Source organism: Hordeum vulgare, chromosome 5H (genome assembly GCF_904849725.1).
Source record: "Hordeum vulgare subsp. vulgare chromosome 5H, MorexV3_pseudomolecules_assembly, whole genome shotgun sequence".
In the NCBI taxonomy this organism is placed as follows: Eukaryota; Viridiplantae; Streptophyta; class Magnoliopsida; order Poales; family Poaceae; genus Hordeum; species Hordeum vulgare.
Window position 1 is genome coordinate 308,187,762 of NC_058522.1, and position 72,089 is coordinate 308,259,850.

Sequence of the window (72,089 nt, forward strand, 5' to 3'; positions counted from 1 at the left end):
ACTATATATTGATTTTTTCTAGGCCAGGAGTCCTCCGCAAGAAAACGGAGTCCGGGAGGCACACGAGTTGCCCACAAGCTTGCCCACCGCCACAGGGGTGTGGTGGCGGTGTGGGCCCTTGTGGCTTCCTCGTTTGCTCTCCGGACTGCTTTTTATTTTTCTATTTTTCCAAAAATTCCAAAACTGAGGAAATTTCCTATTGGAAAAGTATCGGAGTCCAATTTCTTGCCGAAACGGATACATCTTCGTTTTCAAGGTCTGAAATAGGCTGATAAACATCCCTTATGTACTCCTCTGGAGTTATGACATTGATGATATTGTTCTCAACATTTATGGGAGTACCAGAGATGTAATGCTTGATTCTTTGCCCATTTACCACTCTAGGAAAATTTCCTTCTGTGTTATTGATTTTGATGGCACCGGAATGATATACTTCCTCGACAACATAGGGACCTTCCCATTTAGAGAGAAGCTTGCCTGCAAAGAATCTCAAACGAGAATTGTATAGCAAGACATAGTCACCTACATTGAACTCTCGTTTCTGTATTCGTTTATCGTGCCATCTCTTAACCTTTTCCTTGAACAACCTCGCATTCTCATATGCCTGGGCTCTCCATTCATCTAACGAGCTGATATCAAACAACCGCTTCTCACCGACAAGTTTGAAATCAAAGTTGAGCTCTTTGATTGCCCGATAAGCTTTGTATTCTGGCTCAAGAGGTAAATGACATGCCTTACCGTAAACCATTTTATACGGTGACATGCCCATGGGATTCTTATAGGCAGTCCTATAAGCCCATAGTGCATCGTCAAGTTTGCTAGACCAGTTCTTTCGAGATCTATTGACGATATTTTGTAAGATCAACTTAATCTACCTATTACTCAACACAACTTGACCACTGGACTGAGGATGATAAGGAGATGCAAATCTATGGTTGACATCATACTTAGCTAGCATCTTGCGGAAAACACCATGAATGAAGTGTGAACTGCCATCAGTCATCAAGTATCTAGGGACTCCAAATCTTGGGAATATGACTTCTTTAAGCATCTTCATAGAGGTGTGGTGATCAACATTTTTAGTGGGGATAGCTTCTACCCAATTAGTAACATAATCCACAACAACTAAGATGTGAGTGTACCCATTGGAACTCGGGAAGGGTCCCATATAATCAAAGCCCCAGACATCAAATGGTTCAATGACAAGTGAATAGTTCATAGGCATCTCTTGACGCTTACTGATGTTCCCCATCCTTTGACATTCGTCACAAGACAAGACAAACTTACGGGCATCCTTGAAGAGAGTGGGCCAATAGAAACCTGACTGCAATACCTTATGGGCAGTTCTATCTGCAGCATGGTGTCCTCCGTAGGCTTCGAAATGACACTTTTGTAGGATCTGTCCCTGTTCACGTTCAGGCACACAACATCTAATAACACCATCTACTCTTCCTTATAAAGGTGAGGATCATCCCAAAAGTAGTGTCTCAAATCAACGAAGAATTTCCTCTTTTGTTGATAGGTGAAACTGGGTGGTATGTATTTGGCTACGATATAGTTTGCATAATCGGCATACCACGGTGCACTAAGTGAAGTGCGAATGACATTCAGTTGCTCATCAGGAAAGCTGTCATCAATAGGTAGTGGGTCATCAAGGACATTCTCTAGCCTAGACAAGTTATCTGCTACAGGGTTATCAGCACCCTTTCGGTCAACGACGTGCAAATCAAATTCCTGTAGCAGGAGAACCCATCTGATCAGCCTAGGCTTAGCGTCCTTCTTCTGCATAAGGTACTTAATATCAGCATGATCAGAGTGAATAGTGACTTTGGAGTCAACTATGTAAGATCTGAACTTTTCACATGCAAACACGACTGCTAAAAATTCCTTCTCCATAGTGGCATAGTTTCTATGTGCACTGTCTAGAGTTTTACTAGCGTAGTGAATGACATTCAACTTCTTGTCAACTCTTTGTCCTAGAACAGCACGAACAGCAAAATCACTAGCGTCGCACATGATTTCTAAGGGCAAGTTCCAATCAGGTGGTTGAACAATATGTGCGGTTATGAAAGCCTTCTTAAGTATTTCAAAGGCTTCCTCACAATCCTCATCAAAAACAAAAGGAACATCCTTTTGCAAGAGGTTGGTAAGAGGCCTAGAAATCTTAGAGAAGTCTTTAATGAACCTTCTATAGAAACCAGCATGACCTAGGAAACTTCGTATACCTCTGATATCTGTGGGGCAAGGCATTTTCTCAATTGCATCAACCTTAGCCTTATCAACTTCAATGCCTCTTTCAGAGATTTTGTGTCCTAAGACGATACCTTCATTGACCATAAAGTGGAAGTTTTCCCAATTCAAGACGAGGTTTGTTTCTTCGCATCTCTGTAAGACTCGATCAAGGTTGCTGAGGCAATCATCAAAGGAAGACCCGTAAACGGAGAAGTCATCCATGAAAACCTCGACAATCTTTTCACAAAAGTCAGAGAATATATCCATCATACATCTTTGGAAAGTGGCAGGTGCATTAAATAAGCCAAAAGGCATACGTCTATAGGCAAAGGTACAGAAAGGGCAGGTGAAAGTGGTTTTCTCTTGATCAGCTTGTGCAACAGGTATTTGCGAGAAACCTGAATAACCGTCTAGAAAGCAGAAGTGTGTGTGCTTTGATAGCCTTTCTAGCATTTGTTCTTTGAACGGCAAAGGATAATGATCTTTCCTGGTTGCCTTGTTTAGTTTCCGAAAGTCTATCACCATTCTATAGCCGGTAATAATCTTTTGTGGGATTAGTTCATCCTTATCGGTAGGAACGACGGTGATACCTCCCTTCTTAGGAACGCAATGTACTGGACTTAACCAATCACTATGAGCAACAGGATAAAAGATTCCTGCTTCCAGAATCTATAATATCTCTTTTCAAACGACCTCTTTCATCTTAGGATTTAATCTCCTTTGATGATCAACAACTGGTTTATAGTCAGGATCGGTTTTAATCTTGTGCTGACATAGAGTAGGACTAATACCCTTAAGATCATCAAGAGTATATCCAATAGCAGCGCGGTGCTTCCTCAGAGTTTTTAGTAACTTCTTGTCTTCGCGCTCTGAGAGGAGATCACTAATAATGACAGGATATATCTCCTTCTCATCAAGATAGGCATACTTAAGAGTATCAGGCAACTGTTTAAGCTCGAACACATGATCATCCTTTGGTGGAGGAGGATCCCCAAGCAGTTCAACAGACAGATTATTCTTGAGAATAGGATGTTGTTCTAAGATAATTGTATCTATCTCATCTCTCTCCTCCATATGCATATCATTTTCATGCTCAAGCAGACATTGCTCTAAAGGATCTGTAGGAGGTATGGCAATAGAGGCAAGAGCAATGATTTCATCGCTACCAAACGACTCTCTTTCATGGGGTTGTCTTCCAAACTTGGAGAAGTTAAATTCATGAGACACACCTTCGAAACTTACTATGACAGTCTGCTTAATGCAATCAATGTGAGCATTGACAGTGTTGAGAAAGGGTCTACCAAATATGATGGGACAAAAGTTATCTTGTGCAGTACCAAGGACGAGGAAATCAGTAGGATACTTCTTCTTACCACACATGACTTCTACGTCTCTCACAATTCCCAAAGGGCAGATAGTGTCTCTATTAGCTAGCGTGATAGTGACATCAATGGGTTCTATCTCAGCAGGTGCAATCTCATCTTTGATTTCATCATAGAGAGAACGGGGTATTGCACTAACACTAGCTCCCATATCACATAAACCATGGTAATAGTGATCTCCTATCTTAACAGAAACAACGGGCAGGCCAACTACAGCTCTGTGCTTGTCTTTCGCGTGAGGTTCAGCAATTCTACCACAGTCCTCACAGAATTTAATAACATGCCCGTCTATATAGGTTAGATGAAAGTCTGGATGTGAAGATCCATCTCCTGTAAAAGGATTAGCCAGCAGTTTTTCAAGCATAACCAAAGGAATTTCATAAAAGATATTTTCAGTAGGTACCTCAGGTTGAGGAGAAACTCCTCGTTCTTCTGTTTGTGGTGAAGATACCCCGAACAAACTCCTCAAAGGAAGAGTTTCCATAGTGACAAGTGACAATAAATTTCAGCAGAGTATAAAAATGTTTCAATACCAATTTCCACTTACCAAAGGCGCTTGACTCCCCGGCAACGGCGCCAGAAAAGAGCCTTGATGACCCAAAAGTATAGGGGATCAATCGTAGTCCTTTCGATTAGTAAGAGTGTCGAACCCAATGAGGAGCAGAAGGCGCTGATAAACGGATTTCAGCAAGGTAATAACTCCAAGCACTGAAAGTAGCGGTAACAAGTGAGTGTGTAGCGAGGTGAAACGTAGAAAGGAAAGAGTAACAAGTAACAAGTAGTAGCAATGGTGCAGCAAGTGGCCCAATCCCTTTTGCAGCAAGGGACAAGCCTGAACAAAGTCTTGTAGGAGGAAAACGCTCCCGAGGACACACGTGAATTTCTGTCATGCTAGTTTCATCATGTTCATATGATTTGCGTTCATTACTTTGGTAGTTTGATTTGTGGGTGGACCGGCGCTTGGGTACTGCCCTTACTTGGACAAGCATCCCACTTATGATTAACCTCTCTCGCAAGCATCTACAACTACAAAAGAAGAATTAAGACAAAGTCTAACCATAGCATTAAACTAGTGGATCCAAATCAGCCCCTCACGAATCAGCGCATAAACTGGGGTTTAAGCTTCTGTCACTCCAGCAACCCATCATCTACTTACTACTTCCCAATGCCTTCCTCTAGGACCAAATATGGTGAAGTGTTATGTAGTCGACATTCACATAACACCACTAGAGGAAAAACAACATACAACATATCAAAATACCGAACGAATATCAAATTCACATGACTATTATCAGCATGACTTATCCCATTTCCTCTGGAACAAAAGTAACTACTCACAAGACATAATCATAATATTGAACAAAGGTGTAATGAATAGCATCAAGGATCTGAACATAAACTCTTCCACCAAATAATCCAACAAGCATCAACTACAAAGAGTAATCAACACTACTAGCAACCTTACAAGTACCAATCGGAGTCGCGAGATGAAGATTGATTACAAGAGATGAACTAGGGATTGGAGAGGAGATGGCGCTGATGAAGATGTTGATGAAGATGCTTCCCCCTCCGATGAGAGGAGTGTTGGTGATGACGATGGCGGCGATTTCCCCTCCGGGAGGGAAATTTCCCCGGCAGGATCGTCCTGCCGAAGCTCTAGATTGGATCTGCTCAAGTGTGACAGCCCAATGCCGACGTCCCAGAAGGTTCCTCTTTATTTCCATTTCCGTCGTGTGGCTATTTTATTTCGTTCGTTGCATCGTCATTTAGTTTGCATCATCGCATCGTGCATGGCATCATGTCAACTGTGTTATTTGTTGGCGTTGCTTGTGAGCGCTTTGTGAGTGTGGCGTTGTTCGTTGGCGTGTTGAGAGTGGTTGCAGTAGAGCCACTTCAAAACCTGTTGCACCGTGGACCTAAACCTTAACTCCCCCTCTTATTTTGTTTTTGTGGTTTGCTAAAGTTTCCCGTTTTAAACCCCTATTCAAAAGGGTTCGTCTTCTTCTTTTCAATAGAAGTCCATTTATTTAATGTGGGGGCAACCCGTGGGTTTCCTTTATTTTTTTCCCTTTGTTTATTTTCTAAAACATACTCTTTTCTTCTCTCCTTTAAAGAGCCTTTATTTTAATATTTAAATAAAAGGGGTTTGGTTTTATTCTTTTGTAAGAAAAGGGTTTCATTTTATTCTCTTGTAAAAGGGTTTTATTGTATTCTTTTAAAAAAAGGTTTTATTTTTTTATTCGTTTAAAAGGGCCCAACTATTTCTTATAGTTGGGGTGTGGTTTTTAAAGGAGCCAAAAGTATTTCCCTGTTTTGTTTAATCCTTTTATATTTTATTTTTTGTGTGTGTTTCTCTGATTTTAAAAAAGGGAAAAACCCCAAGTAGGGAGAGGGAGCCTGCCCAGGCCAGCCGGCCCAGGCCCAGCAGCCCCCAACCCTAGTGATCCCTCGTCCCGGTCCTTCCTCCCCTTCCCCCGCGCCGTCATCCTCCCCTCCTGTCGAGCCCTCTAGTTCTTCCCCTCGCGCAGCCCCTCCAGAGCTCGCCTCCCTCTTCTCGCCCCATGGCCGCCCGTTCCCCTGCCGAGATCCTCCCCTTGCTGCAGTAGCCGCGTCGACCCGGCTTCCCCTCGCCCAGTGCCGTCCGCGCCATGGCCTCGCCCCTCCTCCTCAGGAGCTGCTCGCCGCCATGCTGCATCCCCCGCCGACCTCGTCCGTCTTCCGCACCGGTTCCCTGTCGCCGCCTCGCCGGGAACTTCTTGGCTTTCGCCGCCACGCCGTTCTACTCGCCTCCCTGCGCCGTCCGCCATGCCCGCCATGGTCGTCTTCCGCGCGCCGCCCTGCTGGCCGAGGCATGTTACTGCCGCTGTAGCTGTTGCTTGCTGCCGATGCATGCCTTAGCTGCTTGCTTGCCAGTTGCGCGCTATTTGCTGTTGCTGCCTGCTTGCCTGCTTGTAGGTGCTGATAGCAGTTGCCTGCTGATGCTACTGCTATTGTTAGTTGCTAGTTGTGTTGCTTGCCTTGCTGTATTGCTGCAAGCGAGCTATTGCTAGATAGTGTTAGTTATCCATGATGTTGTGTCGTCGTTGTTCGCTGTTGTTGCTGCTTACGTCGCGTTGCCGTTTGCTATCCCTGGTTATGTCGCCGAAGACCGGGTGCGCTATTCCCCTCCTCCGTGGAACCGACAAGATTGCCGAGTACCACGACGTCCTCGACGACCCCCGGAACGTGATCAACTACCGATGCCGAGGACCGTGAACCACGACGGTGAGCGAACAACTACCATCGACGAGACCGAGTACCTCGACTTCCACGACAACCACCACCTCCACGACGTCTGCTTCGACCGAACCCCTCCGATTCACACGGGTCGAAGGTATAACGATGAGACGTGTCGTGTAACGAATGCATGTGTTGTATGCGATGTGTGTATGTTTGCACCGTACGTTTGACCGTTGCATGTTGTCCCTCTTATGTTGTGCCCGACACATGGGAACCTGGTAGCGGGATCACCCCATCCTTATTTAACGTTCCCGCACACGCTTCCTATGCTTTGACACGTTATCTCGATGAGTTATCGGGATAGGAACGTTGTCGTGGCATCGTTTCCGTTTTGTCGCCATGGTTCATATTCGCTCGCCGTGGCGACACCCTGTTTCTTTCCCTTCTTGCCTGTGTTATGAACTCGCATGCATGATGCATTCATGGCATATTATCGTGTGTTGCATGTCTCTTGTGCCCTAGCTCCGTTCAAAGTCCTACGTGCTATCGACTAGTATGACAGGTAGAATCATCGCTTCACCCCTTGCCATGTTAACAACATTTAATATTGCATGTCAAATAATCGGGAGTGAATTAAATAATTAATCGTGGAGTTTCGTCGATATGCAACCCGTTGCATATCGAGCTTCACTTAATGTGTAGAGTTTGCGTGAGGTGTATTGCCATGCCATCCCTTGCATCATCGAACTGATCATGCATCATATTAGGTTGTGCATCATGTTGTGCCTCGTGTGGTGAATATCTGTGTTGATGTTTGTTTACGGTTTGCTCCGTCTTGATAGAGTTCCGCAAGCGAGTTGGAATGTGAGGACCCGTTCGACTACATCCGTTCGACTGCTTCTCGGACTTGTTCTTCTTCCAAGCGAGATCTCAGGCAAGATGACCATTTCCCCAGATACCATTACTATCATTGCCATGCTAGCTATTTTGCTTCTATCGATTATGTCTCGTTGCCTACCACATGTTAAATTCAGCCTCTCAACAATGCCATGATAACCTTCAACCTGATCGACCTAGCAAACCACTGATTGGCTATGTTACTGCTTTCTTAACCATCTGTTAGCATTGCTAGTTGCAGGTGTAGTTGCTTCCATGTGATAACATGGGTTCCTTGTCATATCACCATATTAATGCTATTTAATTTAATGCATCTATATACTTGGTAAAAGGTGGAAGGCTCGGCCTTTCTAGCCTGGTGTTTTGTTCCACCTTTGCCCCCTTACTTTTCGGCAATCGGTGTTATGTTCTATAAATGAGCGCTCCTAACACGACCGGGGTTGTTATGGGGACCCCCTTGATAATTCGTTTTAGATTAAAGCTGGTCTAGCAAGGCCCAACTTTGGTACTACATTTGCCTAATAACTAATGAACTGCATAGGGAGTAATTAACCCGAGGATAATTTAATCAACCCCCGGGCCAGTGCTCCTCATGAGTGTTGGTCCACCCACCTAGCAGTCGGCGGTGCCACCACGGGGCAACTCGAGGTTTGGTTCCCGTCCACTTTGCATAGACGATGTGTCCTGAGAACAATATACGTGGCTCCTATCGGGTTCGTCGACACACCGGGTGGCCTTGCTGGATTAGTTTTACCTTTGACGAAATATCTTGTGCATCGGGATTCCGGTGATGCTTTGGGTAATCTCAGAGTTGAGGTTTTCCACTAGGGAATCCGACGAGATCGCGAGCTTCGTGATTGAGGATTTCTATGCGGCTTGTTGTAATTTGTGATGGACTAGTTGGAGCACCCCTGCAGGGTTAAATCTTTTCGGAAAGCCGTGCCCGCGGTTATGTGGCAACGTGGAAACTTTGTTTGACACTGGTTCTAGATAACTTGAAGTTAACTTAATTAAAACATGCCAACTGTGTGCATAACCGTGACTGTCTCTTTCGTGAGTTCTTACTCCGATCGAGGATATAGTGGGGTTATGTCTGACGTAGGCAGGTGTTCAGGATCATTCATTTGATCATCAGTAGTCACGTCCGCTATGCGTAGATCTTCCCCCTCTTATTTCTTGTACTCGTAAGTTTAGCCACCAAATATATGCTTAGCCGCTGTTGCAACCTCACCACTTAACCTTACCTCAGCTAATAAGCTTTGCTAGTCTTGATACCTTTGGAAATGAGATTGCTGAGTCCCCTGTGGCTCACAAATTACTACAACACCAGTTGCAGGTACATGTAAAGGTTACTTGACGCGAGCGCGTTGATTGTTCATTTGGAGTTGCTTCTTCTTCTTCTTCTTCTTCTTCATCGATCTAGGATGGGTTCTAGGCCGACAGCCTGGGATAGCAAGGATGGACATCGTTCTTCTTTTCTCGTTTGTTTTTGTCCAAAGTCGGACCCTGCTCTTCTTCATGATGATTATGTACTGTACTGCTGTGACTCTCATGTAGCTTGTGGCGAGTGTAAGCCAACTCTATTTATATATCTCTTCTTTTCAGTACATGTACTTGTAACGATATCCATTCTTGCGACACGACGAGATGCGCTTCTATCCCTGATGAGGCCTTCATACCAAATTGAGGATAGGGTCGCATCTTGGGCGTGACAAGTTGGTATCAGAGCAGTACCGACCTAGGAGCCCCCTTGATTGATCGAACTTGGCCGAGTCGAGTCTAGTGAAAAAAACTGCTTTGAGTCTAGTTATATATCAGAGAGTAGGATTCTTTTTCTCCTCTTCTATGCTCTGGTGAGGAATCTTGACGTCATAATTTATTCTACTCCTCTTCTCACTCAAATTTTTTAGGATCGCGCGGATATTCTTGGGATCTATGTGATGCCGATGTGACGGAGTTCTGTCTTGGTGCCTCCTATCTGCTTTGAGTTTCAGGGGAGTTGAGCTCTAGGGGATTCTCGAGCACATCGTTATCATTCAGATTTCTTAGTATCTCAGAATGAAGGATGTTCGTAATTGCTTCACTACTAGTAGTGGCGAGATAACCCCGATGTCCCTAGTACTGGTGCAGATTGTTCGGGAGTACTGCCATACTTTGTATCGTTGTGATCACGAGGGTCTGTTGTAGATGAAGGTCCGAGATTCTGGTTGTGTGTTGATGGATGTGATACATGTGACAGGTTAGTATAGGAGTTGTGTGATATTACTCCTTGTAACCACCAGATTGCATGACCAGATATTTCAGGAATTCTTAGGTGGGAATTCAAGCAGTTACTTATAGGACAATCTTCCAACAAATTTGTGTTGCTTCGAAGTCAAGTGGTGATTTCAGATCTTCTCTAAGCGGTGTTCTCATATTTTTTGTGGGAATGTTAATTCTCTTTGCTCAAATCAATTGGCTTATCAATTTTGTCAACCGGAGTTGTTATGTCAAGTCTTTTCAATCGGTGTGTTTCTCTTCAAGTAATTCAATCCTCTCTAATTTTGCAGATCATTCTCTCAATTCTTTCCAGAGTTCATATTATCTGTCCCAAGTGTCTTTATTTTTCCCCGCCCTCCCACCCTTTTCGTCAGTGATTGGATTTTCATCCAAGAGTTTTCTCTTCTTTGTGCTCCCGCTATCTGTTCTTTTCTCTCTTATCCGGTGATTCATTGTGAATGTTCTCAGGAGTTCTAGTTCATCATTCCTTCAACCTGGTTATCTTTTTCCGGTGAATTTAATTCAGTTGTCCGTGTTCATCATATCCTATTCATTCTTGTAATTCTTTCCTGTGTTGGAAATTCTTATTAGCCTATCTTGTTATTCATTTTTCTCTAGTCTATCCGGAGTGCTGAAGTTGTCTCAGAATTTCTGGTTTTCAATCTTTCAATTATTTCGAGGTGCTCAACCTCATCTAGTTTTCTTTTTACCGGTGCAATATCAATATTTCTAGAAATCTTTTCTAACGGGGGTTTCTTTGAGTGGGCCCATAACCCACAGGTTCTTTCCCAGGATCTTACCTGGCTCTTTTAATCATCTCCGGAGATGTTTAAATCTTTTCAACTATGACGTAAGTATGATTTTCATCAGTCTTATTACTTCTTCAAGATCTATTTGAATTAATTCTCTTATTTGGTTAAACCTTTCATTCTTCATTATTCCGGAGTGTCTCAGTATTCTTGGTGTTGTTTCTCGTCATCATTCTCAGATTACAATACAAAGGAGTGTTTCTCTCAGTCTTGTTGCATTCTTGTGAAGACTATCATCTCAGCTTCGTGTATCCTCTCATTTGTTGTCAATCATGAGTAATTCCTTTCTTGCAATCCGGTGCATTTCCGAGTTGTTTTTATTTCTCGTTCCTCCGAAGGCCATCATTTCAAAAGACTTCTTCGTTCTCAGCTTTCAGCTTTCGTTCTCTAATTCTTCTCAATTGTTGTATCTTCGTTCGTCTCTCAATTATTCTGGTGCCTTTTGAAGTTTTTCTTCTCTCAGGTGGCTCATGATCTCTTCATTCTCCTGGTTCACCATTAATTCGTGGTGTTCCCATTCATTTGTGAATTCTTACAGCTGCTTCCTTCAATTTTGCCTCAAGTGGTGCTTATCTCTCTGTGCCTCTTCAAGATTCATTTCTAGTAGAATAAGTGATATGCTAAATCCGTTGCTTGTCATCAATTAAACTTGATGAAGGATAAGCATAACATAATTCTTATTCTTGTTCATAGTAATCTGAATTCTTCTTTCGGAGTGGCTCATGATATCAATTCCTTTTTTCTCAAGTGTTCTTATCTTTTCTTTTCTGGAGATCCAAGTTTTCTCAAGAATCTCTTTGTGAGGCTTCATCTAAATCTTGGCAAGGTCATAATCCTATTCTTTTGTACCTTGATATCTTTGCATCATTCATTCGTATATGGAGGTCCTTCTTGGTGGTTCATCAAGATTTCATTCATTCTGAAGTGTTCTTTAAGATTCCTGTTGGAATACCTCAAGTATTCTTTCTCTTCCACTTTCAGTGCATTGTTCTTCCTTTATCCTTTGAGGTGGTCTTATAGCATTCTTGTTAGTGTAGGAGCCTCGAAGAGTTTTCCTTTCAAGAATGAGATAATTAAACCCACCAATTCTATGGTCATGAGATATTTGCAACCCATGATTTCTTCGTTGAGCTATCTTGGTTTGGATTTCACCTAAAGCTTTTCCTATGGATTGTTGCTATTATGGTGCTTGTGATTAATCCAAGTTCTCAAAGTATCCTTTTGGTGTAAGAATTGTTCAAGTCTTGTTTCTCCCAATCTATCCTTGTTTCTTTTAGTGGTTGGTTGTCACCTCACATTTGTTGAGATGATTCTCATAAGCCCACTACTATCTTGTTCTTCGTTGTGGGTTTTCCAACTACTCTGTCTATTCTTCTATCCGGAGGCTCTTCTATTCTATTGTGATGATAGTTTTCATTCTTTTCTTCATTCTCTTCTTCTGCTTGAGCTAGTTCCTATTCTATTTGTTCCGAAGGCCTTGTGATGTTGCTCTTTTGGGTCTATTATATTGTTCTATCACGATCATGGCGTTCCCTTGCTCTACTTAGTTGTTTGTTGTGCATATTATCTAATTCTCTCTTCTTATCGAATTTTTGGTCCCATTTTCCTACCGAAGTGCTGCCGAAATTTTCCATGAATTCTTGCTCGTCTCTCATATCATTCCTCATATCTTTGCAACTTTCAAGGATTGTTGGTGTCACTCGTTTGTCAAAGAAGCGACTAAGTTTTTACTCGTGTTCTTTCTCATCCTCTCCCCCCTTTCATTCTTGGATCTTGGGGCGAGATCCTCTTGTAGTGTAGGAGAGTTGTGACAGCCCGATGCCGACGTCCCAGAAGGTTCCCCTTTATTTCCGTTTCCATCGTGTGGCTATTTTATTTTGTTCGTCACATCGTCATTTAGTTTGCATCATGGCATCATGCATGGCATCATGTCAACTGTGTTATTTGTCGGTGTTGCTTGTGAGCGCTTTGTGAGTGTGGCGTTGTTCGTTGGCGTGTTGAGAGTGGGTCCAACAGAGCCGCTTCAAACCCTGTTGCACCGTGGACCTAAACCTTAACTCCCCCTGTCCCCTCTTATTTCGTTTTTGCGGTTTGCTAAAGTTTCCTGTTTTAAACCCCTATTCAAAAGGGTTCGTCTTCTTCTTTTCAATAAAAGTCCTTTTATTAAATGTGGGGGCAACCCCTGGGTTTCCTTTATTTTTTTTTCCTTTGTTTATTTTCTAAAACAGACTCTTTTCTTTTCTACTTTAAAGAGCCTTTATTTTAATCTTTAAATAAAAGGGGTTTGGTTTTATTCTTTTGTAAGAACAGGGTTTTATTTTATTCTCTTGTAAAAGGGTTTTATTGTATTATTTAAAAAAAGGTTTTATTTTTTTATTCGTTTTAAAAGGGCCCAACTATTTCTTATAATTGGGATGAGTTTTTTAAAGGAGCCAAAAGTATTTCCCTGTTTTGTTTAATCCTTTTATTTTTTATTTTTTGTGTGTGTTTCTCTGATTTTAAAAAAAGGGAAAAACCCCAAGTAGGGAGAGGGAGCGTGCCCAGGCCAGCAGGCCCAGGCCCAGCAGCCCCCAACCCTAGTGATCCCTCGTCCCGGTCCTTCCTCCCCCTTACCCCGCGCCGTCATCCTCCCCTCCTGTCGAGCCCTTTCGTTCTTCCCCTCGCGCAGCCCCTCCAGAGCTCGCCTCCCTCTTCTCGCCCCCATGGCCGCCCGTTCCCCTGCCGAGATCCTCCCCTTGCTGCAGCATCCACGTCGCCCTGGCTTCCCCCCGCTCGTGCTCCCCTCGCCCAGTGCCGTCTGCGGCATGGCCTCGCCCCTCCTCCTTAGGAGCTGCTTGCCGCCATGATGCATCCCGCGCCGACCTCGTCCGTCTTCCATGCCGGTTTCCTGTCGCCGCCCCACTGGGAACGCCTCGGCTTCCGCCGCTGCACCGTTCTCCTCGCCTCCCCGCGCCGGCTACCCTGCCCGCCATGGTCGTCTTCCGTGCGTCGCCCTGCTGGCCGAGGCATGTTGCTGCCGCTGTAGTTGTTGCTTGCTGCCGATGCATGCCTTAACTCCTTGCTTGCCAGGTGCGCGCTGTTTGCTGTTGCTGCCTTCTTGCCTGCTTGTAGGTGCTGATAGAAGTTGCCGGCTGATGCTACTGCTATTGTTAGTTGCTAGTTGTGTGGCTTGCCTTGCTGTATTGCTGCAAGCTAGCTATTGCTAGATAGTGTTAGTTTGCCATGCTGTTGTGTCGCCGTTGTTTGCTGCTGTTGCTGCTTGCGTCGCGTTGCCGTTTGCTATCCCTGATTATTTTGCCGAATACCGCGTGCGCCATTCCCCTCCGCCGTGGAACCGACAAGATCGCCGAGTACCACGACGTCCTCGACGATCCCCGGAACGTGATCGACTACCGACGCCGAAGACCGTGAACCACGACGTCGAGCGAACGACTACCGTCAATGAGACCCAGTACCTCGACTTCCACGACGACCACGACGTCCGCTTCAACCGAACCCCTCCGATTCGCACGCGTCGAAGGTATATCGACGAGACGTGTCGTGTAACGAATGCATGTGTTGTATGAGATGTGTGCATGTTTACACCGTACGTTTGACCGTTGCACGTTGTCCCTCTTATGTTGTGCCCGACACATGTGAACCCGGTAGCGGGATCACCCCATCTTTATTTAACATTCCCGCACACACTTCCTATACGTTGACACGTTATCTTGATGAGTTATCGGGATAGGAACGTTGCCGTGGCATCGTTTCCGTTTTGCCGCCATGGTTCGTTTTCGCTCGCCGTGGCGACACCCTGTTTCTTTCCCTTCTTTCCCGTGTTATGAACTCGCATGCATGACGCATTCATGGTATATTATCGTGTGTTGCATGTCTCTTGTGCCGTAGCTCCGTTCTAAGTCCCGCGTGAACTACTGAAATTCAGAAATTTGCCGTCTGCCATGGTAGACGGCAAAGGGGGGAACCACGTACGGCAAAGGCTTTGCCGTCGGTCAGCAGACGGCAAACTAGACGGTAAAAAATCCGGTGAAGAGGTTCTTTGCCGTCTGCTTTTCTAAAGCGGACGGCAAAGAATCTTTGCCATGTGGGGGCAGATGGCAAATTAACTGGGACGACATATACTACAACGGCCCCGTTAAGTCTTAACGGCAGGCGTCTTCTCTTTCCCGTCTGCCGTCCCCCCTTTGCCATGTGGGGGCAGACGACAAAGAGGGGAGAGAGGGGGGGCAGATTCACCCCTTTGCCGTCTGCCCACCCCCCTTTGCCGTGTGGGGGCAGACGACAAAGAGGGGAAACAGAGGGGGCAGATTCCCCCCTTTGCCGTCTGCCCACCCCCCTTTGCCATGTGGGGGCAGACGACAAAGAGGGGAAACAGAGGGGCAGATTCCCCCTTTGCCGTCTGCCCACCCCCCTTTGCCATGTGGGGGCAGACGGCAAAGAGGGGAACCTGCCCCATTTTAATTTATTTTTTATTATATTCAGCATTGTTAACAATAATCAGGATATATATATTTGACATAAATAAATTTCTTTCCGTACTCATAACCATATTAAAATAACTCTCATCCATGGTGCATACATATTATGCAAGTTGCATCCGTACCAAACCATATATTACACTAGTTTCATCCACATGCATACAAAGTTTCATATGTATCCATATACTACAATAGTTTCAATACAAGCCATGGTACAAGAAATCATCTTCAAGCATTCCATCAATATAATCCAAGCTTCCCGTGAAGTGAAGGTAATCTGCAATATGACAAATAAGAAAGTTAGAAGAATAATACTAGATTAAGAAGTGTATATATAGGTTATTTCGGAGAGAAATTAGCTAAGTATAGACCATTTAGGAGCTAACTAAGCTAATTATGTCATTTAGGTGGAACCCTAGCTAACTATAGGTCGTTTCGGAGCTAACTTGGGTAAAATAGGTCATTCCGGAGCAAACTATGCTTATTAAGCCATTTTGGTTCTAGCTATGCTAATTATAGGCCATTTAAAACCTAAGTTAGGGGGAATAGGTCATCTTGCAGCTACGTAAGCCTTATTATATCATTTAGGAGAGAACTTAGCTAACTGCAGGTCATTTTTTATTAAATAGGTCATTTTGGAGCTAACTAAGCTAATTATGTCATTTCGTAGAATAATTAGTCAATTTAGCCTTTCTTGGATGATTCTAAGCTACGTAGAAGAAGAGAAAGAGAAGAAGTAGTAAAATAAGGAGGAGGAGGAGAAGGAGAAGGAAGAGGAGAAGAAGAAGAAAATAAGAAGGAGAAGGAGAAGGAGGAAGGAGGAAGAAGAAGGAGAAGGAGGAGTTCGTTCTCCTTCTTCTCCTCCTTCTTCTCCTTCTCTTTATCCTCCTCTTTCTCCTTCTTATTCTTCTCTTCTTCTTCTTCTTCTTCCTTCCTTTCATTTTTCCTCTTTCTTCTCCTCGTGTCCCCTTCTTTGGGCTAAATTGGCTAAGAATGCCTTTTTGCAGCTAACTATGTCATTTCAAGGATAATTAGCTAAGTATAGGTCATGCATTATTAAATAGACCATTTAGGAGCTAACTAAGCTAATTATGTCATTTAGGTGGAACCCTAGCTAACTATAGGTCATTTCGGAGCTAACTTGGATAAAATAGGTCATTTCGGAGCGAACTATGCTTATTAAGCCATTTTGGATCTAGCTAGGCTAATTATAGGCCATGTAATACCTAAGTTAGGGTGAATAGGTCATCTTGCATCTACGTAAGCCTTATTATCTCATTTAGGAGAGAACATAGCTAACTGTAGGTGATTTTTTATTAAATAGGTCATTTTGGAGCTAACTAAGCTAATTATGTCATTTCGTAGGATAATTAGCCAATTTAGCCTTTCTTGGATGAGTCTAAGCTACATAGAAGAAGATAAAGAGAAGAAGAAGTAAAAGAAGGAGGAGGAGGAGGAGAAGGAGAAGGAAGAGGAGAAGAAGAAGAAAAGAAGAAGGAGAAGGAGAAGGAGGAAAAAGGAGAAAGAAGAAGGAGAAGGAGGAGCTCCTTCTCCTTCTTCTCCTGCTTCTTCTCCTTCTCCTTATCCTCCTCCTTCTCGTTCTTCTGCTTCTCTTCTTCTTCTTCATCTTCCTTCCTTTAATTTTTCCTCTTTCTTCTCCTCTTGTCCCCTTCTTCGGCGTAAAATGGCAAAGAATGCCTTTTTGGAGCTAATTATGTCATTTCGAGGATAATTAGCTAAGTATAGGTCATGTTTTATTAAATAGACCATTTAGGAGCTAACTAAGCTAATTATGTCATCTAGGTGGAACCCTAGCTAACTATAGGTCGTTTCGGAGCTAACTTGGGTTAAATAGGTCATTCCGGAGCAAACTATGCTTATTAAGCCCTTTAGGATCTAGCTAGGCTAATTATAGGACATTTAATACCTAAGTTAGGGGTAATAGGTCATCTTGCAGCTACGTAAGCCTTATTATGTCATTTAGGAGAGAACTTAGCTAAGTGTAGGTCATTTTTTATTAAATAGGTCATTTTGGAGCTAACTAAGCTAATTATGTCATTTCGTAGGATAATTAGCCAATTTAGCCTTTCTTGGATGAGTCTAAGCTACGTAGAAGAATAGAAAGAGAAGAAGAAGTAAAATAAGGAGGAGGAGGAGGCGGAGGAGAAGGAAGAGGAGAAGAAGAAGAAAAGAAGAAGGAGAAGGAGAAGGAGGAAGAAGGAGGAAGAAGAAGGAGAAGGAGGAGCTCCTTCTCCTTCTTCTCCTCCTTCTTCTCCTTCTCCTTATCCTCCTCCTTCTCCTTCTCCTTCTTCTCTTCTTCTTCTTCTTCTTCTTCCTTCCTTCCATTTTCCTCTTTCTTCTCCTCTTGTCCCCTTCTTCGGGCTAAATTGGCTAAGAATGCCTTTTTGGAGCTAATTATGTCATTTCGAGGATAATTAGCTAAGTATAGGTCATGTTTTATTAAATAGACCATTTAGGAGCTAACTAAGCTAATTATGTCATCTAGGTGGAACCCTAGCTAACTATAGGTCGTTTCGGAGCTAACTTGGGTTAAATAGGTCATTCCGGAGCAAACTATGCTTATTAAGCCCTTTAGGATCTAGCTAGGCTAATTATAGGACATTTAATACCTAAGTTAGGGGTAATAGGTCATCTTGCAGCTACGTAAGCCTTATTATGTCATTTAGGAGAGAACTTAGCTAAGTGTAGGTCATTTTATATTAAATAGGTCATTTTGGAGCTAACTAAGCTAATTATGTCATTTCGTAGGATAATTAGCCAATTTAGCCTTTCTTGGATGAGTCTAAGCTACGTAGAAGAATAGAAAGAGAAGAAGAAGTAAAAGAAGGAGGAGGAGGAGGCGGAGGAGAAGGAAGAGGAGAAGAAGAAGAAAAGAAGAAGGAGAAGGAGAAGGAGGAAGAAGGAGGAAGAAGAAGGAGAAGGAGGAGCTCCTTCTCCTTCTTCTCCTCCTTCTTCTCCTTCTCCTTATCCTCCTCCTTCTCCTTCTCCTTCTTCTCTTCTTCTTCTTCTTCTTCTTCCTTCCTTCCATTTTCCTCTTTCTTCTCCTCTTGTCCCCTTCTTCGGGCTAAATTGGCTAAGAATGCCTTTTTGGAGCTAATTATGTCATTTCGAGGATAATTAGCTAAGTATAGGTCATGTTTTATTAAATAGACCATTTAGGAGCTAACTAAGCTAATTATGTCATCTAGGTGGAACCCTAGCTAACTATAGGTCGTTTCGGAGCTAACTTGGGTTAAATAGGTCATTCCGGAGCAAACTATGCTTATTAAGCCCTTTAGGATCTAGCTAGGCTAATTATAGGACATTTAATACCTAAGTTAGGGGTAATAGGTCATCTTGCAGCTACGTAAGCCTTATTATGTCATTTAGGAGAGAACTTAGCTAAGTGTAGGTCATTTTTTATTAAATAGGTCATTTTGGAGCTAACTAAGCTAATTATGTCATTTCGTAGGATAATTAGCCAATTTAGCCTTTCTTGGCTGAGTCTAAGCTACGTAGAAGAATAGAAAGAGAAGAAGTAAAAGAAGGAGGAGGAGGAGGAGGAGGAGGAGAAGGAAGAGGAGAATAAGAAGAAAAGAAGAAGGAGAAGGAGAAGGAGGAAGAAGGAGGAAGAAGAAGGAGAAGGAGGAGCTCCTTCTCCTTCTTCTCCTCCTTCTTCTCCTTCTCCTTATCCTCCTCCTTCTCCTTCTCCTTCTTCTCTTCTTCTTCTTCTTCTTCTTCCTTCCTTCCATTTTCCTCTTTCTTCTCCTCTTGTTCCCTTCTTCGCGCTAAATTGGCTAAGCATGCCTTTTTGGAGCTAATTATGTCATTTCGAGGATAATTAGCTATGTATAGGTCATGTTTTATTAAATAGACCATTTAGGAGCTAACTAAGCTAATTATGTCATCTAGGTGGAACCCTAGCTAACTATAGGTCGTTTCGGAGCTAACTTGGGTAAAATAGGTCATTCCGGAGCAAACTATGCTTATTAAGCCATTTTGGATCTAGCTAGGCTAATTATAGGCCATTTAATACCTAAGTTAGGGGGAATAGGTCATCTTGCAGCTACGTAAGCCTTATTATGTCATTTAGGAGAAAACTTAGCTAACTTTAGGTCATTTTTTATTAAATAGGTCATTTTGGAGCTAACTAAGCTAATTATGTCATTTCGTAGGATAATTAGCCAATTTAGCCTTTCTTGGATGAGTCTAAGTTACGTAGAAGAAGAGAAAGAGAAGAAGAAGTAAAATAAGGAGGAGGAGGAGGAGAAGGAGGAGAAGGAGAAGGAAGAGGAGAAGAAGAAGAAAAGAAGAAGGAGAAGGAGGAGGAGGAAGAAGGAGGAAGAAGAAGGAGGAGGAGCTCCTTCTCCTTCTTCAACTCCTTCTTCTCCTTCTCCTTATCCTCCTCCTTCTCCTTCTTCTTCTTCTCTTCTTCTTATTCTACTTCTTCCTTCCTTTATTTTTCCTCTTTGTTCTCCTCTTGTCCCCTTCTTTGGGCTAAATTGGCTAAGAATGCCTTTTTGGAGCTAATTATGTCATTTCGAGGATAATTAGCTAAGTATAGGTCATGTTTTATTAAATAGACCATTTAGGAGCTAACTAAGCTAATTATGTCATCTAGGTGGAACCCTAGCTAACTAAAGGTTGTTTCGGAGCTAACTTGGGTAAAATAGGTCATTCCAGAGCAAACTATGCTTATTAAGCCATTTTGGATCTAGCTAGGCTAATTATAGGCCATTTAATACCTAAGTTAGGGGGAATAGGTCATCTTGCAGCTACGTAAGCCTTATTATGTCATTTAGGAGAGAACTTAGCTAACTGTAGGTCATTTTTTATTAAATAGGTCTTTTTGGAGCTAACTAAGCTAATTATGTCATTTCGTAGGATAATTAGCCAATTTAGCCTTTCTTGGATGAGTCTAAGTTACGTAGAAGAAGAGAAAGAGAAGAAGAAGTAAAATAAGGAGGAGGAGGAGGAGGATGAGGAGGGGAAGGAGAAGGAAGAGGAGAAGAAGAAGAAAAGAAGAAGGAGAAGGAGAAGGAGGAAGAAGGAGGAGGAAGAAGGAGGAGGAGCTCCTTCTCCTTGTTCAACTCCTTCTTCTCCTTCTCCTTATCCTCGTCCTTCTCCTTCTTCTTCTTCTCTTATTCTTATTCTACTTCTTCCTTCCTTTCATTTTTCCTCTTTCTTCTCCTCTTGTCCCCTTCTTCGGGCTAAATTGGATAAGAATGCCTTTTTGGAGCTAATCATGTCATTTCGAGGATAATTAGCTAAGTATAGGTCATGTTTTATTAAATAGACCATTTAGGAGCTAACTAAGCTAATTATCTCATCTAGGTGGAACCCTAGCTAACTATAGGTTGTTTCGGAGCTAACTTGGGTAAGATAGGTAATTCCGGAGCAAACTATGCTTATTAAGCCATTTTGGATCTAGCTAGGCTAATTATAGGCCATTTAATACCTAAGTTAGGGGGGAATAGGTCATCTTATAGCTACGTAAGCCTTATTATGTCATTTAGGACAGAACTTAGCTATCTGTAGGTCATTTTTTTATTAAATAGGTCATTTTGGAGCTAACTAAGCTAATTATGTCATTTCGTAGGATAATTAGCCAATTTAGCCTTTCTTGGATGAGTCTAAGATACGTAGAAGAAGAGAAAGAGAAGAAGAAGTAAAAGAAGGAGGAGGAGGAGGAGGAGAAGGAAGAGGAGAAGAAGAAGGAAAGAAGAAGGAGAAGGAGAAGGAGGAAGAAGGAGGAAGAAGAAGGAGAAGGAGGAGCTCCTTCTCCTTCTTCTCCTCCTCCTTGTCCTTCTCCTTATCCTCCTCCTTCCCCTTCTTCTTCTTCTCTTCTTCTTCTTCTTCCTTGCTTTCATTTTCCTCTTTCTTCTCCTGTTGTCCCCTTCTTCGGGCTAAATTGGCTAAGAATGCCTTTTTGGAGCTAATTATGTCATTTCGAGGATAATTAGCCAAGTATAGGTCATGTTTTATTTAATAGACCATTTAGGAGGTAACTAAGCTAATTATGTCATCTAGGTGGAACCCTAGCTAACTATAGGTCGTTTCGGAGCTAACTTGGGTAAAATAGGTCATTCCGGAGCAAACTATGCTTATTAAGCCATTTTTGATCTAGCTAGGCTAATTATAAGCCATTTAATACCTAAGTTAGGGTGAATAGGTCATCTTGCAGCTACGTAAGCCTTATTATGTCATTTAGGAGAGAACTTAGCTAACTGTAGGTCATTTTTTATTAAATAGGTCATTTTGGAGCTAACTAAGCTAATTATGTCATTTCGTAGGATAATTAGCCAATTTAGCCTTTCTTGGAGCTAACTAAGCTAATTATGTCATTTAGATAGAAGTCTAGCTATTTTTTATTAAAACACTAGAAATAACATACCATTATCGTCATCACAGCGGTGAAGCACGGTGGCTCTGGCTTGTTTTACCTGGAGAAGGCTGCCCTGGAAAAGGCTCGACTGTAGAAGGGTGGTGCGATGCGTTTCGGGACATATTCTGCACCAAACATCGTTTGCAATGTGTAGTTAGCATGAGGACACTCTTAAGATCACTGGACTGAAATGAAACTCATCGTCCCCGCCACGTTAATGACTGGCATTGGCGGAGGGACTTGGCCGTTCTTCTCGTACATAGACTGTACATTTGGTTTCGACAAGTCAAACTTTTTATTTATTAATGAAACGGACATTCAAATGCAAGATTTGAAATAACAAGAAGAAGAAACTTACCACGAAGAGCTCATATATGGCCCTATTAGACGCATCATTCCGTGCCCTCTCCGCCTCCACCAATGCAGTCACTCTCTCCTCCAGCTCCCTAATTTCCTTATCCTTCTCCGCCATAGACGCCTACATCGCCTCTCTCTCTTTCTGAATAGCAGCCTGCAACACAACTCATTGTTAGCAATGTAATCATATTGGTTCCAACGCACAACATAATGCGGAAAGATAGTTGAGTCCATTAAACTAACCTCGATGGCGAGCTCGACTGGCCGTGGACGACGTGTTATCTCCGGACCAGAGCTCGTTTCGCGTGCCTTTATCTGCCGGAGAGTGCTAGGACAATGTATAAGGCCGTCTCCAATGGCGATCGATCCATGGGGCCTCCCATTGCCAGCTATCATCACCAACTCTGGATCAATAGGCCCCTCGCTCGGGTTAAAGTCCTCTCCTTTCCTCGCCTTCCCGTGATCTCTATACTTCACGAGCTTGTGGTGGGAGGAGATGTTGGTGAAGTTTTCTGGATTCTCGAGGTCAGACTCAGAGAATGCCTTGACCTTCTTGTACGAGGCAGTATGGGCCACCGCATACAGGTCATACATCTGTGGCGCCTCAGTCTTATTGTGACGCGCCTAAAAGAGAGAGAGAGAGGAAAATTGTATTAGTAAAGGGCTCAAGATAGCATTAAGAATGAATTGCATGAGGCATGAAGCCAACCACATACCCAATTCTCGCCAAATTGGATTAAGTTGACGCTCCGTTGATGGTGTGGCACGCCAACCATTTTTCCATGCCTCACCTTGGCGTTGTTGTGGCTGACCTCCCACGTTTCGAAGCACCACTGATCCACCAAGGCCTCCCAACAATCCATCTTATCCACACACCATCTCGGGGGCACCTAAGTTAAAAAAGAGAAATTTGAGCGCGTAAGAACCAAATCAAGGAAACTAACTACAAATCCTTAATAATATGTAATTACCTTCATGTAATGCTCCTTCTCCATCTTAGCATCACGGCACTTCGCATTGTCAAGCCTAATACGCCGCGTGGCATAGTAGTCTCGATCAGCGTGCACCCGAGCCTCGTGCCGAAAGTTTTGAAGTAGGCGGCGACATTCGGTTTCGATAACCTTTGCCGCGTCCTCCTCGTATCCCTCCTCATACCTGTAGTAGGTCTGCAAATGAGACAACACCGATTAGTACAATAAATAGCTATGGTTGATTTATAGTTGTGTGATGGAGAAATTACCCTGAACTTTCGGATCACCATGTCCGCCCTCGTGCCGCACAAAACACCGTCGATCTCCACCTCCGGCGGGGCCGGGGCACCCAAGTAGTGCTCCCAGGTCATTCCTACCTCTCGCTCCCGACCGGGCAACGTAACAAACCCTGGTAAGTTTTTACAGCAAAGAACACCAAGGACGTTGTTGGGCTTGCGGACACCCTTGGCAACAATCCAACCCCTACAGTATGACAAATTAAAGCCAAAACATTAGATATTTGAGAAAACGCGAAGGCAAAAGGTTAAATAAGAGTAAATTAACTTACTTGTCCCCATTTGGCCTAATCGACCACCTCGACTCAGGGGTCGCTGGCACGAGTGGGAGCCTCGAACTACCACGCTGGTAGACGGTAGCCCCCTCTCCCAGCTCCTCGTCGCTACCAGCATGGCCACTTGGCTCAACCCAGGTATCCCACTCGGTCTCTTGGGATGTACCCTCATCCCTGCTTTGCTCCGGAGTCGCCTGGAATGAAGCCTCTAGGACACGAGTCTCGTGGGTCGAAGGCTCATCGACCTGAGGCTCGTCGACCCGAGGCTCGTGAACCGAAGACCGTGTAGCCTCCACCTCAGACGAATCCACCCTAGAAGTCCTGTGCTCGGGTGAATCAGCATGGGTTGGTGGCGGAGACCGTGTAGCCGCCACCTCAGAAGGCGTGGCAGCCACCGCCTTACCTCTCCCGTGGCCACGTGTACCTTTAGTACAACATAAATACCAACATGAGTAATAAAATGTATATAAATACCAATATGCATACAACATGAGTACAACATAAATACCAACATGAATACAACGTGTACCTTTAGTGCCTCTCGGCTTCGCGGGGGGTCGACCTCCTCTCACGGGGGGCGCTCCTTGCATAGTAGAGAGCAACACTCTCCGAAGAGGCGAGGCAGGAATGGAAGTACCCATCCCATCACCCGCCGACGAAGAAGGATCCGCGGAGTGCTTTCGACCCTTTCCCACCATCTTTCAACACCTGTCATGACAAAGAGTAAATGAAATTAGTACAACATAAATACCAACAGGACTAATAAAATGTATATAATTTAAGTGTATCATCGTCATAAATACCAACATGACTAATAAAAATTGAATACCTAACATGAACTCAAAATTTATATATAGAATAATAGTTGAATGCCTGACATGAACTAATAACAATCGTGCTCGTCTATATATGCTTCGGGGTCAATAAATGCATCATGATCATCACTATCATCAATAAATGCATCATCATCATCACTATTACGAGGAACATGTGGAAGGCCACCATTATGTAATCGGTCAAGAAGTGACAGGTCATCCGCAGCAGTAACCTCTTCTTCTTCCAGCTCTTCCTGTTCGGGCTCAGGGGTTAAGACGGATTCACTGTCGCTATCTACTTCAATGTTCTGGGGTGAAGTAGAGCGGTTCTTGAAACGTTTCTTGGACATACGTGTTTCTTGGAAGAATTCTCCTTCATATGTGTCTGGGTTAATGTGAGGTTTGTAATCCTCTTCATTCAGGGTAGGTGGTCTAAAATGTGGTGGCACTTCATAAACGACATCCCAACCTTTGAGATTTGGATCAGTTTGGCAGGCCCACGGTAGATAGAAAACTTGTGTCGCCTATTGAGCCATAATATAGACATCGGGAACATCTAAGTGGGTGTTTTGGTTGATTTCGACTAGTCCTATATGTTCATGAGTCCTTCTAGTCTCCCTCGGCTCAAACCAATAACATTTGAAGACTACGACGGTCGGTGGGTTTTCACCATAGAATAGAAGTTCATAAATTGCTTCAACTCTTCCATAATACTCGATGTCTCCTTCGCCGATAGCAGAGACAGAACAATTTGTAGACTTTAGGTCAGGCATAGATAGCTCTTTGCCAAAGGTACGAAAGTGATACCCGTTGATGTTGTATTTGTCAAATGAACAGACCTTATAGTCAAAACCATTAGCGACTTGTCTCAACTCAACGTCCATAGACTCTGCATCAGCCTACAAGTTTAATACGAAAGAATGGATGCATTAGCCGCAAGTTAGACCAAGAAATCAAATGGGCCCTTAATGGTAATTAATTACCCTTTGTTTGAACCAAGAGATGAAACCGGGACAGTCGCCTCCATGCTTTGCGAGAAGCTCATACTCTTCGACGGAATCCTTTTAGATGACCGCTCCATCCGAGAATTCAGCGACGTATCGACTATATCAAATATCCGGGAATAAGAGTAGTTCAAAGCAATTAGAAGTTGTCGAGCAATAAATTACTGAAAACTTACTCGATGTACGGCCGCACTTCTGTTAGGTTGGTGAAGATATACAATGAAATGGTCCACCATTCTTCGACATCCAACGATTTCCCTTTCGAAGCACCAGATGGTGCGAGCTTACCTTTGAATAGGATGAGGTTGGATCAAACTTGTTTTTGATCGCCATCATTGTATCGAGGCTTCGGGTTATGCAAATGATGATTTTTGGCTTCGTAGTGTGCTGTCACGAAGTTTGTCGCCTCCTCAGTAATGAATGCCTCGGCCATCGATGCTTCAATTATACGTTTATTTTTACACTTAGCTCGAAGCGTCTTCTGCATCCTCTCAGTTGAGAAGCACCATCGATTTTGAACGGGCCCCCCATTCTTGTCTTGGTCGGGAGATGCAAAATCAAATGTTGCATTGGATTAAAGAAGCCCGGTGGAACGATCTTTTCTAATTTGCAGATCAACTCCGGCGCCAACTCTTCCATTTCATCTAGCACGCCAGGCGATAGTTCTTTCGCACAAAGAGAACGGAAGAACTAGCTCAGCTCTGCCAGTACTAGCCATTCATCCTCAGGGATAAAGCCACACAACATCACCGACATTACCTGCTCAGTCCATATGTGCCAATCATGACTCTTGAGCCCAAATATTTTCAATTTCTCAAGACTCGCTGCCCTCTTTAGATTCGCAGCATACCCATCGGGGAACATCAACCGTATTTTCACCCACAATAGCATTTCCCTCATAGCTGGCCTTTCAAGATTGAACCATGCATCTGGCTTCGCTATGCTTTGCTTTCCTTTCCGTTGTCGCAAGTTTTGCGACGGTCTATCACATAGAGCCTCCAGGTCGATTCTAGCCTTAGGATTATCTTTTGACTTCCCCTCTATGCTGAACAATGTACCAAAAATGGCCTCCGCAATATTCTTTTCAGTGTGCATCACGTCAATGTTGTGTGGGCAAAGGAGGTCTTTGAAGTAAGGGAGATCCCATAAGCATGACTTGTGAGTCCAGGCGTGTTCCGTATTATACCCTTTGAAGTATCCTAGACGCAAAGGATCAGGCTCGAGAGCGTTTAACTGATCAAGGGTCTGTTGGCCTGTCAACGCAGCTGGTGCAGTGTTTTTGACAACTCTACCTTTGATGAAATTCTTCTTGTCTTTTCTGAACTTATGGTCAGGATCCAGGAATTGTCTATGCATGTAGAAGCAAGAATACTTGCGACCAGCGTGCAGCCAACGGAACTGAAGAGCTGCCTTGCATGTGGTGCACGGGAACCTTCCATGCACACACCAGCCAGCGAATAGCGCAAACACCAGATAATCATGCGTCGAGTACATGTACCACACATGCATTTTGAAAAAAAAATTGGTAGTCGCGTCGTACGTCTTGATCCCATTATCCCAGGCTTCTTGCAACTCACCCTTAAGCGGCTTCATGTACACATTCATATTCTTCCCCGGATAGTTCGGCCCTGGAATTATCAATGTCAGGAAAATGTTCTTTCTTTTCATAATCTCTCCGGGTGGCAAATTTAGTTGAATGACAAATACAGGCCAACAACTGTATTGTGCTGCCGACATACCATACACATTGAACCCGTCCGTGTTGATGGCAACTCTAGCTTGCCTTGGATCTTCCGATTTATCCTTATGTAACGCATCGAAGTGCCTCCACACAAAACCATCTGAAGTGTGTACCAACATCTTGTTCCCATCCGTATCTACTTTGGTTCTTTTGCCCAATTTGTGCCATGTCATCTGTCTGGCCGTCTCTTCGACCATGAAAATACGTTGAAGTCTTGGTACGATTGGCAGATACCGAAGAACACTAATGGTGATTTTGGTCTGATTCTTATCACCCATGTCGTTGTCTACCACAATATACCTAGAAGAATTGCAAATGGGGCAATAGTTCAAGGATGCATACTCAAGCCTAAATAAGGCACATCCATTCTCACAGGCATGTATCTTCTCATAGGGCATCTTAAGTACATGGAGGATTTTCTCTGACTGGCACAGGTTTGCAGGCAGTACATGTCCTTTGGGAAGAAAGCGTCCAAATATCGTCATCATCGCGTCGTAGCATTCTCTGCCTAGGTTGAATTGAGCCTTCAGACCCATTACTTGCGCGATGGCATCCAGCTGACAAAGCTCAGTCTGCTCGTGGAGAGCTCGTTTTGAAGACTCCAACATTTCATAGAAGGCCTTTGCAGATTCCTCCATCTCATCGTCCGAATCCCGAGCATCATCAAAGTCTTGCACCATGTCTTCAATCCCGGTACCATGCTCATCGGTGCGACGAATAATCACCTCGGCTCTGGCACATTGGTCAGACTCACCATGAAAAGTCCACACCATATAATTAGGGGTAAAACACCACTTCTGCAGGTGTTTACCCATTTCAAACTCTGTGTGCTTTTTCCAGTTGTCGCAGTTGGGACAAGGGCACCATGTTTTTTGCTGGCCATTTTCAAATGCGGCTCTCACAAACCCCTCGTTTTTGTTAACCATTCATGGGTCATGTCTTTCTGACTAGGGTGACCAGTGTACATCCAAGCACGATCACTCATGTTGCCTAGCTACCTATGGGGGCACAAGAAATAAATATATAATTCATCATCTATATTCATACGCTAATCAAGTTTGTCAGTTTTATTACGTCCATGCAACCTACACGCTAATAGGTAAAGATAGGTCCTAATCCCACCCGAGTATGTGTAGATTGGGTTCGTTTTCCCATGCTCTGCTCCAGATGCAACGCAGAATTTCGGCAGCACCTCCCCGCTGCTCTCCTGATACACGTCTCGGCAATAAGCAGAGAGGATGTGTACCCGGAGAACAACATAGGAGGCACTGGCGAAATTCCGCATCGGATCCGGAGCACAGCATACGGGAAAACAAACCCAACCTACACATACTCGGGCTGTCCATGGATAATGTTGGACAATTCGAAAGGATGGCGGTTATAAATATGCAAAGAAATGCATATTTATAGATGTCACCCTTTCGAATGGGAGACGCATACTGGCCACGCATACTCATGATTGAAGAAACCTATAGCTAGCAAGTTTCATCGGCACGAAGACCAGGACAGAGCAAATTAAGGGGTAGGAGGAGCAGTCATTTGTGCTCACCAACAAACGCAAGGGCGGAGCTCGTCCAACGCACGTGGAGGTCGTCGAACAACTGCACATTTAAATTCACACGATCAACACAAATACGATGTTTTTATAATTAACATAATCAGAAAATATGTGGCATAACTCATAATTTACAAAACTATGACCTCGTGGGCCTCTGGAAGGCCGAAAAGCACCTTCTCGTTCAAAAGAAGGCAGAAGAGGTGTCTCGGGGTCGGGGCTTAGTGGCGTCGGGAGTCAGTGCCGTCGAGGGTCGGGGGTGTCGGGTGTCGGTGGCATCGGGGGTCGGGGGGTTAGTGGCGTCGGTTGTGGGGGGTCAGTGGCGTCGGGCGTCCAGGGTCAGTGACGTCGGGCGTCCAGGGTCAGTGACGTCGGGTGTCAGTGTTGTCGGGGGTTGGTGGCGTCGAGCGTCGGGGGTCGGGAGTCGTGGGTCGAGGGTCTGGGTCGGGGGTCAGTGGCGTCGGGGTCGAGGGTTAATGACGTCGGGGGTCGGGGGTCAGTGGCGTCGGGGGTCGATGGTCGGGGGTCAGTGGCGTCGGGCGTCAGGGGTCAGGGGTCAAGGGTCAGTTTCGGGGTGCCGGGTTCCCTTTTCCTCTTGTTTCTTCTTCTCCTCTCTCCTCTTCTTTCTTCTTCTTCTTCTTCTTCTTCTTCTTCTTTCTCCTCCTACTCCCCCTCCTCTTTTTCTCCTCCTATTCTTTTTTCTTCTTCTTCTTCTTCTTCTTCTTCTTCTTTCTCCTCCTCTTCCTCCTCCTCCTCCTCTTCTTCTTCTTCTTCTTCTTCTTCTTCTTCTTCTTCTTCTTTTTCTTCTTCTTCTTCTTCTTCTTCTTCTTCTTCTTCTTCTTCTTCTTCTTCTTCTTTTTCTCCTCCTCCTCCTCCTCCTCTTCTTCTTCTTCTTCTTCTTCTCCTTCTTCTTGTCCTTCTTCTTCTAATTATTTTCTTCTTTTCCTTTTTTCTTTTTCATTTTTTCCATCTGCTTTTCCTCTTTTTTCTTCTAACCTAACTAACTAACCTAATTAGCCTAATAATCTAACCAAATAAACTAACTAAATTACCCTATATATAATAACAAACTAACCTAATAAACTAACTAAACTAATTAACTTTTTTAAAAAGGAAAAAGAAGAAGAACTGCAACTCACCGCGGTGGACGACGGTAGGGGGCAGCGGCAGCGGCGGTGGACGACGGTAGGGGGGGCAGGGGGAGCGTGGCAGGCGGCCGGCGGGCGGGAGGGGAGGTGGCCGACGGGGGAGGGGAGGCGGACGGCAAGCATGAGCAGAGATGGCCGACGGGCGGGGAGGAGGGATGCCGCGAGCGGGCGCGGGGAGGATGTCGCGGGGAGGAGGGGGCGGCGGCCGGTAGGCGGGAGCGGAGGCGGCCGGCGGGCGGGAGGGGAGGTGGCCGGCGGGGAGGAGGGTGCGGGGAGGAGGGCGCGGGGAGGAGGGGGCGGCCGGCGGGCGGGGAGGAGGGGTGCCGTGGTAGAGGAGGAGGGGGTGGGGGAGGAGGTGGCCAGCGGGAGGGGAGGCGGCCGGCGGGCGGGGGACGAGCGGCTGAAGTAACTGTCGGAGCGGAGGAGGCTGTCGGAGCGGATGAGAGTGAGAGGGAGAGGGCGACGGCCGTTAGGGGGGCTCGCTTTGCCGTCAACCCCCCGATGGCAAAGAGAAGGAGGGCAGACGACAAAGAGAGCGCCCGTTATGGGGTGGGAGGGGGTGTACGGTGGCACCCCTTTGCCGTCTTCCACCCCTTTGTCGTCCGCCGTTGGTTCGTTTGCCGTCCGCTGGCCGACGGCATAGGGAAGGCCTACGGCAAAGAAATTGTTTGCCTTAGGTGTTCTCTTTGCCGTCTGCTTTGCGCCAGCTGATGGCAAAGAAGCTCTTTGCCATGTGTCAGCACACGGCAAAGGAAAGGCAGACGACAAATTTGTGAATTCCAGTAGTGGTGCTATCGACTAGTATGACACGTAGAATCATCGCTTCACCCCTTGCCATGTTAACAACATTTAATATTGCGTGTTAAATAATTGGGAGTGAATTAAATAATTAATCGTGGAGTTTCGTCGATATGCAACCCGTTGCATATCGAGCTTCACATAATGTGTAGAGTTTGCGTGAGGTATATTGCCATGCCATCCCTTGCATCATTGAACTGATCATGCATCATATTAGGTTGTGCATCATGTTGTGCATCGTGTGGTGAATATCTGTGTTGATATTTGTTTCCGGTTTGCTCCGTCTCGATAGAGTTCCGCAAGCGAGTCGGAATGTGAGGACCCGTTCGACTACATCCGTTTGACTGCTTCTCAGAGTTGTTCTTCTTCCAACCAGGATCTTAGGCAAGATGGCCATTTCCCCAGATACCATTACTATCATTGCCATGCTAGCTATTTCGCTTCTATCGATTATGTCTCGTTGCCTACCACATGTTAAATTCAGCCTCTCAACAATGCCATGATAACCTTCAACCTGATCGACCTAGAAAACCACTCATTGGCTATGTTACTGCTTGCTTAACTCTGTGTTAGCGTTGCTAGTTGCAGGTGTAGTTGCTTCCATGTGATAACATGGGTTCCTTGTCATATCACCATATTAATGCTATTTAATTTAATGCACCTATATACTTGGTAAAAGGTGGAAGGCTCGTCCATTCTAGCCTGGTGTTTTGTTCCACCTTTGCCCCCTTAGTTTTCGGCTACCGGTGTTATGTTCCATAAATGAGCGCTCCTAACACGATCGGGGTTGTTATGGGGACCCCCTTGATAATTTGTTTTAGATTAAAGCTCGTCTGGCAAGGCGCAACTTGGGTACTACATTTGCCTAATAACTAATGAACTGCATAGGGAGTAATTAACCCGAGGATAATTTAATCAACCCCCGGGCCAGTGCTCCTCATGAGTGTTGGTCCACCCACCTACCAGTCGGCGGTGCCACCACGGGGCAACTGGAGGTTTGGTTCCCGTCCACTTTGCATAGACGGTGTGTCCTGAGAACGAGATACGCGGCTCCTATCGGGTTCGTCGGCACACCGGGTGGCCTTGCTGGATTAGTTTTACCTTTGATGAAATATCTTGTGCATCGGGATTTCACTGATGCTTTGGGTAATCTCAGAGTTGAGGTTTTCCACTAGGGAATCCGACGAGATCGCGAGCTTCGTGATTGAGGATTTCTATGCGGCTTGTGGTAATTTGTGATGGACTAGTTGGAGCACCCCAGCAGGGTTAAATCTCTTTGGAAAGCCGTGCCCGCGGTTATGTGGCAATGTGGAAACTTTGTTTAACAGTGGTTCTAGATAACTTGAAGTTAACTTAATTAAAACATGCCAACTGTGTGCGTAACCATGACTGTCTCTTTCGTGAGTTCTTACTCCGATCGAGGACATGGTGGGGTTATGTCTGACGTAGGTAGGTGTTCAGGATCATTCATTTGATCATCAGTAGTCACGTTCTCTATGCGTAGATCTTTCACCTCTTATTTCTTGTACTCGTAAGTTTAGCCACCAAATATATGCTTAGCCGCTGCTGCAACCTCACCACTTAACCTTACCTCACCTAATAAGCTTTTCTAGTCTTGATACCTTTGGAAATGAGATTGCTGAGTCCCCTGTGGCTCACAGATTACTACAACACCAGTTGTAGGTACAGGTAAAGGTTACTTGACGCGAGCGCGTTGATTGTTCATTTGGAGTTGCTTCTTCTTCTTCTTCTTCATCGATCTAGGGTGGGTTCCAGGCCGGCATCCTGGGATAGCAAGGATGGACGCCGTTCTTCTTTTCTCGTTTGTTTTTGTCCATAGTTGGACCCTGCTCTTCTTCATGATGATTATGTACTGTACTGCTGTGACTGTGATGTAGCTTGTGGCGAGTGTAAGCCAACTCTATTTATATATCTCTTCTTTTCAGTACATGTACTTGTAACGATATCCATTCTTGCGACACGACGAGATGCGCTTCTATCCCTGACGAGGCCTTCGTGCCAAATTGAGGATAGGGTCGCATCTTGGGCGTGACATCAAATTCTGCCCCGTGGCGGCGGCGAAACCACGAAAAACTCCCGTATGATTTTCCAGGTCAGGACGCATCATATAGCAAAAGAGGGGGGCTAGTGGGCCAGTGGGCTGCCCAGAAGCCTGCCCTGCGCCACTAGGGGGGTGGTGGCGGTGGGCAAGCTTGTGGGGCCCTGGTGGCCCCCCTTCGGTAGTTCTTTCACCCAGCATTTTTAATATATTCTAGAAAAAATCCACGTAAATTTTCAGGGCATTTGGAGATGTGCAGAATAGTGGACTAGGATTTGCTCCTTTTCCAGTCCAGAATTCCAGCTGCCTGAATTCTCCCTCTTCAAATAATCCTTGCAAAATAAGAGAGAAAATGCATAAATATGGTACCACAAGTAATATAACAGCCCAAAAAGCAATAAATATCAACATGAAAGCATGATGCAAAATGGTCGTATCAGTTCCCACAGTGATAATTCTGGCCATCATTTTCGAAAAAGATCCCGTGATGTTATTTAGTTAGTAGGTATTCTATTTCTGGACTGTGAACCAAGGATCATTCTGCTCACTTTTGTTGATAGTGTTGCTAGTTCCTTTAGAATGATTAGTAACCTTGTTGTAGTTCCCAAGGTTCATGGTATATCATTCTTCCAACACCATGGACCATCTCTGGCAGAAGTTCTTCATGAATTAAGGATCATAACAAGAGTGCTTGTGATGAGTTCTCTACTCCATGTTGTGATTCTGCCAACTTCACCCTTCTGCATGGGTTATCTGGAAGAATTATGTTGAACTCGTTTAACATGCTAATCCATGCATCCACAACTCAAGAAACCATGTGCTCTTGAGTTGGCCCTATCTAGTTGTATTCTGACCTTCATTTATGAGAGGATAGTTAAGAGTAGTTGTGCATTCGTGTCATCGATGTCTGTTATTCCTGTGGTGTGTCAAGTTGTTATATTTCCAAATGACTGAGAGAAGCAAACTCCAGTGCCTCATCCATTTCTTGGATTGGGTCAAAGTAGTTGTATTTCGCAGATCAAAATGCCAATCTACCTTTTGTTCTCTTCTATCCTCGAGTATTACCCTCTTGTTGTCAAGAATGTCGTGAGAATTGCACCATCTCTTATGAGCTCTTGATGTAGTGATACTTCTCGACATCATTATTCATCCCTCGGTTTCCGTGTTGGTTGTAACTGGAATATCGACAAGTGAACCATGATGTGTGAAATCAATACTCCTAGCAATGCCATTTTTTAGTAGTTAATGGACAATAAATTCACTCTTATGGTGATGGTGATTAAATTGTCATCCTAAGATTGACCGTGCTACCTAGTCCATGTTTCATGGTGCACTTTTCGATCGATGGGTTAGGATTGTGTCAATCCCTCGCTCTATTGATCACATCATCTTGCTCTGAAAAGCGAGATTGTTCCCGAGCTTAATAATATATCGGTGGTTCGTGATATTCTGAATATCTTCTCGGAAGTATTACCAGGTTGTTTGCTGACTGATATGTTGAGCTTGTGACTAAATTGGTCTTTCTATAAACCAACCCGTTCTCCACGAATCCGTGTTGGATCCCCGAGCTAGTGGGTTAAGCTAAACAACAACTTGGAGAGTTGGAAGATAAAAGCTTCGCCTAAACTTAGCTCATTTAAAAAGGATATTTTTCCTGTTGTGTGAATGTGAAGAAGATGATATTGTCATCGGCTGATTCGTGTGATCAATTGTTGCATATATTATCTTGTCCAATTTTAATTTGAGTACAGGCTATTGTCAAATCAAACTCAGAGCCAAATATTTTCATGACGGTGTCTTACTCATGGATTTCCTTGAGCCTACACTATTGTATTCTTTGATCTGACCAATGCTATTATCTTGCTCACATAGTTGTGGAAATCCATTTATATGGGTATCTTGATGAATTGTTGTTGAGCCCATCGGCAATATTTTCATTTGTTCCATGATTTATGTTGGACATCAAGCTAGTGCTGGAAACTTTATAGACATTGTCTTCGTGTCTCGTGCACGAGGTATATGATAGGTGAAAGAAGTGACTTCCTCTAATTCTTGTACATTGGTGCAAGTTGCTGCCACGAATTTGAGAAGGTCATTTTGTTATCTTCGGGATCATCCCAAGTCAGTCATGCATGTGCGAACTATGCTGTGGTTTGATAGCTTTGCAACCTCTCTCTCCATATGTATTTCCTAGCACACCAAGCCACTGATTGATTTGTTCAAGGAAAAGATGTTAAGTGCCATTCCTGAAGGTACCAGACGGACTTGCACATGGCTTCGTCACCCGCAATGATGGTTCCCACCCAGAATTCGGTAGTGTTTTGATTGTAAGACTTTTCATGTGCTCATCATTTCCTTGGGCAGTGTGTTCACGTGAGTCTTGCAATCCAGCTCATGTTTTGGAGTTGTCTTCCGTAGATCATTCCTGAGAATCTCACAACGTTATCTCGCCGATTTGTGTTGCAAATTTTCTTTTCAGACATGGTGAGTCTGAAACATCATGTCACCAACTGGAGCTGAATCTCAGGCAGTAATAATTTTTGGAACTTTTTCCAAGAATTATAATATTGGTCTCTATAACCTTGTAAAGTGATGTCGTGGCTAACACACCTAATCGGAAGACTTAATATAATAATATCTTGCGTCAGCAAGCTTAGCCATCTCCCCGTGAGGTTTTTGTATGACTAATTTTGGAAATTGTTCCTCATGGACTCTCTTTGAGCCCCGAAGTCTGACCTATAATTGATGTGCTAAATATCAAGCATGATCTATAATTAGGTTATGCTAGTACATCAAGGAGAACATTGGAAGCAGAGTGCTAAATGTCTCTCGGTCGATTAACCAGATTTCGTTTCCTCGGCATCGGTAAGGTGAAATCTGAGCAAATGTTGTCTTCCTTTGCATCTGCATCCTCCATCACTGTTCATCATGGTAGTATGTTGTGTCACCAGGATCCTTGGCACGGATGTTGGTAAACCTTGATGAATATGGAAATGCTCAAGTTCTTCAGAGCACACTCAGACACTAGGTTATACCCTCGGTATCAATTGGAAGGTGCCTTACGTTTGCCGAGTTGCTCTATAACTCTAGCTCTTTTCAAAACTGAGTATGCCATTCTTTCGAATTCCCTCAAACGATCATTTGACGATTACCTTAGGCTGGTATGAAGAGTCTCAATGATCTTTGGATCAAAAGTAATTCTTTTTGCCACTTAAGGGAATAACTTTATGAGTCACCCTCCTAAGGTGCCCCGTTATGGTATGAAGGGCAACTTAAATCCTCGCTACTTTGAAACCTTGTCTCCATCTATTTAAGCATGGAATTGTTGCCTACCAATTGAACCTCGATCATACGCCCCATTTCCTCATCCGTGTTACGTGTTCTGTGTCTCAGCTCAAGGGACGATCCTACGTCCCAATCTATGAGTTGATCTTGAGTTACTCAATCTTCGAGGAGATCGAATCTTGTAGATTCTTTCTGTTCTTGTCGTCGTGTTAGATGAAGACCTCAAAGACAAAGATGCCAAGATCAACCTGATGCAATGAATCAACATCTTCAAGAAGGGCAATTGGATTGTGAAGATTTTGATAGTTTAGTGTTCCCTCTTCCTTTTCCCGACTACGCTTGAATCTCGGGACGAGATTCTTGTTTAGTGGGGGTGAGTTGTCACAGCCCAAGTTTACCTTGCTTGACATTGCATATTAATCCATGCATTCAAATTGCATTGAATCTGAAATGGGGAAGTGATCAAGGCTCACGAACCAAATTCTGGAAAATAAGCAATATAAAACTTGCTTTAAAATGCACCAACAAAATGTTCCAAATATTTTGTGAAAACATTGGACTGAGATAAAAATGTCAACAAATATTTTGGATTACAGAAACAATTACATTGGTTTTGAACTAATGAAACAACTATTATAAATGGGATTTTCTTTTACTATATATAAATATGGTTCCATAAATGCCAAAAACTATTATGTGGCAGTGGACAATTATATTTAAGTCACATAAAAATATATCAACATTTTTTATAAAATGATTTGATTTTATTTTTTTTCGAAAACAAATGTCAGAAAACAAATAAAAGCAGAAAATAGGAAAAAAGAGAAGAAGAACTAACCTGCGCTCACCTGGTCGGCCCAGTCTACCAGGGCCTCCCCCTGCTCGTCGTCTTCCTCGAACAGGTGCGTGGCACCAGCGCGTGCGCCGGCTCCACCTCCTCCTTGCCACCTCCTCCTGCCTCCCCGCGCTTATCCTCTCGCTTGGAGATGCCCCAGAGCCCCCTCTGTCTTCTCCACCCCTCTCGGGCTACAGTCCTATGCTCTCTCGCACTCTCCCGACAATGGTCGAGCGCTGCTTGTCGCCTCCGTCCGTTGTAGCCATGGCCACCGGTCCCTCTAGCCCACCTACCATGTCCCAGAGCTCTGCCGTGCTCCTCCCCGTCTCTTGGAAGAAAGAATCAAGCCTGGAGGCCCCCTGCCGTCGCCATCGCCGCCATCTTCTCTACCTCCGGCCGCCGGACCTCTTCCGTCGATTCGTTCCCTTCGGCGCACCCCCGAGCCTGCCAACAACACCATCGGAACTGCTGTGAGCTCGTCGTCATATGCCCTCTCATCCCACGCTCTTCCGTGCCCTGTAGCTCTGTTCCCCACCATGGCTAAGATGCCCTCGCCGCTGTTGACGTCGTTGTCGTTGCTGTGGTCCGCTACCGATGCATTCGAGCTCGGGAACGAGCTCCTGGAGCTCTGTAGATGCTATCAAGCCCTCACTTGCCCTTCTCGTACTCTGCAGCCATCGCCCGCTCAAGCCCATGCTCCGGCCACCGCTTACCTCATCGCCGGCCTCATTCCGGCCACCTCCTGGCCCATGGTTGGGTTGGAATGGATGCGGCACTTCTCTAGCTACTCGCACAACCCAAACGCGTGCCAATCCGAAGCCTGTAGCGCGAGATCGAGAAATTCCGGCGAGCTCCCGTCGCTTTGTTGGTCACCAGCGTCGAGCTTCGCCGGCCTGTGCCACTGCCATGTGGGCTCGGCCTGTCAGGGTTAGATTAGTACTAATGATACCAACTAACTAAGCCCCACAGCCACTGACAAACGGGCCCCACTTCTAAATAATTAATTAGTTAGTTAATAAACCCTGTTATTAAACTGTGACACTGACGTGTGGCCCCACACGTCAGGTTTGACCCAGACCAGGCCAGTTGACATGCTGATGTAATGCTGACGCAGAGCTGACGCAATAAGTAATTTCCTATTATAAAATAATTCCAGAAAATGCCTAAAACTTCTCAAAATCACAGAAAATAATCTGTAAGTCCAATGAAAATAATTTCTATATGAAAAATGATCAGAAAAATCCAAAGAATCTGATTATGGCATTTTAATGCATGTTTGAGAAAGTTAACATCACCAAGTAGGCAAATGATGATTAGGGTAAATTTAATAAATAGTTTGAAGTTGGAATTTGATACCTATTTGAATTCCACTTCAAACATTATAACCAAACCTTGAGCTAGGAAAACCAGTACCTCAAAATGCCATCTTCATGCATGCTAAAACAAGTTATACCTGAGCATCAGGTCGAATCAATTAAAAGGGTATCCGGAAAATACCTTGCTCGAAGTGATACTTGAATTCTAATTCAAATCCAGCTTCAACCTAAGAAATGGTAGCCATATTGGCCCTGCCACTTCTCATCTTCATTTCATGATCATGCATCATAGTGTTGCATTTCTGTGAAGTAATTATTGTTCTTTCCTGTTTGCCGGTACTGTTCCCTCTCGGTAGACGATGGTTCCGACGATGTGATCGTTGACATTGATGAAGACTCATTGCTATCTTCAAACGTGTCAGGCAAGCAAACCCCCTTGAGTATAGTGATATAAACCCACTCTCTCGCTCCTGCTCTCTTTTATTGCATTAGGACAACCATGATTCAACTGTTACATGTTCTCGGTAGTTGAACCCATTTCTCTGCATAACCTGATTTTGCCACAGTAAATAGTTGAAACCACTTAGCATGAGTAGCAACTGTTTGAGCCTTGATGTGCTTACTCATCCATGCTTGCTTACTATTCCTGCTATGCTTAGAGTTGTGTCGAGTCTGATCCATCTGGATGATGAATCAGAATGGTTGTATTCATGTTCTACCGTGTGAGAGTAAAGGTGTGAATTCGATTTCGTAAAGGTAGTAATGAGAGGCCATGTAGGAGTACATGGTGGGTTGTCTCGTTGGGACCGTCCTTAAGAACTGAGTTCTGTGTATGTTATCCAAGACAAGATAGTACCATGAATTGGGCACTGAAATATGACACCGCTTGGCTTATTAATTGCCTAAATCTCTATCCAGGAGTTGCAATTAGTTTCTGGTGTTTGTAGGAAAAGTGTTGGTGGCCGTGTTTAGCTCTGCCTGACGGGGTAGGCTTCTCTGCGGTAGATACACAGTGACACGATGTACCAAGTGGCACCCGGATGGTGGGCTTGGGAACCCTGCGCACATCATTTGGGGCCGTAGAGGAAACCTCGGCCGGACTTCCTTGCAGGTTCAGTCTCAAATAGGCGATAAACCTGGACTAGGGTCTTGTATGGTTAACGGTCGTGGCCGACACCCACGCCAGTGCTTCCGCTTGAAGGTTGCCAAGATGCATGTTGTGCATATGGTGCTAAGTGGTGAGAGCATGTGTGAAGAAGCATACCCCTGTAGGGTGAATTAATCTGTTCGAATAGCCGCGTCCTCGGATATGGACTACTTGGAAGCATTACGTGGTACATAGACAATTTAAATGGATGCTCTTAAACATGCAAGATAAGTGTGAGTGCTATGGATGGCCTTCTCGTAGGTAGACGAGAGTGGATCCATGGTGGTGTATTGATTGGTGAATATGTGGACTCGTGTGCGATATCCCACCTCAAAGAAAGAACTTGTAGTCGTAGTACTGGTTAGCCAAGAGTCAAAGCTGGCTTGATGCAATCAAACCCCACAATCCTTTCATTGAAACATGATGCATATGTAGATAGTTCTGATGTAAGTCTTGCTGAGTACCTATGTACTCACGGTTGCTTTATTTATATTTTGCAGACAAGTCTTTAGTCTCATTATTGGATCTACGCGATGTGCTCGATGTTGACCGAAATAGCTTGGGAATCCCACACAGAGGTCTGGCTCCTTTGGTAGGGTTGTAGTAGCTTTCAGGCTCTTCCAGCCACTTTTAGTAGATGTCTGTACCCAGACATGTTTTGCTTCCGCTTGATGTTTGTATGACTTGAGTGACGGGTCACGAGACCCCTGTTTGTAATATCATACTATGTTGACTTTTAAGAGTCTTTAATAAAAGCTTGAGTCATAGAGTTATGTTGTGATGCCATGTTGTATCTACACATATAGTGCATATTGTGTGTATGTTACGAAATGCATTATATGTGTGGGATTCGACACCTAGTTGTGTGCCTTTAGTAGTACTTTTTACGAGGAAATGCCTCTTTGTGCTTCCACCGAGCCTTGGTAGCTTGCTACTGCTCTGGACACATTGATTGATCGGCATGTATCCTTCTTTGCTGTTGTGTTTGTCCCTCCGGCGAAATGTCACGCAGGGTAATGGAGTCCTTGTAGCTTGCTACGACTCTTCTACACACGCTGATGACCGACACCTGCTTGGCTGGGTTATGTATGCATGTCCCTGTACGGATGTACCTCTTGGGTTTATAACTAGCCATGTCGACCCGGGTTCTTTGTCGTTTGAATGCTAGCGACACATTCATATACGTGAGCCAAAAGACGCAAACGGTCCCGGCCAAGGTAAGGTGAAAGCCGTGGAGTTTACCGTGCGTGAGGCCGCAAAGTGATGTGGTGTGTTACAGGCTGGGTTCTTATGATTCAGGATCGGGGTCCCGACAGACACTCACAAAGGGGGATCCCTATCAGGTTCGAATGTTCCACCGGTGCGAGAAGCTTTCGACGATCACCGGTGACGCTAGGAGGGTGAGAAGAGCCAGTTAGCGGTGCGGGTGCACTCACTGTTGACTCGCCTGACTGATGGATAGGGATTGGACTGCGGGGGAAGCCTCACGTCGACTGCAGCAGATCTCCGGCGGCAGCAACCCCGGTGACGCAAGGAGATCGACGGCATAGAGCCTCTACGATGAAATTGAGCACGAGGTAAGCAGGGGAGGACCTCCAGGATGCAAACGAAGGCCTCGGGGGGTGCTACATCTACTTACAGTGCACGGGAGTGGTCGGATCCCGAAGCGGATCGGGGCGGCTGGAGCTGGGGAGGAAGACCCCTCGAGGACCCCTTCCTGGATCGGGTGGTTCCTAGAGGTGGAGATGGAGAGAGAGGAAGAGCTTGGCGAGGTCAGAAGCACTTGAGGAGAGCTCTATTTATAGGCTCCACGAGATGAGCTACGACATTAACTCCGGTGAGCGATTTCGATGATGCAGGAGCCTGGGCAGGAGGTTAGGTGGCTAGGATCGAACCTAATCACCACTGGGGTTCCATTTTTGACCAGAGAGAGGTTGGTCATTGACCGTGGCAACACGGCGATGACGCGGCCATTGATGCACACTGCGGCTGCAGAACTCGTGCTGTGAACTGCACGGTGCGTGGCGACGGCCTTCGCAGAGCACACTGTCGAGGAGGGGTACGCGTCAATAGTAGGAGCAAGGGGCAGTGTCGGGTGGCGCGGGATCAAAGTAGGGAGTTGCTGCGGCAGCACGGAGCCGCTGCTAGAGCTTTGACCGGCTCTGGCGGTGAGCTACCGACGAGTAGAAGAGGCCAAGCTGCGGGCGACACTGCGGATAGGATCAAGGCACAGGAGCAACGACCATTGCGCTGCTACTGGCGAGATTGGCGACGGGGGAAGGAGCGGCGCTCTGTCTGAAAGTTGGTCTGAAGTTAATTTAGACAATTTGAGACACGGTGCAACTGAGGTGCTCGAAAGAAAGAAAAAGGTAGCTAGGAAAAGAATTTGAAGCTAAATTTTTGAGGGGAGCACTCTGATTGGAAGAAATGATGCTGCAAAAAATTTCAGAATTTTTGGTGGAGTTTAAGGCAGGTTTAAATCGAAAATGAATTTCTGGGGTCAAACTTCAGTCAAACCAAATTTAAATTTTTCAAACTTGAGAACCTAAAGTTTTTGCTGGAATAGATTGAGGATACGAAGGACTACAAACTGCCAAAGTTTGTGGTCAAGATTCCAAAGGAAAAAGAAGGTTCCTTTGAGACTTTTTTTAGCACAAACTGATTACAGAAATTCCCATTTTAATAATAAAAATAATTGGTGGTGATCCATCCCTTCTAAATCTTTGGAAAAATTTCAAAAACAAATCTTAGGGCTAGGAGAGGAGTAAAAATATTTAAAACAGAATGTGGTGATTAATTCTTTTTGAAGAATTAATATATAGGCTTATGGAAATATCCAAATTAAGAATAAAAGAAATCCAAATTAAGAATAAAAGAAATATTCTTTTAGCCATTTCATTTTGAGAAAGGGCCAAGAGGATATTTCTGAATTTGTTTGGTGGACAAGAAGCTCAAAAGTTTTCTCTCATGGAGATTAGCAAGAAAACTTCAAAGTTCTTGTCAAGTATTTTTTTTTAAATTCCAAGGAAATCACGGAAATAAAAGTTGAAAAATCTTGTGTGTTACACCCCCGCACCCCTAGAACCCTAGCCACCTCCCATTATGCCCCTAGTCGCTCCCCATGCTTGCCCCCTTCCTCTTCTCGCTCGGACCCGCACCGCTGTCGCCATGGCCGCTGCATAGCCATGGCCACCGGACCCCGTGCACCCCGCTGATGTGTCCAACGGCTCCGTCGGCCTCGTCTCCTTCCTCCTCACCCACGGAATTGAGGTCGGAGCCACTGCAGCGTTGCCAGCGCCACCTTCTTCCTCGTCAGGTCGTTGTTGCACCTCCGCCGCATCGACTCACCGCCTCGCGCCTCCCTTGAGCTAGCTTTGCTCACATGCATATCTGCGGTGACCCGTTCACCTTTCCCCCCTCTCCGCTGGCTCGCGCGCGTCCTCTAGCCCCTACTGTTGTCGGAGCTGAAGCTCATCGCCGACGGTGCTCTAGTGACCAATTAGTCCCGCGCTCACCTTTGTTAGCTTCCCTCTGTCGCACAGAACATCGTAGGCCCACCAGGTAGCTCGCTAGCACGTTGCAACCCCAATCCGATCATTGCCCATGCTCCGGCCACCGCAAGACTCGACGCCAGCGACGTTGTCGACCACCTCCGCCGCTCCCACCACCCCCATCGGGCATGGTTTGCTGCCCTCTTTCGATCAAGGCCTCGCGCGTGCCAAATAGGCGCCTGTAGGCGAATTGCAATGAGGGCCCGAGCCCCTCCATCGTATTTGTGGTCGTCGGAGCTTCCTCGAGTGCCCCTGGTTACGTGTCCGGCGGATGGCCACCCATTGGGTCACTCGCCAATGGGCCTAGGGCCACAGCTAACTCGGTTGACCCCGGTAAAATGCTGACTCAGCAAACCTAGTCACTCACTCGTGAACCCTTACTAATGAACTTGTTAGTTAATTAAAATAATTAATTTAAACTAACCTATCACTAACATGTGGGGTCCCATCCCTAATTAGTTTAATTTAAGCACCCTCTTAAGTAAACTGAGTATGACAAGGGCCCCCCTCCTAATAAATAATTTTTTAGGATAAATTAAACCTTGGGTTAACCTTGTGTCCATGACAGTTGGGTCCCACACATCAGCTTGACCAGTCAACAACCCTGTTGACTGCTGACATCATCTTGATGTCATGCTCACGTAAAAATAGCACTTCTGAATGAATATTAAATCCAGGAATTTCATAATAGTGTTACAACTTTGAAAATTAATATAAGATAATCTATAAGTTAGATGAAAGTAATCTATACATTAAAGTTGCTCAGAAAAATCCCACGAATCCGACTATATTGTCCATTCATCTATCATGTGCTCCTAGCATGATGAACAAGGACATTTTGGCATTAGGATCACTTGTCTCGTAGTAGCCAAATATACGGGAAATATCGTCACATATTTGCCCGCTCTGTCCATGACGTGTAGTACTGCGTTAATTAATCCCTAGCACTGCATATTTCAATGTCATGCATCGTGTTGCAGGTGCTTGCTTTTATTTATTGTTTGTTCCCCCTCTTCTCTTTGGTAGACGGCGATGCTCACGCTGTTGCCGGGTATGACAACGCCCCTGACGACCAGCCTTTTGCCGCTGAGTAACAAGGCAAGCAAAACCCCCTTGATCATTCCTATATCGCCCATTCTTATTCCCTCACGCTTGCATTCGATTTTTCTACTATTGCAAATAGCTCCTATTCTGATGCATAGCAAGTTTTTGTTAAACTGCTATTGTACCCTACTGCATATTAAATGCTTAGTATAGGTGGATCAGTGATCTCGAGTGACTCGAGTTAGTCCCAGTTGCCCCTTACTTCATCATCAAAGACTCGACGACTTGAAGACACGGAGACCCAAAGACTCGATCAACCTATCGACAAGCCATGACCCGTCACATCACCTCACACCCCTTAGTTCTACGACTCTGCAGAGCTACTATCGAGTACCAAGGGTGATACCTCGTAATGTACTCCTCATGTAAACTTTGGAGTGTAGTTAACCGGAGGTGGATTACGAAGGGTGATTCTTCCTTCACCATTCCGATAACGACTTTGTCGTGCAGCCCCTCAAGCAGGATCCATCGAGGGTGATTCCTCCCTGGTCACTGCTACGGCAACAAAAGTCATTCCCTGGCAATGGTGCCAGAAATCCTTCTGTCGTCTCTTGAGCTTGCGTTCGTTTTTCCCTTGAAGAGGAAAGGGCGATGCAACAAAGGAGCAGTAAGTATTTCCCTCAGTTTGAGAACCAAGGTATTAATCCAGTAGGAGAATCTCGTCAAGTCCAAAGTACCTGCGCAAAGACAAAAGAGCTTGCACCCAATGCTATAAAGGGGTTGACAATCCCTTCAAGATTAATTGCAAAGTGAGATCCGAAGGCGGAAAGTGCAACAAAATAAAAGTCTAAGGCTGAAAATATGGTGTGGAGTAGACCCAGGGGCCATAGTGTTCACTAGAGGCTTCTCTCAAAATAGCAAGTATTATGGTGGGTGAACAAATTACTTTCGAGCAATTGATAGAACCGCGCAAAGTCATAACGATATCTAAGGCAATGATCATACATATATGCATCACGTCCGAGACAAGTAGACCGATACTTTCTGCATCTACTACTATTACTCCACACATCGACCGCTATCCAGCATGCATCTAGTGTATTGAGTTCATGACGAATAGAGTAACGCCTTAAGCAAGATGACATGATGTAGAGCGATAATCTCAAACCAATGATGAAAACCCCATCTTTTTACCATTGATGGCAACAACATGATGCGTGCCTCGCTACCCCTTCTGTCACCGGGTGAGGTCACCGCACGGTATGAACCCAAAACCAAGCACTTCTCCCATTGCAAGAATCATAGATCTAGTTGGCCAAACAAAACCCACAACTCGAAGAGAATTACAAGGATATGAAATCATGCATATAAGAGATCAGAAGAAACTCAAATAAGATTCATAGATAATCTGATCATAAATCCATAATTCATCTGATCTCGACAAACACACCGCAAAAGAAGATTACATCGGATAGATCTCCATGAAGATCATAGAGATCTTTGTATTGAAGATCCAAGAGAGAGAAGAAGCCATCTAGCTACTAGCTATGGACCCGTAGGTCTATGGTGAACTACTCACGCATCATCGGAGAGGTCATGGTGTTGATGAAGAAGCCTTCTGTATCTGAATCCCCCCTCCGACAGGGCACCAGAACGTGCCCCAGATGGGATCTCGCGGAGACAGAAGCTTGTGGCGGCGGAAACGTACTTTTGATGATCTCTTGATTTTTTCTTGGATTTAGGGAATATATATGTGAAAAAATTAGGGCAGAGGAGTTCCAGGGGGCCCACAAGCCCGTGAGGTCCGGGCTCCCCCTGGCCGGGGCTAGGGGGCTTGTGGGGTCCCTGGGGACCCCCTGCCTTGATTCTCAAGTCTCCCGATCTTCTTCTGTTTTGGAAAAAAACTTTTCGGGGATTTTATTCCGTTTGGACCCCGTTTTAGATCTTCCTTTGAAAAGGGTCGAAAACACGAAAAAAACAGGAACTGGCACTTGGCACTGAGTTAATAAGTTAGTCCCCAAAGAGATATAAAAGGCATACAAAACATCCAAAGTTTGTCAAGATAATAGCATGAAACCATCAAAAATTATAGATACGTTGGAGACATATCAAGCATCCCCAAGCTTAACTCCTGCTCGTCCTCGAGTAGGGAAGTGATAAAAACTGAATTTTTGATGTGGAATGCTACTTAGCATAGTTGTCCTTTGCAACTTCTTTCATGTGACATGAATGTTCAGATCCGTAAGATTCAAAACAATAGTTTGCTATTGACATGAAAACAATAATATTTCAAGCAAACTAGCATGGTAATCATGAACTTTCAAAATAATAAGGCCAAGGAAAGTTATCCCTACAAAATCATATAGTCTGGCCATGCTCCATCATCCTCACATAACTAATGTAAATCATGCACAACCCCGGTATTGGCCAAGTAATTTTTTGCGCACTCTTACTTTCTCAAACTTTTTATAACTATTACGCAATACATTAGCGCGAGCCATGGATATAGCACTATAGGTGGAATAGAGTTTGGTGGTGGTTGGGAGACAAAAAGGAGGAGATGGTCACATTGACTCGGCGTATCAAAGGGCTATGGAGATGCCCATTAATAGATATCAATGTGAATGAGTAGGGATTGCCATACAAGGGATGCACTAGAGCTATAAGTATGTGGAAGCTCAAAAGTAGAACTAGTGGGTGTGCATCCAACTTGCTTGCTCACGAAGACCTACGGCAATTTGAGGAAGCCCATCATTGGAATATACAAGCCAAGTTATATAATGAAGATTCCCACTAGCATATGGTAGTGAAGAAACGAGAGGCTCTCAATCATGAAGAACATGGTGCTTTTATGAAGCACAAGTGTGGAAAAAGATAGTAGCATTGTCCCTTCTCTCTTTTTCTCTCTTTTCTTTTTTTTATTTGGGCTCTTGGGCCGCTTTTTTCCCTTTTTTTGTTTTCTCTATTTTTTATTTGGGCTCTTTGGCCTCTTTTTTTATTTCCTCACATGGGACAATATTCTAATAATGATGATCATCACACTTTTATTTACTCACACCTCAAAGCTTAGAACGATGATGACTCTATAGGAAATGCCTCCGGTAGTGTACCGGGATGTGCAACGATCTAGCTTGGCATATGACATTGGAACATCTCACTAGCTATCTTACGATCATGCAATGGCAATATGAGAGTGACGGCACAAGTCATGAGATGGAACGGTGGGAGTTGCATGACAATATATCTCGGAATGGCTATGAAAATGCCATAGTAGGTAGGTATGGTGGCTGTTTGAGGAAGGCATATGGTGGGTTTGTGTACCGGCGAGAATTGTGCGGTACTAGAGAGGCTAGCAATGGTGGAAGGTGAAAGTGCATCTATACCATGGACTCACATTAGTCATGAAGAACTCACATACTTGTTGCGAAAGTTTTTATTAGTAATCGAAACAAAGTGCTAAACGCATACTCCTAGGGGAAGGGTTGGTAGGTGTTAACCATCGCGCAATCCCGACCTCAACAGAAAGGATGACAATCAATAGATCAATTATGCTCCGACTTCCTAACATAGCGGTTCACCATACGTGCATGCTACGGGAATCACTAACTTCAACACAAGTATTTCTAGATTCACAACACCCTACTAACATAACTCTTAATATTACCAATTCCATGTCTCAAAACTAATTGAGAGGAATCAAGACTTCTCTTTCTACTCAATGCACATGAAGATGGAGGTTTTTGTATCCTCTTTGGGTACCTATCACCTTTGGGACTACTTTCATAGCATAAGCCAACTACCAAGTCACGCATCGCCGTGCTCTAAAAGATCTAAGTGAAGCACATAGAGCAAAATATCTAGCTCAAAAGTTATGAGTGAAGCACGATGAGCATTCTAGCAAAATCACGATGAGTGCATGTATCTCTCTAAAGGTGTGCAATAAGGATGATTGTGACACAACAAAAAGAAAAGACTCCTAAGATACAAGACGCTCCAAGCAAAACACATATCATGTGGTGAATAAAAATATAGCTCCAAGTAATGTTACCGATGGATTGAAGACGAAAGAGGGGATGCCTTCACGGGGCATCCCCAAGCTTAGGCTTTTTGGTGTCCTTGAATTTGGCTGGAAATGCCTTGGGCATCCCCAAGCTTGAGCTCTTTCCACTCCTTATCTCTTTGTCCATGAGAACATCAACAAAACTTTTAAACTTCACAACAAAAAACTTAAACAGAAACCCGTGATAACATTAGCACAAGAAAACAAACTACCACCACTTTAGGTACTGTAGAAATCTTGATTTCTATTTATATTGGTGTTGGTCTACTGTATTCTCACTTTTCCATGGCTAGTACCCCCGATACTATCCATATATAGTTTCACCAAAACAAGCAACCAACTAAAAAAAAATCTGTCAAAAACAGACCAGTCTGTAGAAATCTCTATACTTCGTATACTTATGGTACCTCACAAATTCTGAAAATTACGACTGCGTGGGGAAAAGGCATATAAACCAGAAGCAAAAAGAATCAAGTCAAAAGCTCTTTCTGAATAAAAATTCAAAATCATCTCTTGAGCGAAAAGTTTGTGTCTTTTTCCAGCAGGATCAAACAACCATCACCAAAGACTAGTCATAAAGGTTTTGCTTGGCTCAAACACAAAAGACACAATCATAACAGAATTATGCTGGTGTTGACACAACAAAACAGAAAGCAAAAAGCAAAGATAAATTCATTGGGTTGCCTCCCAACAAGCGCTATTGTTTAACGCCCTTAGCTAGGCATTGATAAATCAATGATGCTCACACAAAAGACAAGAATTGAAGCACAACGAGAGCATCATAAAGCATGTGAAAATCACATCTAAGTCTAACATACTTCCTATGCATAGGCATTTTATAGTAAAACAGATTGTCAAGGCAACCAATAGTTACCATACGCAAGGAAGAAGAAAGAGACAATAGCAATCTCCACATAACGAGAGGTAATTTGGTAACATGAAAGTTTCTACCACAATATTTTCCTCTCTCATAGAAATTACATGTGGGATCATAATCAAATTCAACAATATAGCTATCACAAAGGATATTCTTTTCATGATCCACATGCATGCAAAGTTGACGCTCTTCAAAAATAGTGGGATTATCATCAACTAAAGTCATGACTTCTCCAAACCCACTTTCAATATTATTGCAACAAGTACGTGGCATAACAAAACTAGCATCCCCAAGCTTAGGGTTTTCCATATTTTTAGCATGATTGTCACTAATAGAATTTATAGTGAAACCATTGCAATCATGCTTTTCATTCAAGGAGCCCTCGTGAATCACTTCATAAATTTCTTCATCACGATTTTTAGATTCACGCATGTCAAGCAAAACTCCATAGAGAAAGTCAAGTGCACTCAACTCACTAGCAATTGGATCAACATAATTGGATCTCTTAAAGAGATTAGCAAGTGGATGAGGATACATATCAATAGATTTTCAGCAAGCAAAGATGCAAGCATATTGAAGGCACATAGAACACAAGCAAAGGGAAGGAAAACGAAAAGGCAAACGAAGAAAAGGGCAAATATTTTTGTAAATTTTTGTTTTTCAGAAGTGGGGGAGAGGAAAACGAGAGGAAAAAAAGTAAATGCAAGAGATGAGTTTGCAACACTTACTTGGATGAGTTTTTGACTTGATCCTCCCCAGCAATGGCGCCAGAAATTCTTCTGCTACGGCAACAAAAGTCCTTCCCTGGCAATGGTGCCAGAAATCCTTCTATCGTCTCTTGAGCTTGCGTTGGTTTTTCCCTTGAAGAGGAAAGGGCGATGCAGCACAGGAGCAGTAAGTATTTCCCTCAGTTTGAGAACCAAGGTATCAATCCAGTAGGAGAATCTCGTCAAGTCCAGAGTACCTACGCAAACACAAAAGAGCTTGCACCCAACCCTATAAAGGGGTTGCCAATCCCTTCAAGATTGATTGCAAGGTGAGATCTGAAGGCGAAAAGTGCAACGAAGTAAAAGTGTAAAACTGAAAATATGGCATGGAGTAGACTCGGGGGGCCATAGTGTTCACGAGAGGCTTCTCTCAAAATAGCAAATATTAGGGTGGGTGAACAAATTACTGTTGAGCAATTGATAGAACCACGCAAGGTCATGACGATATCTAAGGCAAGGATCATACATATAGGCATCACGTCCGAGACAAGTAGACCGATACTTTCTGCATCTACTACTATTACTCCACACGTCAAGCGCTATCCAGCATGCATCTAGTGTATTGAGTTCATGACAAACAGAGTAACGCCTTAAGCAAGATGACATGATGTAGAGGGATAATCTCAAACCAATGATGAAAACCCCATCTTTTTACCCTTGATGGCAACAACACGATGCGTGCCTCGCTACCCCTTATGTCACTGGGTGAGGTCACCGCACGGTATGAACCAAAAACCAAGCACTTCTCCCATTGCAAGAATCATAGATCTAGTTGGCCAAACAAAACCCACAACTCGAAGAGAATTACAAGGATATGAAATCATGCATATAAGAGATCAGAAGAAACTCAAATAATATTCATAGATAATCTGATCATAAATCCACAATTCATCGGATCTCGACAAAGACACCGCAAAAGAAGATTACATTGGATAGATCTCCATGAAGATCATGGAGAACTTTGTATTGAAGATCCAAGAGAGAGAAGAAGCCATCTAGCTACTAGATATGGACCCGTAGGTCTATGGTGAACTACTCACGCATCATCGGAGAGGTCATTGTGTTGATGAAGAAGCCTTCCGTATCCGAATCCCCCCTCCGGCAGGGCACCAGAACGTGCCCCAGATTGGATCTTGTGGGGACAGAAGCTTGTGGTGCGGAAAAGTATTTTCGATGATCTCTTGATTTTTTTGGGATTTTAGGGAATATATAGGCAAAAAACCTAGGGCAGAGGAGGTCCAGGGGGCCCACAACCCCGTGAGGCCCGGCCTCCCCCCTGGTCGGGGCTAGGGGGCTTGTGGGGTCCCTGGGGACCCCCTGCCTCGGTTCTCAAGTCTCCCGATCTTCTTATGTTTCGGAAAAAATCTTTTCGGGGATTTTATTCCGTTTGGACTCCGTTTCAGATCTTCCTCTGAAAAGGGTCACGGAAAAAACAGGAACTAGCACTTGGCACTGAGTTAATAAGTTAGTCCCAAAAAAGATATAAAAGGCATACAAAACATCCAAAGTTTGACAAGATAATTGCATGAAACCATCAAAAATTATAGATACGTTGGAGACGTATCAGTCACCTTGATAGTTACATTGATTGGAATCCATCGAGGGTGATACCTCGGATTCCTTTGATGTGATAGACACACGATTACTTTCACTTTACTACTCGAACATGATGAGATGTGTGGTGCGGGTGGATACCCGCATGATTATGACGAGGCATGGTCGGGCATTCTTGGCCCTTGCCACATATCCTCAAGACGGGGCGACGAGACCACATATCGTGGATCATTATTCGTCGCCACAATTAACAAAACATTAATATGTTGGGTGTTTGATCTGAGTTAGCCGATTGACCTATACATACTGACATTCACGTGGGACCAGTTATGGGTCCTCACGGTTGTTGTATCAGTCGAACCTTTTCGGACGTCAGCATTGGAGCGACGCGGCCCCGAGTGGTCCGCATAAGCATTGATCTTGTATAAGAGGTACAAGTACTTATCTCGGCCACCCATGCAATGTGCATGAGTGCAAAGGGCGATGGACCCAAGACTCGTGGGTGCATAGGGTTTAGTCCGACTGGTTATCCTCTCTGTTGAGTCTAGGTAGGGCGACGGCGTGTTGATCTTCTAAGGCCGGTCATGACACAAGAAAGTGTGTACAATGAGATGTTATCAAGTGTGTTGGGAAATGTGGTGCACCCGTGTAGGGATGAATTTAACTATTCAAGTAGTCGTGTCTACGGTAACAAGACAACTTGGAGTTGTATCCCAATCTAGTACAACTAGAATGTGACTTAAATTGAAATGTTTGCTCCGAGATTTATTTCTCGCACGGAGTCGAGGAAGGACCTTTGGGCGTACTTAATAATTTTGCAACAACAATAACTATTACATATGTGTTACTGATATACACTCTTCTAATGCTACAAGACACTAAAGATGCTAGACTTCGATAGGACTAGGCCTTCTCTCTATTCTAGCATTTCTGTAGCCAGTCCAAAGATATACTGACATTCCTTTGATACTGATGTATACTTAGCATAGTTTTGATGTGAGTCTTGTGAGTATTTGGATGAGTACTCATCGTTTCTTTCCTCCCCCTTTAACTCTTGATACGATTGCCGCGACCAGATGACGGAGCTCAGGAGTTGGCTGATCTCGCCGACGACTACTATCCCGACGAAGCCTACTACTTCGTGGAGGCCGCTGACGACCATGAGTAGTTAGGAGGCTCCCATGTAGGAGGCCTTGCCGCTTTGATCCATGTTATGTTTGTCATAGCCTTCTTAAGGCAAAACTTGTTGACTTATGTCTATACTCAGATATTATTTTCTTCCGCTGACTTGTGTGTATTCGAGCCCTGAGGCCCCTGGCTTGTAATATGAATCTTGTATCACTTTAATTTGTGTCTAGAGTTGTGTTGTGATATCTTCCCGTGAGTCCCTAATCTTGGTCGCACACATTTGCATGTATGATTAGCGTACGATTAATTTGGGGGCGTCACAAGTTGGTGTGAGAGCCGATTGCGTGTAGGTAGTCCCTTTTCCAACTCCTTGGTCGAAGTTGAGTCTAGTACTTGAAACCTTTTACTAACATTGTTGTGTGGCTTACGGTGTTGGGATGACTATTGATATGGCAGTCCATGATGCTGCCTATACTGCTGTCAGCTACCTCCATGAAGAGTACCCTCGCTTGGAGGATACTGGATTAAGATACATCCCGTATGCCCTCGCTGGCGATGATACTGGATCCGACATCACTACCTACACCTATGTGCGGCAACATAATGATCGATCCTACACCGCTTGGTCAACATACTAGTTCTTCTCAGGAACAATTCATTCCGCCATGCTTGAGATGCATCGATCTTGAAACTGTTAATTCTTCACCTGAATGTTCAAATGCTTCTATTGTTGCAAATTCTTCAACTATATGTGTGGTCACGAATTCCTCAACTGAGGAAACGAGGAATGTCATTGACAAAAATGCAGGGTCGAAGGAAGTGTATATGATAGACATTTACAAAAGACTCAAAGGGCATCAACCCCTTTGCAATGTGCTCAAAAAGCAGATTCTGGAGAGGAACACTAGTAAAGAGGGTATTGCATGTTGATGGATCATACTAGAAACCTGAGCAGTATCCCAAAACCTCATGGGTTGCTACAAAAGGACCTCGTGTAGATCCATCCACGTTATCTGGCTTTACATGTGACTCTTCATATTCCTCTGATGAGTTACTTGACTCCAACTATAAACTATTCGAAAGTCAAAATGGTGAAGTATTTGCTAGATATGTTGGAACTAACTATAGGAACATACCAGCTTTGAGGAAAATCTGGGTTCCCAAAAGTTGTTTGGAAAATCTTCATGTGAATGTTCTCATGACACCACCCATGAGGAATAGGAACCCTAGATCAAATTCCTCAAATGGCCAAAGTCTTCACATGGATCAAAGTCCTCATATGGTGAAAATTATACTCTTGCACTTGCTAATTCTTCTGTTTTGCAGGGAAATCAGAAGGGTTATGAATATGTGCATTATTCTTCAAGACATTATGTTCATAAATCCTCCAAGACTTTCTATGGATATGCATTTGAGTACACTAAGCCCCCTGCTGTGAAACAAAGTGCATTAGCTTTAATTCCTAAAAATTTCATATGGTGCTCGTAGAATGATGAACTCTTTGCCACCCCTCCAGATGTGGATGGTGAAGAAAATGAACTAACCACTTATGTGGGTCAGGTCTCCAAACAAACTTGAACGTGTGAAGAATTTGTTGGAGAACTGAGGGAATGCTTGAAAGGACGCAAGCCAATCATGATGAAATGAGTCATTCATTTCACAAGTCCTCATGTTACCTTACTTCGACACTGTTTGATGAAATTCATGTTTGATGAATTTGATATCATATTCTTCACTTTAAAGTATGTGAGTTCCTAAGTTGAACTAATTCATCTGCAGGATGAAACATCTAAAGCAAGTGGGTGGGTCCTCGATAGTGGATGCACTAATCACATGACTTGTGAAAAGAATCTACTGATGAACACTCCATAGATGATTTAGATCCATCACATCTGAAGCATATCACCTACGCAGATAAAGAAAAAAAATCAAGGTGTTGGGTCTAGTTAAGATTGCAATCTTGAAGGACCGATACATGCACAAAGTCATGCTTGTCGAATCCCTAGGATTCAACCTCATGTGAGTCTCAATGCTTTGTGATCTTGACATGATTGTCATCTTTGGAATATATTGTTGCGTAGTTGTTATGGAATCTGACAAATCCAAAGTCTTCGAATGCTTTATCAAAGGAGACTTGTATATTGTGGATTTCTCTACTGGTCTACATCCGACCACATGTTTACTTGCAAAAGCTTCAGAAGTTTAGCTCTGGCATCGACGACTTGGTCATGCTCGCATGAGGAACTTGCACATGATTGTGAAGAAAAAGTATGTCATTGGCATTGAAGGCGTCAAATTCCTCAAGGATCACTTATGTGGGGCTTGTGAGTCTAGAAAAATGACCAGATCCAAGCATCCCTCGAAGACTATCATGACTACCACTCGTCCCTTTGAATTTCTTCATATGGATCTCTTTTGCCCCACTCATTATGCCATTCTAACCAATGCTGCATCTCTATATGACTGTCATTGTTGATGATTACTCATGCTACACTTGGGTGCATATTATCTATTACAAAACTAAAGTGTAGGAAGTCTTCACACAATTTTCCTCAAGGGATGTGATGAATTTCGATGTCAAGATCAAGCACATCATGAGTGATAATGTGAACGAGTTCAAGGACACTAGTCTTGATGATTATCTTGATGAACTTGGTATCACTCATGAGCTATTTGCCCCATACACTCCTCAACAGAATGGCGTCGTGGAGCGCAAGAATATAACTGTTGTTGAGATGGATTGCACTATGCTTGAAGAATATCAGACCCCTCGTCGTTTTTGTCGTGAGGCTATGAACACTGCCTACCACATCATCAACTGGGTATATCTTGATAAATTCCTCAAGAAGGCTTAATATGAACTCCTCACTGACAAGAAACCTAATGTAAGTTATTTCAAAGTCTTCGGTGCTAGATGCTGGATGAGAGATCCCCACCATAGTTCTAAATTTGCACCAAAAGCACATGAGGGTTTTATGCTTGGTTACGAAAAGGACTCGCACCCCTACAAAGTCTTCAACAACTACCACAACAAGGTTGTTGAAACTATAGATGTGTGGTTTGATAAAACTAATGGCTCGTAAAGATTTGACCTGCCTCCTGTGCTAGATGAAATGCCTCCTCGGGAATCCATTAGGTTCAAGGCTACTGAAGATATCATACCCACCAAAGAACCTCTACCAGCTGATGAAGTCATCCTGGACAATGAAGAAATTCATGTTGGTGCACCTGAGGAAAATGGTATTGATGAAAGTCCTCAACCCCAACAAAGTCATCAACCTGCTCATCCAAGAGTGGCAAATGAAGTGCAGATTTACAAAATTCTCGAAGACATCAATGCACGAGGTCCCCTCACTCACTCAAAAGCTTCACATTTCACTAACTTTTGCACGCACGTTCCTTTTGTATATATCACACAGACCACCAAGGTTGATGAAGCATTTATGGAGCGTGTGTGAATTCAAGCAATGCAAGTGGAATTGCATCAATTCAATCTCAACAATGTGTGGGAACTTGTCAATCAGCCAAGTGGATCTACCACAAAATCAAGATTAAAATGGTCAAGTGGTGAGGAATAAGACTCGTCTTGCAGCACAGGGCTACACACAGGTTGAGGGAATTGACTTTGATGATACATTTGCACCTGTTGCTAGACTTGAAGCTATTCGAATATTGCTTGCTTATGCTAACCATCACAATATTATCTTATACCAAATGGATGTGAAAAGTGCATTCCTCAATGGTAAGCTTGAGGAAGAAGTATATGTTGCTCAGCCCCTAGGTTTCGAAGACCCTAAGCACCCCGTCAAAGTCTTTAGACTCAACAGGGCCTTCTATGGTCCCAAGGAGGCCCCTCGGGCGTGGTATGATACTCTGAAGGAATTCCTCATTAAGAAAGGCTTCAAACTCGGTTCAATCGACCGAACTCTTTCCACAAAATCCTATGATGATGAACTATTCGTGTGCCAAATATATGTAGACAATATTATCTTTGGTTGTACTGAAAAATGTTATAGGGACAAATTTGGCTACATGATGAGTGAATAATATCAAATGTCCATGATGGGGGGGGGGGGGGTTGAAATTCTTCTTAGGTCTTCAAATTCGTCAACAATGCTATGAAATCTTCATTTCTCAAGAGAAATACCTCAAGGATGTCCTGATGAAATTCGGCATGCAAGATTGTGAAGGCGTTAAGATTCCTATGCCCACTAACGGCCACCTCTGCACAGGCGAAAATGGTAAAGATTTCAATCAGAAGGTACATCGCTCCATGGTTGTCTCTTTATTGTACCTATGTGCATCTAGGTCAGATATTTTTCTTAGTGTTTGAATGTGTACCCGTTTCGAGGCAACACCAAAGGAATCACACCATAAGGGTGTGAACCATATTCTTAGATATCTAGCTCACACACCAATGCTTATATTACGGTAACCCAAGGGCTCAAATCTTGATCTTATTGGATATTCTGACTCTGATTATGCTGGCGATCGAGTGGATCACAAGTCAACATCGGGCACATGCAATTTCCTCGGATGACACTTAGTATGTTAGTCCTCGAAGAAACAGAACTGCGTGTCACTATCTACTGCTTAAGCTGAGTGTATTAATGTTGGTTCGTGTTGTGATCAACTGTTGTGGATGAAGGACACCATCAAGGACTATGGCATCAAAGTGAATAATGTGCCTCTCTACTTCGACAATGAGAGTGCAATCAAAATTGCTCACATCCCAGTTCAACACTCAAAGACAAAGCACATCCAGATTTGTCATCATTTTCTTCATGATCATGTACTCAAGGGCGACATCTTCATCGACCATGTGAAGACTGAAGAACAACTTGCTGATATCTTTCCTAAGCCCTTGGATGCAAGACACACATCCTAACACTTATGCAAAATTGATGACCTAGATGTGCAACACACAAAGTAATGTTTTTATTTAATCAACAAAGACTAACCCTCTAAGTGTGAAGAAATTAATGAAGATTTTGATTCTCGGAACCCTACGACAATTGTACGTGGTGTATGAAATCATCATTCTTATACGGTGGGTCACGCCACCAACCAAAATTAAAATTCTTCAAAATTGATTTTTTTGCAAATTCTTAAAATTTTCAAATTCCTCAAAATGTTCAAATTCTTAAAAAATTTCAATGGGTGTTCTTCATTGACTATATATATATGTATATATATATATAGGTAAAATAACTGGTGCACCTAGGTGCCAAGGCACCTAGATCTTGAACCCTACTATCTAGGATCGCATGGCACAATGTATATTTTGATAGTCAAACCGTTAGTACATATGCAACCCGTAAACATTTTTTCTGGATAATTGATACCGTGCCAACTTTAGTTGTCGTGTTATACCTACCAAAATATTCCAATTAATTACTTTCCTACACAGGCAAGTTTCCATGTTAATTCTATGAGACACCACCATATACACTTTCCTTTTTCTTGCCTCTGATGATTGCCATAAGATGACTCCCACTCCATGTGCATAACTGAGCTCTGGTTGCGCTCGTTGCTCGCAGATGATTTACCAATTTCATTGTTAGTGTTGCTACCATCACGTATATATGTCTCCTATGCATCTTGTCTTCATGGCTGGCGATGTTCTGATATGGCCATCAGTCCTGGTAGCTGTGTATTGTAACTTGTTCAAAAAAAAAGTTGTGCTGCATATGCATGTCTCTACGGCGCAGCTCTTGCGCGCATGGTTCTATATGGTTAATCTTGCCTAAGAAATGATGTCAAGTAGTGAATTATTTTTCTTATATATTCTTTTTCTGTCAGGCTACATGGAGAATCGTTTTGTGCCGCGTACGAGTCTGAAAGAAATTTATGGTTAATCTGAATCTTACATCCGGCGATGGGTGTCTAGAAGTAGCTGAGCAGATGGATTTGCGCATGAAGATACTCACGACATTTTGATTTATTTAAAATTTCCTTTTTGGATTCGTTTCCATTGAGAGGGTAGGATATTTGATCGACATTTACCATTCTTTTGTCCTTTTAAATAACTTGCAATTTGTTTCCTCCCATGAATGTTATTTGAATGACAAAAGGATATTCACATAATACGTGCATTTTAAATATTTGATTCTTAAGGTGGAACTTATAATTATAGGTATCACATACGTACATTTTTCTACGGCTAGCAGGGACATACCGGTCCACGAGAGGAGGGGAATAATCCTATGGCTACACACACACTTATCTTTTAATTGAAAGAATATGGATAAATTGCATTTCTCATAATACATTTTTCATATATGTTCGATACCCATAATAAGAGCATGCTAGCACAAACTCGAGAAATATTTATCCCGCTACCCCAAGGAGGCCACGGGAATCTAAGACGGTGAGACGTCAAGTCCATCTGGACGAACTCGAGAAGGTTTAATGACCTGAAGACTAACTCGAAAAAGAAGCATCACCATCTACCCTAGCATCATTGTTGTAAGGACTAGCACAAACCTTAACATAAACTAAGAACTATAGAGAAAGCATTGAGATACCCCTCACCGCGAACGTAATCGGTTTGCATAACAATTCATACTTTCCTGATAATATAGTAATTATAAATTGACTCACCATTTTGTTTTTATTCTATGTTATCTAATATCCATCGATGAGATGGAATGTCTAAACGTCTAGCAGCACACAAACCTTCTATTTTAAATTTTCAGAAACAATAAGAATGCATTGCAGTGTCGTGCAATTCTATTTTCATGGGTATGAGATACCCATATTTTCATAGAATTGACATAGATGAATAGGTATCCAATACCCAAGATTGATACGCAGGGTCTAATCCTACAGTCGCACACAACCCAATGATTTTAATTTAAAAAAAAACAATCGATGCATTTTCATTTCGTATTTTGTCCCGCAATTTCGCACCATTGTGGTACAGACATAGCCAATGTATGATATATACATGAGGTATTTAGTATACAAGGTATGATAACCTACGTATTCTAGGTATATACCCAAGGTATTTACAACAAAACTTATACCTAATACCAAAATTATATACATACTCTAGGTATTGTACCTAATAAAAGTACACACATCCACAGGTATTATACCTAATAAAAATGCACACACAATGGTTATTTAATACCTAACGATGATATACATAAAACCTGTTACTAAGTTCCTATTTAACTTCTTATCACCATACATACCCATTTATTAAAATTTAAAACTATACGTAATATTACAAAGACCATCCTATTTTAAATTCTCCGTAGCATATACTCACAAGTCACCCTGTTAGGAGACAAATTAAATAATGATTTCAATTATCCTTTCCAAATCAATGCTAATTGATTAAGACATTAATTACACCTTCCATCCGAGAACCTCCATGCAATAAAATTGTTAGGTAATCAACGTACGTGGGTACCTTTGTTGCCAATCGAGGTATGCATGTAGTTTATTTGGAATGTACTTGATTGATGGATGTGGGTATGGAAATGCAACCAAATTATGGAATGTTTCTTATGGCTGATAAAAGTTTGTAAGGAAAATCTAAACTAGTTTCTTAATAGGTCAAACCCGATAATCAATCTGCCTATCTAAAATACAATGCTGACATATGATCCTATGACATCTAAGCAAGGTGAATAATTATATATAAAGTCTATATGTCATCCACGGTGAAGAATTATCTTCACCCTGGTGTAAAATCACAAAAGACATGATTTCTTTTGGACGTAGTAACTTTATCTCACACACATCGTAATCTTACCTCAACGTCAAGTTGTAATCTTACCTCACATGCATTGAATTCTCAATCGCCATGTTATAACTTTACCTCTCCTCACACATGTGTGACGTAATCTTACCTCACATGTATGACACATTTTTTTCTAACGATCAATTTAAAGAGCCTTTAACTACACATCGTAATATTACCTCACATGCATTTTAGTTCTTATAGTAATCATATGATGCGTGAGGAGGTGGAGTGAGGAATAAGAATTCCTCATCCAGGCCGACGAATTGTTGATCCCTATGGTAACTTTCAAATTCGGTCTATTCACTTATTTATATATATATATATATATATATATATATATATATATGAATTTGAGCTTTCAAATTTCTCAACAACATTCACTTATTGCTAACTCTTCAAATTGATTTTCTTCTAAGTGAATGTGATCGGACCCGTTCCCCCTGTATGGTAAGCTCAATCCAGTCTATTCACAAATTCTTCATATGTGTTATACTTGAAACCCGTTCAAAATATTCACTAGGTCCTTGTGACTTGAAGAATTTGCGAACGAAACTTTAAAATTATCTTATAAAACTTTTGGTGGTTGCCGCTCAAACTGATCCCACTTTCCACGACTAGATAACCACAATCCCCACTATGGCCACCTCTCAGTACGTGGGTGACACATGTTGCTCGGATAGGAAGGGTCAGGGGTAAATGGGTCCAAAATCTTCGGACCGAACAATTTTTACCTCCACTATAAATACCTCTCCACCCCCTTCACTGTCTGTGTTACTCCACTCGATCTCACCTCTCCTCCCCCTCGAGCTCGGACCTAGCGCTACCGCTACATTTCATCATCCCCGGAGAGTAAGAGCTTCACTGTCTCAACCTCCTCCTCATCGTACTCACGTCGACCTTGGAAATCTTCACTCTGTCAGTACCGTAGTTGTGTTCTGCAACCGAGTTAGGCTGCAGGAGATCTGAACTGTTGAACTCCACCAATTCCACTCCGTGTTCGTAGTGTTCTTCAGAAAGGGTAATTAAAATCTAATTTTACTGCCCTATTTGATCTTTATGATTTCACAAAATCCTCAAAAGGTGTTTATACCTCAACAATTCATCGTGTAAACATATTAAAACTTCATTTCCCTTGATTTGTTTCTCTAAGTCATGTTTTTCTTCAAAGATTCCTCAATTGTGTAAATTTTTGAATCTGCACAACTCTATAACTAAGTCAAGAACACTTAGCAAAATTCTTCAAGACATCTATTGTCAAATTCCTCAACTTGATATACTTTTATAAATTTTTTGAGAATGCATATGAGCTTTAGAAATTCATCGCACACATACTCTGTTCACACGTACAATATGTATGTTGATGAATGTCTGGGTTCTCATCAATTTAACTCATTTGCAGCGTTCCTTTAAGAAAATTTGCACACATACTTAGAATCATCAAAAGTTTAAATTCCTCAAGTGAAGAAAATTGTTGAACGGAGGAAAGAAGGCAGAAACCAATATTGCCTTTGAAATTTCTGAGGAAATATATGATGGCTACTGCACTCCTCATGAGGAGATATATGACAAGGAAACCAAGGAGAAGCGCAAAACGAGCATTTGGAAAATTGAGAGAAGATGGTCTAAGGAATGGAGGGAGTACATATATGTCACTCCGAAATACCTGAAGAAATTGCGAGGCTAGCTGAAGAAACTAATGTGCTTAAAGAGATTGCACCTCTCAGGACGAGTCCATCAGTCGTGCGTGAAGAAATTGCATCAACTTCACCCTCTGTACCACCAACAAAATCTTCAAAGGTGAAGAGAGTGATACTTCCTTCTACATCATAAGCGAAGAACATGAAGGCTGCAGAAAAGGAAGCCGCACATAAGCGAAAGGCATCATCTCGTGCAGAATCCTCAGAAGCCCAGCGATTGAGGATTTTGCCAAGTTCCTTAGCTGAACCTATTGATGCAACGCCTATCTCCTCCGTACCCTCTTATGAAATGGTACCATTTGGTGAAAAATATATCATCACAGATGAAGAGGATGAAGAAAATTGATATGCTTATTCCTCAGACACGATCGATGAAGAAATTGAGGTGGATATAGTCTCTTCACCCACTCAGGTATTATCGCCCTCGCCTCAGTGCACTACAGAGGAGGCTGGTGTTGAAGAAATTGAATAGGATGTGGACACTGGCTGCACTACTCCTATGATCAATGATGAATATTGGTAAGATGCACACCCAAATTCGCCAATGGCAACCCCATTAAGTCAAATTCCTCAGTCGCGTGCCCAAATGAAAGAAATTCTCATAGGGTATGAGGACCGCCCCACTCACGTCAAGAAAATTATTGAAGACATTCTAGCTACATCAGCTGATGAAACGATTCCTCGCCTAACATAGTCAGGAGAGCCACTTGTTGAAGAAATTCCAGCCGTGTGAGTTGAAGAAATCCACACCCAGACTCCAGCTGAAGAACGTGATATTCAAATTCCTTAGTCTGAAGAGATCATGGCTGAATAAACTGTCGCTCATGTTCCTGTGGCATTAGTTGAAGAACCATTGGTTAATATAATCAACGCTCAGATTACTATTGAAAAAACCATCATTCAAAATCCTAAGTCTGCAGTTGTTGTGGCACATATTCCTCAAAGTACTGAAACAGTTATTGTACCCAAAGGAATTGCAGGGAGATACAAGACAAACCTTCATCCCAAGCCTATTCAGTCGTACAAAGGCACAAAATGACCCAAATTCCTCATGGAGAATTTCTATATGATGAACATGATTTCTTCATGGGTGAAAATCCCTATGACTTTCCAAGGATAAGGCGCAAGAGATTTTGGACTTCAACCCAGATCAACTTCTATGGTGTTGTGTTATTTGACAAGAACAAAATCTTCCAGCACCGTCAAATTCCTCACGCTGATATGGAGTCCATACCATGCTTCTCCCCAGTGCTCAATGTTCTTCATGAAGTTGGACTCTTGCCATTCTGTGTTGATATCTGTGATTGGAATGAAGAGCTCATTCTTTATTTCTATGCAACATTGCATATCTCTCATGAAGCACATGATATCAACACATAGATACGTGACTGGATGACTAAAGACACTCATTACACTGCCCCAGCAACAGAATTTCTTCGTATAGTCCTAGTTTGTATTCCCTCACAAGGGCCAAGATGCATTGATTAAGAACCTGAACTTCCAAATAATTTGATGCAAGTACAAATGAAGCCTTTGGCACTTGGCAAAGCTCCCAGAACCACTTTCCTAGTGAAGGATTTGCTCTATGTACCTAGAAGAGCGTATCACATCTTGTCCAAAACCCTCAGTCCTATTAGGTCACAACTCCGAAGAACAAGACATGGTTGGAATCATGAAGAAGCTACTGTTCATTATCATTTATGGTATTCCCATCAACCTTCACGATTTCTTCATGAGGACTTAGGCCAACATTGCCTTATCACAATTTGAATTATAGCCATATGCCCCATGTATCATGGAATTCATCACAGCAAGATCCTCAATTCCATATCAAGCGGATTTTCAGAATCATTTTAGTTTTTGGCCCCCAATTGAAGTCATCAATAAGACATTTTCCTTAACGGAAGGAAAAGGGAAAGCTGTCATTGATGAAGGATCATGCCGTGTGGATGATCAATTTCGTCAAGATGCTTCATACTCCACAAATGATGACACACCATCTCAATATTTTGTAGCAAAAGCTTTTGCACAACATCCTCGAGAATCTACCCCATGAGTGATGACCGATCATGAACTTCTTCTAAGTCTTCATCATAAGGTCAATCGCAACCACAAGTAGATAAAACGTCAATTTGGTGCAATTCTTCATGACATGACTGTCACACATAACTATGTGAGTAAAAATCATTACTATTTGCATGAAATCTTCGATCGCATTTGGGATTTTCTATCTCATCACAAGACTCGTGAAGAACTTGTGGACATGGAATTTCAGTAGGACTTTGATTGGTCATATCCGCCAAAGAAGAAATTTAAAAAGTTCAAGTTCCTCATTTGGTCACAAGCTCTTTTTCTTCATCGCGCTCGATGGATGAATCCAAGGACCTCGATGACACTGTTATAGGCCCTGCATCGACAACCAACCCCTTAAAAGTTTGCGCTCCTCCACCACCATCAAGATAATATTCTTCACGGGCATTAGTCCTCAATTTCGTCCCTTTTCGTCACATAATGACAAAGGGGGGTAAATTTGAGTTAGCCTTCAAGCGGGTCTATTTAGATGGGTTGTTTTGTTAAGTTACAACTCTCGTTCTTCTTAGGTGTTTGGTTGTATGAGTTGTAAACTAAAGTCTGGTGGTGGTATGACGCTTTTGAACTGCTTTCTTGCATGCTTATTACTCATCTTGAGTAATTCACGCATGCTTAATTTCTCACACACCACTTTCCATCATGCATTTCAATTTCCTCATGATATATGTTAAATGTGTGTATGGATTACAAGATATAAGGGGAGATTTCCATGATATTAACCTACCATGTGCATTTGCAGTCCAATGCAAATTTCTCAAATATGCACATCTTCAGGGAGAGTTTCTTTATATCTTGCAATCAAATTCCTCAAACTCAGTACTTACACCTCATATGTTTATCCCTGTTGAAAACTTAACCTATTTGTCATCAATCATCAAAAAGTGGGAGATTGTAAGTGCATCTAGTGCCCCTTAGTGATTTTGGTGTATTGAAGACTTATAGGTTAAGATACTAATATATTTGTGAGTGTACACACTCTCTATAAGTCATTGAGGAGTTTGATATATTCGAAGAATGTCAACCCCTAAATATGAATGTCTTCAACTGAAGACTTTGATATTTTCCTAAAGACTTTGAAAGTAGGAAATTGGTGTGTCCTTGAAGATATTTATGTGAGGACTATGAAGCATGAAGACTCTTATTTTCGTAGTTTCATTTCCTTATTTTTAGTCATAGGGATACCACACTATTAAAATTGGTCGAGGTAATACCGAGGAAAAAAATTCCAAGTGATGCTCATCTCAAATCTTACACATAACCAATCCTTCGAGTGAAATCTTTGAAAACATCTTGTTGTTCACTCAAATTATTCAGTGATAGAGACGAAGTTCTTCTGGTCTCTAAGGAAATTGCTTTGACTAAGGAGTTAGGATTTCGCTAGTGCGAATTGCCTACAACTGAGGAACATGATGGATCTGAGGATTTTCATAGTTTGAAATTCCGACCGTTGTTGTGCTTCACACTAGGTGTCCCCAAAATCTTATCCATATAACAGTCACATAATTTGGGGCATTTATGTAATATCATGTCGGGTTGCACCCTGGCTATAAATAGCCACCCCCCATAACCGCTAGTCGGTTGGCTACTCTGAGAGAAAACTTGACACTTGTCATTTGATAGCAACCCGTCCTCTAAGGACTTTGGGAGAAAATCATCCCTGAGGAAAAACCTGTAACAACCCAGATGCTTTCCTTCCTCTTTTGTAAGCTTTTTCCAATTGTGGCAACCTTGTTGAACCTATGTTATGGGTGTGGTTACCATTTCATGTGGTTATCATTTCATGTGCATCTCATGCATCATGCATATCATCTTGTTCTTGTGGTGGTGACTACCTTGGTGATGTGATTGCATGTCGCTTGTGTTTGTGAAGTGTGGTGTGGGTGCAACAAGGTCCTTCCAATTCTTAGTTGCACCATAGCCCAAACTAAACCCCCCTCTCCTTTATATTTTGAGGCTGAATTAAGTTACTGTTTTGGGGCATTTAAAATGTTCATCTTCTGTTAAAATCCTTTTAAATATTTGTGGATGACAACCCTCACTTATTTGAAGTTATTAACCTTTTTGTTTTATTCAAAAATAGGTGCAGTTTTATTTTAAACAAGTAAATTTACTTAGATCTAAAATGCCTCCTTTATTTTTATAAATAGGAGCAGCATTTTAGAGACATATATTTATTTTCAGTTTCATTCCTTGTTATTTTTTCTTTCCCTGGTTTTATTCCAAAGCTTGTTTCATTTAATTGTAAAAGGAAAACCAACATTTGTTTCAAAAGAGAGGTGACAGAGTTGGATGGGCTCCTCGCCCATTTCGTTTTTCCCTAGCGCTAGAGCCCACTCTCCTTTCCTTCTTCCTCCTCCTCATGACGTGCCCCTCGGTTGCTTTCCGTCACAAAACTGTGTGAGAGAGAGACCGCGTGGCGTGGCACGGACGCCGATGCTGTCATGCCTCGTCCCTATTTAGAGCCCCCCTCGGTGTGCGTGCCTAGGGTTCCCTCTCCTCTGTCGCCAGCCTCTCTTCCTCCTTCCTCCCCCTCTGCACGTAAGGGTTCAGAGAGAAATTCAAAGAGAGAGAGAGAGAGTTTCACACAGCACCGTCATCGCCTCGCCAATGTCCCTCCTCGTCGCCGGTGCTTCTTCATCGAGCCCAAGCACGCAGGGAGGATGTTGGATCCTCCCTTGATCCATTCCCGGTGCTAGGACGATGGTTCCCCTCCACTACCGACCTCTCCCCGTCGGCTTCATCAGGAGACGGAAGGATCAGAGCTCGTCGTCAGCGCCCCCGCCTCTTCTTCCTTCTTCTCGGCATCAAGCATGCCTCTGAGCAGCCCCAGGGTTAGCGTCGTCCCCCTCTCTTCTTCCCCGCGCGTAGAATCTTCCCCTCTGCGTGCCATAGGACGTTAGATCAAGCTCTGTTCGGGCCGGAGCAGAGGCCGCGTCGAGCCGTCGCTACGGGCTCCCTCCCGTGGAGTTAGGCACGGGAATGGAAACCCCTAGGGTTCCCGCATCCCCGCCGGTACCTAGATGTAGTCGTCGTGGCCGCATCATCGCCGGAGCCGAGTGCCTCCTTCCCTGCTCTGGAGGTAGAAGAAGATGTGTTGCCGTGTGTTGTAGCCTAACTAGTTCAGAACCCCTTTTGGTTCAGAACCCCCCTCCTAGCCCAATGGTTCCAGCACCGCGCCCGCCGGCGCCCCTTTTTATTTCTTGTTTTCCTACCTATTGCGAGTAGCAGTGCGTGTAGCTTAGCTTGATAGCCTCCCCTCTGTGGTCAGATTCGAGGCTGTAGCGCACTGGTGTGGTGCCGTGTGTGCAAGCAGGAGGGCAGGGTTCAAATCACCCCTGGCCCTTTTATTTTTTCCCTGTGTGCAATTGTGTGTATGTGTGTGCGTGTAGTATATGTAGGTGTATTGTGTGTGTATGACAGTGGGTCCAGAGGACCCACATGTCATCCTGTGAGAGGGCCACTGTCACGTGGACCCGTCACTATTTATATATTTTTTCCTTAGGTTGTTGTTTGTGGAGGTAGTAGGATTTTTCGCTAAGTGTTGCAACTTAGGATTTCATGCCATGTTTGGAGCTTTGTATTAAGTGGAGCTTTGATCTTTTGATGTTGATCCCTTGGTAGATGGTAGTGGGTGAACCCATCTATAACATGGGACATATATTTTGTTCATAGGCTTTTGCATGTTGCTATTACACCTTGTCAAAGTGGGCACTTGACTGAAAATGACAGTTTTGAGAAAAACTGTGAATTTCACTAAGTCTAGGAATCTGGGTTATTATCTTCCCGTGTTGTGTTGTTCTTATTTGCTCCTCTGTTTGGAATTAGCCCAAGCAGCAAACTAATGTTTATTTTCTGTTATGTTTGTCTAGCTCTCTGTCAAATTTAATGCTTAGTCACCTCCTGTAGATATCATTTTGGAGGTTGCCAAAATGCATCAGAGCATAAACAGCTAGTGAAAATCTGTAATTTTCACTAACTCCCAATCTGTGATATTTTGTCCAAGTTAGGGGTTGTATATCTGCTGATGCGTGATCCCTTTGCCTTAGATACTTGTTAGAGGTTGTAATGCAGTTGGATGGCTTCAGCTTCATGTCTTGTTTGAAGTATTTAGAGGGTCGTAGCTGCTATAGATATTGTAGTCAAAGTGCTATGTTGCTGTTAAAAACAGATTGGTGTCAAACTGGTTTTTGAGCTTGTGTGAGCTATGGTTGATGGTTTTGTGTGTTATCTAACACCATCCCACTTGTATTTTGGTGCTTGCTCATTTGGCAACCTGGTTACACCAGTGAGTGCCCATATAATTGTGTTTGCGGCTGTTTTGAACCCGTAGGCCTTCGTAACTTGTTTTGTAGTTTCCAGTTGATCCAAGACTCCGTTCATGACATTCTCTATAGGTTTTTTGCTTCATTTTCTCGTGATGAATATGATTATGCCATGTTCATGCATGTCAAGATAACTTAACATGAGGTTCTGTGGGGACCCCGACTAGCAAGTCGAGTTCGCCGTGCCCAGTGACCCCAAGGATCAATGTTCACTGAACACAGATACTGAATAATAGAGTCTTACATCCAAGTACCGAATTTATTACATCGAACGACCCGAAGGTCGGGTTCAATAGCAAGGCCTAAAGCCAAATTAAACGGATACATCGAGTAGCGGAAACTCGTAAGGGCTAAGCGGTGCCCATGCCATCAAGCCTACACTCACAGCCATTCTGACTTGGAAGCGTCCTAGATCGCAGGTTCATCTCCGACGGCATACACATCGCCAAACTCCGGTCCTTCCATGTCTGGTCAATAACATAACTAGTGGCAAGCCAATGAGTACTTTGAATGTACTCGCAAACAGCCCATGATATGAATATATATGGTAAGGAATAACAGTAACAGTTATCTTTAGTGGAATGCAATGTGGTGGCATGATCAGGTATGTGCAACAAGTTAAAGAATTACTTTTGAAGAACAGGTTACAGATATTGACATATCTGTCAAGGGTTGAACACACCGGGTTCACCCTGTATGCCAAGTCATCGGACTTGTCATATCCTCAAGGTATTAATGAGGGCTAAACCATCCGGGTTTACCCTATATGTCAAGTCACCGAACTTGATCATATTATTTTGATTATCATAACAACACCTTTTTAACACCACGCACACACACTTGGTTTATGCGGAAACTCTGGACGTAGTTTAAGCAGCACCACCCAACTGTCCTTGACCGTGGACACGACTATTCGAATAGTTTACACTCTGCAGAGGTAGTACGCTGGACCCACGAGAAACGGGAAACTTCCGTGTCATCCACGACTCGTGGTTTATCACATATACCCGAGGTAAGTACCCAATCATCATCTTTCCCCTGACGATACTAGACAAAGAGGTCCACTCGATTGGTACCCAGCCCACATGTTGTACGTCTTACGAGCATCGACTCTGGACTGTATCAACCATGCAGGGACCAACGGTGTGCCTGGAACTCATAATAATGGCATAGTCGTCCTACCTGGTACGACCCCATCACGAGAGTGACACCGATCACCCCCGCCACTAGTAATCTGGCTCTTTGCTAGCACCGACCAGAGTAATCAGCAAAGCCCCATCCCATAAAGGGGTATCGTGGTCATACTGGTAAGGTTGGGACGGTCGACACATCATAAATCTAATCCATTTCTGAAACCATACTCACACCAAAATCACCGGTGCATCACTTCACCAAAAGTGATCACCAACTCATCATCACCCTCAGGCATTAGTGGCACCCGACGGGGTTTTCATAAACTCTTTATTTAACTCATCATCATGCTTGAGATAATATGCCTTTACATTACTTGTCAACATGGTAATAACATGACCCTCACGGGGTAGGGTCAAGCTCAATGCAGTGATCTTACTTTACTAGTCAACATGACAGTAGCATGATCCTCGTAGATGGTAGGGTCAGCTCATCATGTTTGTGCGCCAAGCAGCCATGTGAATATCACTACTATCAATGCAAGTGCTTCGAAGAAGCCTTCGGTACCATCACATCAATGATGAACCGGCATCGTGATCACATGCAACGGAAAATACTTGCTATACTAGCATGCATCTTTTTATATACTTAAGTCATGGCAAATGGGATGCTTGCCTTGGTCAGCTAGGTATCCGGGGTATTCAAGGTCTTCCGCTCCGGATCCTCCGTCACTCGATAACTCTACCGTCGAGAAAGGAATAAATAAATACTAGCTCTCACTAAAACAGATCACAAAGTGCTTTTTAAAAATGTTGCAAGGCTTAAATAAATTAAGTTTATTATTTTGAAAAATGTTTCCTATAGTTTTATTAGCTAAGCATATCTATTTAAAAGCAAACAGAAGCAAACAAATGCTTTTTAATATCATTTTATTATATCAAAATAGTTTCTGTTTTTGATAAATGTCAACTATTACAGAATCAAATACTACTCATTTTTAGAAAATTACTGGTGGAAGAATTATATTTTTCTACTGGCTAAATCTTTTTATAAACTTTGCAATGTAGAGTTGTTCGTGGTCGGGACGTCACCGGAGGTGGCCTGGGTCGCCGGCGACGAGGTGCTCGTGGCGGAAGGGTTTCGGGTTGGTGTTGAACTAGGGGCTAGGGGTATGGATTCACTCGGGAAAGTTAGGGGAAATGTTCCTGGTGTCAAGGGGAGTGTAATGGGAGGTCGAGCAGCGCAGGAGCCGACGTGTAGCCGGAGATCGACCGGAGATCTGAGGCGGAGGGGCCTCGGTCGATCTCGAGCACCGGGGCTGTGCGAGCTCGATTGGGCGGCTAGGGAGTGTCTACTAGTTGTGCTGAGGCTGCTTGGAGGGTGCTGGAGTGCCACGGGACCTATTTATAGGCCAACGATGGTGACCCGACTCGGGCGCGCCGGTGATTCACCGTGGCGCGCGTGCGAGCACAGTGAGGTGCTGGCCAAGAAACCACAGGTTCGGGATGTGGTTTAGGACCTCCTGGTGCAACGACCGTAGAGGGAAAGCGAGTGGGGTCGAGCCGCAGCGACCGTGCATGCTCGGCCACGTCGGGCGCGCACGGGCACCCATCGCCTGAGCTCTTGCGCGAGGGGGAGAGGGTCCCTGGGGTAGCTTTGCACTGAATGGTTGTCGGGGGAGCGTTTGGACATAACTGGGGAGGTTGGGACCGGCCGGAGCGTCGGCCCCTTGCTAGTGGCTCTCTGCAGCGCGCCTAGAGCGCAGTTTTGGCATGCCACGGCATGCTGGCTCGCTCTGTGGCACTTGGGACATGTCCTCCATGTCCTGGGTGTTGCTGGGAGTGAGCCTAGCCGTTGTGGCTTAGTGGGAGCTCGAGCTGGTCAAGGGAGCAAGGAACACTAGTGTTGCTAGTACTGCCCTGCAGCTCAAATTGGAGTTCTTGTCAGTTGTGCTTGGAGTTGGGGAGGGGATGATTGACTGGGTGCTCAGGGTGTTCTGGTGCTCTAACCCACCATGTTTGGGGCCTTGACATTGGGTAAAACAGTGGCTAGGAGGGTTTTTACCTTCCTGTCAGTAGGTGTTCGAAAGTGACTTGGGGTGCTTCCACTCCACCACTATAAATGAAACTTACCAGGTTTGGTCTTGGGGTAAAAACATGGGGTTCCACCAAATCTGAGCTCCATTGAACAAGTTTGGCTTTGTAAACTTGAAAATGTCTCAAAATGACCAGTACTGTCCTTTACAAAGGAAGTGTGGCCAAACAGAGTCTCACAAATCTCAGCTTTGGTGTGGAGTCCTCATTTGTTAAACACCTCTGCAAAGTTTCAGCTCTATTGGAGAAACTTTGCAATGTAGAGTTGTTCCAACTCTACTCTGGACAGAGAGGGTTTTGGGCTCTTTAGGTGCACTTCCCCACCTTGGATCAAGGTGAGATTTTGGGTGAGCACCTAATATGGTTTGGGAGGGCTCCTGTAATTTTATGGGATTTTATTGAGATAATTTCCTTTGGAAACATCTCAAAAAGCTAAAACAGACACAAATGATTTTCAGGGTTTTACTCAAATAATAATAATATAAAGTAGGGTTGAAAATTTTATATATGGAAAATATATGTCCTCTGCTTCCATGAATTTACTCAGATTTTTCTAAGGCAGGAAAGAAATTTTCCTTGTGGGAATATCATTACTGGCCTTAGAAATAGACATAGATATAAAATAGGAAAATAATATTTTAAATCACCAATTTATGTTTTTAATGAATGGAAATAATATTTGGATCAGATCACCAACTTTGGTTGAAAGTGCCACTTGGCATCATGAGCTAGTAGTGTATCCCAACATGATGAAG